The sequence below is a fragment of the Platalea leucorodia genome (genome assembly GCF_965183815.1).
Source record: "Platalea leucorodia genome assembly, chromosome: 9".
NCBI lineage: Eukaryota > Metazoa > Chordata > Aves > Pelecaniformes > Threskiornithidae > Platalea > Platalea leucorodia.
Window position 1 is genome coordinate 34,282,236 of NC_138831.1, and position 62,215 is coordinate 34,344,450.

General features: G+C 37.4%; 1 protein-coding gene across 2 annotated transcripts; it reads left to right on the forward strand.

Annotated features, from left to right (window-relative positions):
• Positions 1-15,378: 15,378 nt before the first annotated feature.
• APBA2 (amyloid beta precursor protein binding family A member 2) lies at positions 15,379-60,740 on the forward strand (the record flags this gene model as incomplete). 2 transcript variants are annotated; one of them, XM_082322582.1, is made up of 12 exons in its annotated part: positions 15,379-16,347; positions 27,470-27,550; positions 28,926-28,962; positions 35,144-35,289; positions 36,653-36,688; positions 38,290-38,376; positions 45,768-45,953; positions 49,442-49,621; positions 51,593-51,805; positions 52,605-52,724; positions 59,053-59,193; positions 60,669-60,740. In XM_082322582.1, the coding sequence occupies 12 exons, from the start codon at positions 15,379-15,381 to the stop codon at positions 60,738-60,740; spliced, it is 2,268 nt and encodes a 755-aa protein (XP_082178708.1). The 2 variants fall into 2 exon arrangements, with proteins under 2 accessions (XP_082178708.1, XP_082178707.1); XM_082322581.1 differs by lacking the exon at positions 36,653-36,688.
• Positions 60,741-62,215: the final 1,475 nt, after the last annotated feature.

Consider the following 62,215-nt stretch of genomic DNA (forward strand, 5'->3'; position numbering starts at 1 on the left):
CATAAAATGCTCATCAAGTAAGTTCTGAAACATTAATTGTTTGTATGATATGTATTTTTAAATAAGTATCAAGTTTAAGAATTTCTTTTCCTTCAGAATAGCAAAAGGACACATAATTTTAAAATAATGGCATGATAAAATGGGTCCATTTTTTTTCCCTGTGCTATTATGTTTTTCTTTAATATGACATCACCTTTTTGCATGAAGAGATACACTAAACCATGGACTTTTCTAAGGACATTTATTTCAAAGAAGAAAGTTAATGGCAATAAAAGCAGAAAAGTTAAAGGCATAATTCTATAATATTAAAATAACAATAAAATAGCCTCTCTGTAAATGAAATTGAGCGAGGATGAGAGTTGGCAGTAGTTGTTCAGTGAAACCACAACATATTCTCAAAGAATAAATGGAGTGGAATACAGTTGTATTGGTAAAAGTTCTATATTTTATTAATGTGTAGTTCACATGCATGAAGTCTGGTGTGCTTGCTTGTGTGCGTGGAAACGTATATGCAAGAGCTAACAGCTCTTAAAAGCCATGCGTCTGTTGAAGATACAAAGTGTTACCACAATTCTGTTATGATCTTTGCGTCTACTCTGAAGAGCTAATTTTGAAATAGCCATAGTTTTCCAAAAGCTATAATGAAAATAATTATTTCAGATACACAAATATGTGTGGTTGCTATATTTCAGGTGGAACTGGATGCAACCAAATGGAACATTTTTATTAGGTATATTTAATGGTGAGGTTGGATTAACTAACATTACCTTATAGTTATCTGATATTGTTAACAGATAAATGTATGCTGTTATATAAATACTCAAAGTACTTAAATGATAACTTTTAAATGGAAAGTTCACAATTTTTGAAGAAAAGAATATTGGCACAAAGAATGACAGGAATTGCATCACTATTATGCTGAGAACTTATTAGAAATATAATTTGGTGTGGGGGCCAGTATTCTCGCTGACTGGTTGGGACATTACTGCCTTGGCATTCCTCAAAAACGGAAAAATACCAATTTCTCTGATGAACTAATCTTTCCAAATTATTTTAAGATCAGAATAGCCCCATAACTTTTCTAGAGAGATTCCCAGTCTTTTTGCTAGTGGGAGCAAGGGCTGAAGGAGACGAACTTGTAAATTTACTACTTATACCTATGTAGATATTAGTACCTCTACCTATGTACATGAGATACACAACAACTACAGAAGCAAGTATAACATGCATGACCTCTTAGGGAAGCCTTATTTCCATCTCAGGAAAATGGGAGGGTTAAACTGGGTGCCTGACACCCAGCTTCCAAAATTAAAGGTTTCTAATTTGTGATAAGCAAAGATTATTTTTGTGTGTGTGCGAACCTATTTAGCTAACATCCATGGAGTTCTTTTATATCTATGTGATAGCAACAGAGTGCAAATCTTGCTCTAACAGCTTTAATTGAACCAATTTTCTTTCCTTTCGTACTGCATGTCAGGTTCAAAAAGAGCAGTTTTATTTGTAGCTGACAGTAATCTCAGGTCTAGTTTAGTATGATCAGGAGTCTGGAACTCAGTGCACAGCATATCTCAGATTACCAGGCTTCAGAGAGCAGTCAGTCTGTGTAGCCTGCACCACAACAAGAGGGAGTTTTCTACTAAAAAGAAATGGTCAAATACACAGCTTAGACTTGTATCTTGTGGAAGAGAATCTCAGGGAACCAACAGATTTTATATTTCTTCTTACTGTAAAGACCCTTTTTTTGCCATATCATTTTTTTCCTAACAACATGGAAATTTGGAATTTACACATCTTGTAAAAAGTGCTATTCCCTCACCTTTAAGGAAGTCCCCAAATTCTGTCTCACCTTTTGCCTATACTCCCAAATCACTAGTCACTGTATAGGTTTGACGCCTTAAAAGGCTCTTCTAGGAATTTCCCATGGTGGATTAACATTTTTTTCCATGTTCTAGCCAAAATAAATTTTATCTCACCCTTGCATAACATTTCTGACTGCACGATACACCTTCCAGTTGTTGTTCAATCCATTTCAAAACACTGAATTGTTGTAGAGGCTGAGGAACGATTCCATATATTAACAGACACTTTAGGTGGAATAATTTGGTTTTATTACTGAAGAAGTAGTTAAACGTACATTAGGGGCCAAAGGAATAAGTTTTCCTTTAGTGAACAATCTTTTTTTTCCAGTTTTCCAGTGAACAATCTTTTCAAAAATATACTAGTATGTAGAGATAAGAAGGAAATTTAGTTCTGTTGGCTGTTTTTTATTAAACATTTTAAGTTGACAAAAAAATACTGTGTTAGACTTAAGAGTTTGAAGATAATGCAATAGGTGATGTTTTTACATGTCAATTGTGTGAAGCCAGATTCTGTTAGTATGGATTTGTACAATTGGCCCTTCTGACCTCAGTAGTTTTCTCGGAGACAAACATAGCTGCCTCCACTTGCAGTGTCTGTTTTGTCTTGTTTAAGTTTCAGCCACATGGCCTCCCATAGTTACATTAGCACTGGCTGATGTCACGCTTATAGCGATCTGTTATAATTTAGTGTGAAGTCAGTACGGAAGCTGACCTCGTTATTGAGATAAAATATTACTCAGGAAATTGCAAGATGAACATAAAAAGCATACAAATTAGCAGGAGACAGAAAGATTGCCAGAATTCTGAGTAGGCTCCATAGTCAGCAGAACGGTACTCTACAAAGCATTTTACAACTTTGTATAATCCATTCTAGGACAGCCTAAAAATTCTACCAGAGCTCTGGATGGATTGCAAGTTGTGTCACAGTGGCCAGAATGTGTTTTAATTGAATTGGCGTATAATTCTTTGTGTGTAATAATCATAGAATCATAGAATCGTTAAGGTTGGAAAAGACCCTTAAGATCACCGAGTCCAACTGCTAACCTAGCACTGCCAAGTCCATCACTAAACCATGTCCTCGAGCACCACATCTATCCGTTCTTTAAATACCTCCAGGGATGGAGACTCAACAACCTCCCTGGGCAGCCCATTCCAATGCCTGACCGCCCTTTCAGTGAAGAAGTTTTTCCTAATATCTAACCTAAACTTCCCCTGACGCAGCTTGAGGACGTTTCCTCTCGTCCTATCACTTGTTACTTGGGAGAAGAGACCGTACCCCACCTCGCTACAACCTCCTTTCAGGTAGTTGGAGAGAGCAATAAGGTCTTCCCTCAGCCTCCTCTTCTCCAGGCTAAACAACCCCAGCTCCCTCAGCCGCTCCTCATAAGACTTGTGTGCTCTAGACCCTTCACCAACTTTGTTGCCCTTCTCTGGACAGGCTCCAGCACCTCCATGTCCTTCTTGGAGTGAGGGGCCCAAAACTGAACACAGTACTCGAGGTGCCGCCTCACCAGTGCTGAGTACAGGGGCACTATCACCTCCCTGGTCCTGCTGGCCACACTGTTGCTGATCCAAGCCAGGATGCCAGTGGCCCTCTTGGCCACCTGGGCACACTGCTGGCTCATGTTCAGGCGGCTGTCAACCAACACCCCCAGGTCCTTTTCCACCAGGCAGCTCTCCAGCCACTCCTCCCCAAGCCTGTAGCGTTGCATGGGGTTGTTGTGACCCAAGTGCAGGACCCAGCACTGAGCCTTGTTGAACCTCATACAGTTGGCCTCGGCCCATTGATCCGGCCTGTCCAGGTCCCTCTGTAGGGCCTTCCTACCCTCCAGCAGATCAACACTTCCACCCAACTTGGTGTCATCTGCAAACTTCCTGAGGGTGCACTCAATCCCCTCATCCAGATCATCAGTGAAGATGTTGAACAGGACCGGCCCCAACACTGAGCCCTGGGGAACACCACTCGTGACCGGCCGCCAACTGCATTTGACTCCATTCACCACCACTCTCTGGGCTCGGCCGTCCAGCCAGTTTTTAACCCAGCGCAGAGTGCACTTATCCAAGCCGTGAGCAGCCAGCTTCTCCAGGAGAATGCTGTGGGAGACTGTGTCAAAGGCCTTACTAAAGAAGTCCAAGTAGACAACATCCACAGCCTTCCCCTCATTCACTAAGCGGGTCACCTTGTGATAGAAGGAGACCAAGTTAGTGAAGCAGGACCTCCCTTTCATAAATCCATGCTGGCTGAGCCTGATCCCCTGGTTGTCCTGCAGTTGCTGCATAATGGCACTCAAGATGATTAGAATGTTAATATATACTTTATTTTTCCCTTATTCCTGTATTTCCTTCCCTTATTCCTATAGATGCTATACTTTTCCTTTATTCCCAGTAAATTAGGAAATAAAATAATCATAAGAAGATACTAAAATTTATGTTTATTATGAAATACATTTTAAACTTGAAGCCTCTGCATAGCTATCAATGAAGCATTTGTGTGCAGGTAAAACATGAGGCGTACTTTTTCATTATTTAAAACTGATCTCTTGGAGCAGGGCAGCCACAAGAATAGGCCATAAAATCTCATTGCCTTAATTTTAGAGGCTCATCTTATTCTGTTGAATAAAAATATTCTGCTTCTGTCCCTTGCCCAGTTTAAGATATCGCTAATGAGGTTATATTATTGGTGGGGTTTTTTTTGGTGTGTGGTTTTTTTTTTTTTTTTTTTTTTTTTAATAGCATGCATAACACTGCAAAACCGATAACTAGTCCTAAAATCTTTACTCAAGCAACTATATGGATATGGCACTACAGGTTTAGTATCCGTCTTTGAGCTGTGGAATTAAACCCTAAAGAATGATTAAGCCACATCAACAATAAATGATAGTTAAATATGTGGTTACACATATTTTTATTACTTCAGCAGGAAATAGCTAATCTTTTTAATTATAAAAGCTACATGCAGTTGGGATATACGTTCAAGAATACCATTTCTGCAATGCCATAGGATTTTATGCTGCCTTTAGCATATATTTGTTCTACTTTTAATTTCTGTTGGTGGGTTCTAAGTATAGAGCACTTTTAGAATGCCATTTACAAGGTAATTATTGCATTTTAAAGGCTTGTTGGATTAAACTAAACAGAGAAAATATTATATGCCATGAAAAGAAATACAAGAACATAGTTCAGAATGTACAATCTTTTAAAAATATGAAAAATAATTAAGTCATCTCCAATACCTCTTGATATCACCTGGTGAATATCATGAAAGGAAGATTGTCTGACCTATAGAAAAGTAATTGTAAAGATTTCACTTTCATGTGAGGTAATGAAACATTTCAAATATACTGAGGGATCATGCTGATGTGGTTTAACAGGAGCAAAAGACATTCCATTGCAAATTATCTATTGTTTCTCTTTGGTTTCAGGGGGAGGAGGAGGTGTGCATTAGATACGACTGGTCAATATATGCTATTCATTTCTTCAATATATGCATATGCATTTCATATTCTACTCAGAACACAACCTGCTTGCTGACAAATTTTTGTTATAGCAAGGTAGTAACTCAGGACAGTCTGCTCCATTTTAAAAAGATTGCCTGTGGATACAGGGATGTGTATTTTGGAAATCCTAGGCTGTTGAGGTATCTAGTATACTGCAGCTGTTGTAGCTTTAAGCAGAATTTCTGCAAGACTGCAACTGAAATAATCCTAACATACAGAAACATGCATTTGTTATCTCAGAACTTTATAATTTCTCACTCTACTGTCAGTTGTTAAACTAATAAGCATAACTGAGTAAAAATGGATATATAATTTTCTTTCCTGTTTGCCTGTTCAGTAATTTTTTTTTTCCCAAATTAATGTCTTTTGTGACTACCTCAGATTCACAGTAGACACATTTGAGTAACCAGTGAACGATAAGAGAATTTTTTTTTTTCCCTTAGCTACACAGAAAGACCCTAGTGGCTACTTTTGAGATAACTAGCAAGTCATGTGTTTTAATACCATCTATTTTTAGATGCTGCTCATTTTCACTTCCCCCACATTTCCCTCATTTCTTAAAAAAAAAAAAAAAAAAAAAAAAAAAATCATTCTTTCTCTGTGCTTCCCATGCAAATCTCTTGCTGTTTTCTAATTCTGTTTCAATTATTTTAAGCATATTAAAATAATATTTAGATGATAAATTTAAGCTCTGAAACACTAAATAGCACCAAATTTATAGTTCCCTTTAGCTGTTTTTCCTCCTAGACTATCCCAGCTGTGCTTTGAACAAAGCAGAAGGCAGGTGGTATAAAATAGTATATAATCATAAAATTATAAAACGTATGTACACTGTGTGAGGGTGACGAGTTAAGGTTAAAAGGAAGATCATGAATCTGGAACTTTTGCTGCTACAATTAACAAGTTTAAATAACTTCTGTTGATATTTTTAATTTGTAACTTCCTACTTTATTTTTGTCCTTACTGAAAATAAGGGATTGTGTACAGCTGAACACATGGTCAGTGTTGTATGAACCCCAACTGCTCTCAGCACTGCCACTTAGCCTCTGCAGTTGAGCTACCAAACCATACCATTGTATGAGCTAGGGGCACGGGGGGAACATAGGTCGTCTCTTCTCTTCAGGAGACGTGTTTGGTGGTTTTCTGGCTTGTCTATTCAGAGGGTGCGAAGTACTTTCTTTCCTTTGGACTTGAGGGAACCCCAGCCTTACATCTGCCCAGCAGGGAGATGGGAAACTAGGTATTGATAGAAGAGGCTGAGAAAAAAAAATATTGAAAGACATCTAACTACAGTGTTGATTTTGTAAAAAATTTTTGACAGACTGTCAACATTTTCTAAAGGCACTCATGGAAAAGAGAAAGAGTCAGATTAAAATTGGATAATTTTGAATGGAATTTCACAGGACAAAAGAAAATGCGTTTCTAAAGCCCAAGAGGTTTCTGCTTGCTGCAGTTAACAGTGCTTTAAAATGTATTTTCTTATGTGAAGTTTGCTGGATTTTATTTTAAATGAAGGAAAAATATGGAAAATCTAAATAGCAAGTTGCTGTTATTTCTATCCACATTTTATGTTTGCAGTTCTTATTTTTAGACCACTATCTAGAAGAGGTCAAGTATGTGAGAGCAGAAATATCTTAAAATAAATAGCAAAAGATCTCATTTAAGACTTGTTTACCTTCTGTTAGCCCTCTCATTCCTGTTGTGGGTTGGGATGAAAATTCTCTTCGAAGAAAGAGGAAGTAGAAAGGATTGTTTAGGGCATTTAGCAAAAGCCAACAGAAACTGGAAATTCATATCTAGTTAAGCTTTAAACTTTGTGGAAATGTCCTACATTGTCAACAGCACTGACAAAACACTTCAGGTTTGTTCATATATACTATATTTATTGAAGTTTATTTTCTAAATGGCTTCTGATCATTTTCAGTCAGGCTTTTCTGCAAAAAGTCATCTTAGTAATTTAAAAATTCTTCATCAAATGTATTGTTTATGCATGACAATTCATAGGAAGAAATATACTCCCCATAAATTCAGTATCCTCTCTAATTCTCTTTGAGTTTGCCTGATTTTATTTTAAATAGTGTCAATAGCACTGTGGAAAAGTGACATGTCTGCAAGGTTGCATTAACGTGGCTTGCCTAAATACTTGTTGTATTCATAAAGAGTTTTAATAAAGTATGTAGAAAGCTTTCTGAACGAGGATAGCTAGCATATACCGTAAAATGCAGAAGTGGCATTCACAAGACCAGTTTAACTGCTGGCTTAGGCTGTCAGTACTCAGATTGGAGTTCTGTACACAAACAAATGCTAGACCTCAGTCCAGTTTTCAATCTCAGGTTTCACAGTAGAAAAATCAGATCTAAGCTGCTAAAAATTAATAATTTTTGTACCCAGACACTTCCTTACTTGAAAGTATTGCTTATGGTATATTTTCACAAATAGGTGAATGAAGCCATTTCATTGGTTTCTAAAGAACAAACCAGCTCCAAGTGAGACATCAGGTCACAGAGACTAGAGCTTAGCACTAACACGTGTCTAGATTTCTCAGGTGTCTTTGGTGATGTTTTTTTCCCCTCCAAAAAGGCTTTTTTTGGGGAGGGCTGAGAAAATTGGCCATCTCTAAGACTTGCAGGTTCAAACAGCACCCCTGCATCATCTATGGCCACAAAAGTCCCAGAAAAACAGGCATTTTGGGATATGCTGGACCTGCATTGAGCAAAAAACATGCATGCATTTGACATATTTGCATGTGCAGATCTAACATCCTGGACGTAAAAGTATCAGTTCTGCTTATGTCCTAATAAAGAACTGAAACTTCTGTCCTAGGTCTTTCCTCTCCCTGAAATAATGGGTTGTGGTTTTGTAGAGGTTTTTTTGTTTTAAATTCAAAGGCTTTAGAGAAAGGGGCTAGACATTTTTAACAAGCTTGGCTAATAGTATCAGGCCATACCAGCCTTACTCAGAGAAACATTTCTCAATTTCAATAAAATTGAGATGCCACTCTGAACGGCACAACATGACCTTAATTTAATTACATTGTGGTAGTTCTGATTGTAGGACACAATCTTATTGTTTCTATATGCAGATGCTGGAAGATCAGTGTTACACAGGCACACTCAATGTATGGGGGACCAATATCCCCAGTCCTCATTTGCTATATACCCTTCTACCTTACCTTCATTAGAGATATTGTGCTCCTTCTGAAATCAGTGTCCACATGCTTAGTCTGCTATGAATTACACAGGTGGATCAGGGTTCCTAGGAGAGTAAGAATCCCATTTATACCTGCTTTTAGTAGAGTTGGCAGGTTATCCTGCACTCTGCTTCTGGAGCTCTGCATGATGAATTCTCATGGTCTGTAGAGTCAGATCTACTGAAAAATGAATATGAAGTTAATGCAGTTTGGCCTTGGGGAATCAAATGACTGCAGAACCTGACATAGTCATGGCAGGCTCGTGTTCTGTTATCTGCTTATTAAAAATTCTAGCTCCCAGTCTAGGATCAGTCACAATTCATCTTGGCTGACTTAGCAGATGGGAGTCTATTAAGTCTTCTGTAATGAAAGCCTACTGAGAAATACTATTAGTTTGATATTAAAATTGTTTTGAAGAAATTGAAGTTGGATTTTTTCCACTTTAACTTATCTGCTTATTGGAAAAGAGACTAGTATAATTAGCGTAAAGTCCAGCAATCATGAATTTTCTGATGCAGTTCTGTTGAAAAATACTATTATCTCAGTTACAGTTGAACTGAGTAATGATAAATATAGCAGTTCTAAACATATGTCTGCGTTGAAAGGGTTGGGTGTTGGGTTTTTTTTGGGGGGGAGTGTTTTGGTTTTTTTTTTACAGCATTTATTGATTATGAATGTATAAGGCTACCATATGGAATAGGTTAAGGCAGCAGTGCATTGAAAACACCGCTCAGCAGCAGAGAAGCAAGGCTGTAGGCCATACGTGCTATAATCTAGCCTGACAGTAAATTGTGTTGCAATACTTATGTTCCACTTACATCGGAAGATGACTTATAAAGGGTAGAGAGTTATATCTTTTTGGAACCAATTTAAGAGCAGCTAGATTGTACTGGATATTTGGGGAAAATAGGAGGTATTGAACAATTTCAGGGAAGCAAAACTTGTGTGGGAATTTTGTCAAAACTGACAAAGGGTACAGATATTTGAAGTGTGGGAGAAAGGAGACTGAGAAGTAGATGAAGAAAGGAACCTGGGGAGGAGTAAGCACAGGAAAGAGGCCTTGCAAAATAAAGCGGGTATATCAAATTGAGGCCAGTAAAACTCTTAGGTTCACCTATAGGTTGCAAAAGCAGGGCTCAAAAGATCATTCGGCTGTGGATAAGCATGCAGTAGTACATGTTTGTTGCCAAAAGAAGCTAACAACCCCCCCAACCCACAATCCCCTCGGATCACTATGCACATTAAGTGAAAAACTGTCAGAGACCTTGCTTTGCTCCCACTAGAATGCTATTCAGCTTGTGAAGCAAGCACATATGTAAAGCAGTTCTTTAAACACAGCCAGGAATATTATACTGGGTATTTCACTTTATCACCATGTTTACAATTGTGTACCATTTCCCATTTTTAATGCTAATTGAATTGGTCTCTCTCCATGGGAAGAAAGTAGTGAAAATATCTTTCTACACAGGTGAAAAGATGTAGAAGTGTTAAGTTCCATAAATCCTCTCTGCAGCTGTCTGGGATTAGGTGCAAGGAATTCAGGAAAAAGCTAATGACTCTATAATGAGCACTGATTAGAATAAATTCCAGCTCTAAGCCAGTAGTCCTGTTTCTAGGAGCAGAATAGATTGATTCTCCTATGCATACTCCTTTTTACTGCCATGTAGGAATGCAGCATGTGTTTTCTGGAGATTGTTTTCCTTTTCCTTTCAACATTGAGCTGAGGCAGGGAAACTTAAAAAAAAAAAAAGCAAAACCATTATTGAAAGCAAAACATTTTTATTGAGAACCCTACATAACCTGGCCCCTTAATCACTAATCTTGACAATGCTGATGGAGCTTTAGTGGTGCGCTGTACAATACAACTCAGCATTTGCTTGTCTCGGGAAGATAAAATTACTGAATCCTGAGGAGAATAAAGAAGGATACAGCACTGACCCCCCATGTTCCCAGGAACACTTCTTTTCCCCCCAGTCAGAAGTTGAAAAATGCACTTGGAGCAATACAGAAGTTTGACCTAACTCTCCACTATCAAGGAGGGAGCTGAGATATCAAAAGTAGGAGGGAGTCTTACACCAAGCAGAGGAAATGACCTGTTGACCCAGTTGAAGCCTTTATTCATAAAGTGCCTCTGGATTCAGCAAATCATTACTCCTGTCTTCGCTTCAGAGGACATTGGAGTAGTGTTAGATAGAAATATGGTATTTTCTCCAATTTCAATAGCATTCTTAGTAACTGATATGTGAATATTAGCTATGTAACCTTCTAACACCATAGATTTCTTGAGAAAATTAGGAAAAGTATTAATCCCTGCAGTAGGTGATTCAGAAGGCTTCTGCACAGTAGACTGAATAGCAGAACATGTGGTAAAAATATGGTATCTATGGCATTTCTCAAAAACCATCCAAGTTCTGGTTTTGTTCTTTTAAAATCTGAATGCATTGGGTTCAGTTAATTGTCATCCACATAGATAAACTAACATCTCTATAGGTGAGAAGACAGAAGAGTTTGGACCTGTGGCCATCGGGAACTAGCACCTTGCTGTGTGACATGAAACAACTTAGAAAAAACCTAGAACTATTTTAGGTTTTAAAAGATTCGGGTTATGCTAAACCTAATGTAAGACTAAAGTACTTTTCTAGGAAGCCTGAGAGAGATTTTGAAACAGTGCAAGAAAACTAGGCTACCTTGGCTGTTCTAATATTTGAGTTAAAATACAGCTGTTTGTTTCCTTGACAGAAATGAACGTGCAGCTCCATAAAGAGCAATTCTCAGACTTGTATTTGAAAACTCCGTTTAGTAATTCAGATGTGTTGGTACAGTTGTAGCAGTTACATTTCATAGTTGAAGGTGGTATAGTCAGCACACATTCAGTCTGCAATTCAGAGGCTGAGAATAATAAATTCTGCCTTTTTATTTTAATGTGATCAGTACTTGGTTTCCTAAAAAGTAGTGCCTGACTGAGGAGATGGCACAGGTAAGGAGGCAGACTCGAATTTTAATTGTTGTGCACAGATTGCTTTGCAACTTCAGTTTCCATAATATTAAGATCAGCCTTGCCTCTTATTGAAAAATCAGGCTTATTTTACCTCCATTGGGAACATGTGCCTCAATTTCAGCATACAGGGGTAAAGCACCATCTTCAGTCATGTCCTCAGACTGAATTAACTGAAAACCAGTTTCCAATGTCCTTCTACTAGTATGTCAGTGCTAGACATGCTTGAGAGGAATTCCCTTCTCTGTTTCTTATCACCTATGCTCCAAAAAGTTTCCGGTCTGCCACTATTTGTTTGAAGTTCTTCTTTCACAGTCCCTTCCATAGTGCATATGCTGCACTTTCACGTGCCACTGTTGGGGGAGAACTGCAGCTGCTGCCATTAATGCTGCTCAGCTGATAACCATTTTCTCAGAGGCCCTAATCTGGCCATTTCCTCACAGCTGTTTTGGCTACCAGGTATCAACCATCCCTCCATTCTAGTCTTGCGCCCTGTCTAGCCACTGGCTTTTGGCTCTCAGAGTACATACGAAGGGCTTCCTGTGACATGCGCTGTTACACAATATCTAGCATGCCACAGATTTTCTTGTGGGTAAGGAACATCTATGAACATTCAACTACTGGAATTTATAAAAGGATATCACTGCAGTAATATCACTTAAGGCAGTTTCAGGGCCTGGATACTAAACAAAGATTCTTAGATGTGGGTGGAAAAACTCCATTACAGTGGCTAAAAAAAGGGTTCTCATCTCCATATGCTTTAGGAAAATCTGAGTCATGAGTTTCAAACTATGCTCGTGTTACATGCTTTGTGCTTCTTTATCTTCAGCTACACTGTAGTGACTTGTGTGCAGGGTTTACTGCACTGTAAATGTCTAAGTATTACTTAATATAGAGAACATTTCCAATGACTAGTAGACTGAGGCCACTGAAGATGAGAACACTTCTTTCCCTAAGAGATACTAATTTGTTCTGGTCTTGACAAGAAATAACTTTCGGTTAAGACAGAGGAGGTGTCTGTAGTTCTTTATTGCATTGCCATTCAAAAATATCTTTTTTGTAGCACTCAGTCTTAACTTGTTTTAGACATGTTTGTATAGTGTGCTTACCCATTCCTGATCTGGTCAGACAAGCAATCTGTCTTGCTTGTGGGCAGATTTTCGCAGCCTGTGCAGAACATTGCAGTGTTGTGACTAGATTGCTACTTTAATCCAATGTAAAGTAAGTTTTGTTTATACTGCAATCACAGGATAGAAATAGCCTTAGTTTGCAGTAAGTAGAGCTAACTAAATCAGAGGCAACACTAGTGGACAGATGGCTCAGTGTTCTGAGTTTCTTATAATTGACTCCAAAGTAAGAATTGATAGCTAGTTTATTAAAGGGATCATAGCGGGCATACAGATCATATTGAGAAAGTGTTGTAACTCTGCTAGTTGTTCTAATAGTGAGAAGGTGCAAGTAATCACTGGGAAAGTTTTGCCTTCTCCTCTGATTTTCTCATTTAATACTTCACTTCAGATTTACTATTTACTTCAAAGCTTTCTGTCAAGACTAATTCTGCAAGGTATCAATAACTAAAAAGAGCTTCACATACTGGCTTCCTTTCATGTCTTCTCCTGTGACTAACATGAACCTCTGCTTTGTATCCCAGAATCTAGAATCCTTGTTTCAGGGAGAGCTTAGATTTGTCATGTGGTGCCACTGCACTAATCCATAGATGCATCGGATTCCTGGATTTATCACAAACCAAGGTTTGAGGTTTTCCTTGTGATATCAGAAATTCTGCAGGGATATTGATGAGGTTTTAGGTTACAGTGACAGGATATTTTTGATAAATTCATAATGCCTAGGAAATTCATCTCTGTATCCTCTAGCTCCATGATAGTTTTATTGCTCTATCTGTGCATACAAGACTTGGCAAACTGGTTATGTCAAAATGATCATGTGGTTGGCTGATGTGCCTTTGTTATATGCATATAGTAAAGCATGCAGTTGTGTGGTGCATTTCAGAAGCCTATGTCTGAGCTCAGTTCACCCCAATTAAGCAACTGCACAGGCCAAGCTTATAAGCATACAACAATGAAACACAGAGAAACATATATATTGAAACTACGTTGTTTCTCCCATCCAAATCACACACAGCAGATCACAGTTGTTAAGCCTGCCTAGAATTACCCATTTTCTTTATTTTGACTGGTTTTGATACAGTTCATATAATCTCTGCTTATTTATTTAGAATCCAGTATTTGGACAAAAATATGTCATTTAAAGTAGCACAAGTATTTAGTGGGAAGAATTAATGAGCTTTTATTGTAAATGTGTCTTTTTACCTGGCATATAGATTAGATTGTTTGAAAAACAATCTTGCAGAGGGATCTAGATAGACTGAAGCATTGAACTGTGATTAATGGGATGAAATTCAGGAAGTCGAAATGCCAGATTCTGCACCTGGACAGCATAATGCTAGGCACAAGTATAAATTGGGAGAGGAGTGGCTGCAGAGCAGCCCTGCAGGAATGGGTCTGGGGGTGCTGGTTGGCAGCAGGCTGAATGTGAGTCAGCACTGTGCCCTGGCAGCTGAGAGGGCAAATGGCATCCTGGGGTGCATTAAACACAGTATAACCAGCTGGTCAAAAGAGGTGATTATCCTGCTGTATTCAGCACTGGTGCAGCCTCACCTGGAGTACTGTGTGCAGTTCTGGGCCCCACAATTTAAGAAGGATGTGGATGTCCTTGTATGTGTCCAGAGGAGGGAAACAAAGCCAGTGAAAGGGCTGGAAGGTATGTCCTATGAGGAACAGCTAAGGACTTTGGGTTTGTCTAGTTTGGAGAAAAGGAGGCTGAGGGATGACCTCATTGCTCTCTACAGCTTCCTGAGGAGGGGACATGAAGAGGGGAGGTGCTGAGTTCTCCCTGGTATCCAGTGATAGGACATGTGGGAGTGGTTCAAAGCTGCACCAGGAGAGGTTTAGACTGGACATTAGGAAGCATTTCTTTACCAAGAAGGTGGTCAAACACTGGAACAGGCTTCCTAGAGAGGTGGTCAATGCCCCAAGGCTGTCAGTGTTTAAGAGGCATTTGGACAATGCCGTTAACATGCTTTAACTTGGTCAGCCCTGAATTGGTCAGGCAGTTGGACTAGATGATCATTGTAGGTCCCTTCCAACTGAAATAGTCTAGTCTATTCTAAAAACAAATATTTGGTTTAACAATGGGAGATACTTAATGGCATCCAGCTAGTAAGAGCTAATAAACCAGTGAGTGATTTTTTTTTTTTTAATAACTTTAATAGCCATGCATTATCCTTTAGTGCCTTATGTGACTGCCAAGTTAAAAGAATTATTTTCTGTTAGTTTTGGTAAGAGCAGGTCAGATTCTAAATGTATGCTTTCAGTACACATTAAAGAAATGCCTAAGCTGAAAATTGAAAAGAGCTCCTGTTTACTGCATAGTGATCAATGCATGACCCCTTACTGGCAAGAAAGAGAAATTGAAAACTAATTTCAAGGTTCAGGATTAATACTCTGTCAAATTGACAGAGGAGATCCTACACTAGAATACATTTAGCATAAATGTAGAACCTTCTCTTTATCTGTTCCTTTCAGCGTGCCAGTTATTACTTTGATTTCATGGTTTCATAACATGAGCATTTTAAAAGTTAGCTGTCTGTGAATCTGGTTTAAATATCTACAAACACATCCTTTTTACCATATAAATCTATCAGTTTGTTTCCTATTAATATCACTGATCTCTACTGATGACCTTTTCCTCAATGTGTGTTTTTCCATCTTCCCTACAGTAATTGCTTAGAAATGATTGTCATATAAGGAGTTGGCTATGGCAAACAGGAAACATCAAAGCACTACAGCCAGCATGCTGGATCACAGAGTGAGAACTTGCCCTACTTCATCTCACAACAGGGAGCCTGAAAATGATGAAAGTGACCTTCCTATTGAAGATTATGCAGCAAAGGAGGCAGAACTAGGAACTGTCAGACAAGGTAGCCCCACACCTGTGGAACATGAGTGCAATGATCATAGTGGAGATGGTGACTCCAGCTCTGACTATGTGAATAACACCTCTGAGGAGGAGGACTATGATGAAGGCTTGCCAGAAGAAGAAGAGGGGATCACATATTACATTAGATACTGTCCAGAGGATGACAGTTACCTGGAAGGAATGGACTGCAATGGGGAGGAGTATGCTCCCCATGAGCAACACCATGTTGAAACAGATGAATGTCAAGAAGCTGTAGAAGAATGGGCTGAAGGTAAAATTCAACACCAAGATGAAAATGAGGTGACAGATGGGCAAGAGTGGCAGGAAGGTCAAGATAATGGTGTTCAGATTTTGGAGGATGAAGTGTCATCTTTGGAGATTCAAGACCAAGAAGAAAACATACAGTATTGTCAAAGTGAAGGTGGCTATCCGGACTATTACCCAGCAGAGGCTAATGGAAACTCGCAGGCCATATCACCATACCATTCTAGAAAAGAGGATGCAGAGCTGGAAGAGCAGGAAGAGGACATTGACCAGATTGTAGCAGAAATCAAGATGAGTATGAGCATGAGCAGTATTAATAGTACAACAGAAATGAGTCCAGAGCACACTGGGACTGAAAACATGGCACATGACTATAAAGAGACTTGTTCAAAGGGAGAAGCTGTTCACAGTGCTAACAGGCATGAGGGGAGGCCAAAGTCACTGAATATCCCATCTGCCTCTAAGCACAGTGGAGATATGCCTAGAGGTTTTAAAGCAAAGTCAAGAACCCCAGAGGACAGACAGAAGTGGCCACAAGAGCAGGTATGAGGTTCTCTGTTTAATCAGACTGTCAGAGGCATTATGCAAATATTATGTTAGTTATTTATTCCAAGCAGAATGAGCACGCCATATTTTTACTTTTTTACTCTGTATTGCATTCACAGCTACGTAATCACATTGTATGTTTAAAAAAAGGTGCTGAATGTAGTCAGTTTAGGTAGAGAGCTAGGAAAGAGGTTTTGCAGAGTACAGACAATTCTAAGTAGAACAAGGTATTCCAGATGCATGGGGCAAAACTAGTTTATTTACAGTATTTTTATTCTGCAGTGACACACTAGATAAAACTGGGGTCAGCATTGAAATAGTTGAAGGGTGTTTTTTCTTCTGTTAAGGGCTCCTGTTCTGTTGCCTTAGTGGGTGATTACTTTTAATTTCTTTCGTTTTCAATAGAACATATACCAAAGCCAGATACTGCATGTTTAAAACAACTGCAAGAAGTACCTGCATATTAGTGTGGGTTTGTACTAGCTGGGCATCTCTTGACCTTGGCAAGAAGGAATAAATAGGGGCTTTACTTGTACCGAAAATCCTGTTAAGCAGTTTTATCACAGGAACAGCGTAGAATTTAATTTAAACCATGCATGATCTTTTCTTGTTCTGATGTTAAGTGCCAGAAAAAAGAAGCTGGGAATGAAGCTCAAGCTTTTCTAGAGGAACAGAGGTGTGAGGTTTTCTTTTTTAAAGTTTCAAATTGAATGTGCCTACTTCCTTATAGAGAGACATATCTAATTCCCTTTGCTTTAAGGTCAGTTTAAAGCTTTGACTTTGCATCTCTGAAGTTATATGCAGCTGAATGTAAGTTATCTTGTGCAATGAAGAAAGATCTAGCTAAAAGAGGTAAAACATAACATGTATTTAGATGACAGACTAGTAAGGATAAGTGAATTGTTTTGCTTTATCTTTAATTAAAATGCTTTATTAAACTTCAGAGGTAGAAGTTTCCTGTTTCACCTTTATCAAATCTATAAATATTATGATTTTCTATAGTTAATTGCCCCACAGTTAAACAATTTAACCTAGATGATTCCATTAAAAACAGACATAATATGTCAGTTCCTCCAAAAAACAGTGAGAGGAAACCAAAGTTTAAGTATATGCTGATGAAACAGGTTGACCTTTATTACAATTGTGAACAAAAAATCTTAGGGGGATATTTTCAGATTTCCTGTATCTACAGCAAGTTTTTAATATTCATTTCTACATTCTATTTTCAGAAGTGTAATTAGAACCAAATTGTGTAACTTGCTATATTCAGTGCCTTACTGCCAGCACAAAAGTTCTAGCTTATGTGAATAAGCTTGATAATCTTGAATGGTTTGAATAGTTACTATGTATTGGCTAGGAGAAGTCTAGTAGCATGTTTTAGACTAACGATGAACTAGGTCTTTCTGGCACAGTACACCAGTAGCTGCTATGGGAGTGTTGCTGCTTCTAAGTTTTGAAAGTATTTGCAAAACAAAAAAGAAGAGGAGCTCTTGAATAAGAAAGTTTGTGAATTCTTCTATACGCTTGAATAAGAAATTGTTGGGTTTTTTTTCCCCTGAATGATTGCCAATTCAAAACAGAAATCAAAACAGACTTTCATTTCAACATCTTCTTGTACTCTTTCAAAGTTTATTTAGCAGATGTTGAGCTGAATTGCATTGTATCTCTATTATAATTCTTGCCAAACTGCTAACAACTGGGGGTTTTGTAACACCAGGATATTGATATAACTGCCACTGGTGTGAAAATAAACAAAGGGACCTAAGTATTTCTGAGTTGCCTGTCTGAGCTTTAATTGCATTTCAATCAGTCTTGGGCCAATGCCTTAATCTCTTAATAATGGAGGAAGTGCTGCTGTGATAGGTAGCCACTGGCTGGCATGTAGCCATTGAGTTTCTACACTCACTCTTTATAAAACCCACAAACTATTGCCTAATGGACAGAGCATTAAACAATACACAATATTTCATTCCTTCAAATATGAAGAGAAAAAGGAAAGTCATTTCTCAGCCAGAGATACAGCAGTACAGGTATCCATTTCAGTTCAGCATGAAGGGATAAACAAACTGGGTGACAAGACATGCATTTAATTTGTAAGAAAGGAGACAAGACAAAGCTGCTGTGGGCATCTTCACTGAAGAGAAGAGCACATATGTCTCCAAGGCATAAAGGTGCAAAGCAGCATTTCCTATGGAGATACAGAGGCTCACAAATGGAGACATGAGGAGACTCTCCCCTCTACCACCCCAAGCCTCCAGGGATATAAAAGAGAGTAAAAAGCAAGTTAAGTAATCTTTGGCAAGCATTAGTTTGATGTGTTTATCATAAGAAGACTGGTCTTATCTTGCTGTGTTCTGCTCACCTGCTGCAGGTTGCTTATCATCCTCAGGTTTACCTAAAAATCAGGCTCATTGTGAGGGCATTAGAGTACAGTATCCATTTCTGCCAAATGAGTTTTATTCTTAATAGGTCCTTAAAAGTCCTTAACATGAGGTGTGGCTGGACCTTTAACATAGATATTGGACCTCAAAGAATTCAGATAAAGTACAGAGGATTTTCTCTTTTTCTTCTGGGGCATTCAATTGTTTTATTATTTACTATAAAATGTCTAAGGGATGGATGGATGCAATTAGTGTATTGTCTAATGAACCTCTGTCTCATTTGTGAAACAGAGGTAGTCATTATTTTAATTACAATAATTAAAGTTCTTACATAGTGAAAGGAGAAAAAACCAAGGCCACTGTCAGTAGATTTGCATGCCAAACTTATTGTTTGCAGAGAATTTGCTTGGAAGATCCTTGGGTTTGTCATCTTGCTAAAAGATTTCACTTAATTGTGCATCACACAGTACAAAATATCATGGTGAGAAGGATGACACAGAAAGATACGTATTGCATATGGAACACTTTTTTGCCCCGATTCTTTAAGTAAATGTAGATTTGAATGCTTTTAAGATAAAACAAGATACTATGTGTATGTCAGTTTTTGTAAACAATAAGCAAACAGCAATGTGCATTTTGTGGTTTTATGCACATACTGTTGCTGTCCTTAGCCTTTTTTAATGTTTCTGCTCCTCTCCTCCTTTCCTGCCTCCCATAGGTGGTAATACTGCTGCATAAAATTTCAGGTTAATTAACAGTAACTGATACACAATACATTTTTACATACCTTTAAAAACATATAGTTATTAATTCTTAGCCCATGATAAATGCTAGCAATTGTCTTACATACAAAATGTTAAATAACCAGTAGACAAAAGCAATTTTAAAGGTTCCAGTTGCTGGGTTTGATTTCAGCAATTAATCACCAGAGAACAGTAGTCACTTCTAAGAAAGACCCAACAATCTACAGAGAATGGAAAACAAAGTAAGCATCTCATTTTACTTTCAGTGTGGGTCAGTCTCCAGTTTTGAATATACTTGCTCACCCTTGAAAACTTTGGGGATATACGAGCTTTCTTGTATGAGCCTTTATTTGTAAATACCCCTAGGGAAATGCAGAAGATTTGCACTAGACAAGCCTGAGGGAAACCTAGAATACATTTAGAGTGTATATTTGCTCTAACTCACTGCTTAGTACAACATTTATTCCTTGCAGGTTTTCTATGCATACATTATTTAAGAAAGGCATATCTGTGAAGTTGAAACTGAATATTTTGGGCATTTTATGACACAACTCAAATTTAACAACCTCCTCAAGCTAGGAGTTTGCCCCACCTCCATTTGACATCTTAGTCATCTCAGACTGAGCCAATTGTTAATTTATCCGACACATGAAAAAATTTTCTTTTTTGCTTATAATTTCATTTTATATGTTTCAGCTTCATGCAGAGAAGTCGAATATGGTCAGACACCCTATTGATGTAATTCTCCTGAATTATCACAGTTTTTATTGTAAAATAAACATTAATTAACTGACTTAGGTATATCTTTAGGTGGAATAAGGAGGAAGAGGAACTGAATGGTTCATTCAGCTGACAGTAGTATACAGTATGACCAGAAATTTTAAATTCATGTGGTGTTCCTGTGTGAAAGTACTTGCTGTTGACTTGGAAATTTTTTTCTTTTTGGAATACTATTACATTTGCATAGCTTCAAGTTTAGCTAGAATATTGTTGGTTTGGCACACTAATAATCAACCTAGGAACAGGTTTACTAGGTGGAAAGTGAGTAGTCTCCTGTTGCAGATGAGTGCTTGTACTGCACAAAATATGAACAAGGGCCTGGTCTAAACTAAAGCTTGACCCACAAAAAGCTTATCTCCAGATCAGTTCTGCATATGTATGCTGCCCTGCTTCCTTCCCACAAAGCAGTATGATATGAGGCAGTCCCAGGCCCATCCTGCTGCTCCCTGACAGCATTTGGAACTTTAGTTTCTATTATTGCACCCATAAGACATCTGCAGAGAACGATGACATAGCATTAACTTAGTATTAGTAATATAATAGGCAAACTCTATACAGTCAGGTAGCATAATTAAAAAATGGTAGAAGCAGTCAAGAAAAAAGTTAGCAAAACATTGGACAGCACCTGAAATAATACCAATGGAAGATGTCCTTTGCACTAATGGGACTCATAGTTAAATAATTGCTCCTCTCTGGAACCTCATATGTGGCAAATTTTACTCATTTCATCCCAACTAGAGTCATACTTTTATGAAATATTGACATTGGCATGGCCTGAGAGCTACTTCTGATGAGTGGGGACTAAAGATGACTATGGGACTCAACACTTGAGCATTGACAGTCTAAGGACCCCTTTGGTCTTCATGTCTCATCTACTTAGATTTCAGACTGCGGACTCCTGAGTATGCTTATTCTCTCCTACCCTATTCAAACAAATTTATTCACCAACAATAAAAGATAAAGTTTCTAAAGAGCACCAACACCCTACGTTCACCTATACCCTTTTGAAGAAACAGGGATTTGCCATTATCACCATTAAGAAGGAGCATCTTAGGGGGAAGTCTACTTTTTAATGATGCTGCCTGTGACACGTGAATCCTATTGCTTCTCATTTCTCAGTCATACTTTCCTATCACTGGCATACATTTGAGAACCTAACCAAATATGCTCATACAAACTCCCCTGGTAGGGACACCACGAGCTTCTGCAGTGTTAGTCTCATTTCACAACTTCCATATAGGCTTACACTTTTTCATTGTGGACATTCAGAGACAGATAAAATATCACTAACAAAAAAATTTGTGAAAGGAAGTTTTACAAAGTCTTCTTTTTTGTCTCAGTTTGTTCTCCAACACCTTTGCATACATCAGTGCTGCTACTGTGTTTTGTTTACCTGTGCTAGTAGAGCTCAGTACTGACAAAAATATTTGAGGTTTATTCCCTTCTCTTGGCACAGCCAGAGTGCTCTTCTGCTGCAGAGCACCCAAATCCAGGTGTCTTTTGTCCATAAAAGATCTCACCCGTAGAACAGTCTGAAGCAGCTAAGATGATAGACATTTTAGAAAACCTGTATCTTAGGAATGTCTTACTGGAATTCAGTCTGAGTATTATGAGATTTATTTGACAGGATTTGTCGAAAACACAAACGGGTGTAAATAAAGAGTATTAAAAAAAGCTTGCTGCATTCTCCCATGTGTTCTAGGCAGCTGTGGGGCAGAGATATTAAATATCTGTTACTGAGTAACAGTTCCCGAACTTAGCAAGTATAAGTACTTACTGAAAAGTGCTAAACAGTCCAAATATTCTCAAACAAAACCAGTTTCTCTGTGCTAATTGGCTGAGTCATGACTTTTTAGCAATAAACTCCCAACACCAGGAGACAGCAAAATCGATGTCTCTTACTTAAAGAGGCATTAGTGACAGTCTTCTCTGGGAAGTTCAAAGCAGAAGGCAGCATGCACTCCAAGCTACATCCACATAAAAATGCACCATTCAACACAGCTATTTCTCTGAAACTCTTATCGTGGCTGGTTCTCAATTTTAAATATATGCAAGGACAAAAAACCTCTTAGTTCTTTAAGATGATAAAAATCAGTTGGTGATTGTTCTAATGTTTATTGAAATTGGATAGAATATTGAAATTCTTTTGTGGAATGCTTAGGTCTCTAAACTTACTTTGGCTCCTTCTCTTTTTATAACACCAGTGCTGTACTCTAACTTGACTTGCTTACTTGGAACTACTCCTTTCTACAAATATTTTCCTCTTCACTTCTGACATATGCTAGCACCACCTCTAAATTAGCACATAAGTAATGGAATCTTTGTGAGAGAATAGAGTGTGAAGTCCGGCCTTTTTTCTGTGATCAAAATCAGAAGTCCTTCAGCTAGTCAGGAACTTCCTCATTCAGATTCTATCTTTGTAAGTGTATCCTGATGGGTCAAATTGCTCTTGCTGACAACAGCACGTTACTGATGTTACGATAACTAATGCAGCAGCTCATTAAGCCATTCCCACTACACATCACCAGCATCTACAAGAAAAGTTATTTCAGTCATGTAGTTTAATAGGAATAGTACTGCCATAATAGACTTGTTACTAGGTTACCATCTATTGATTCAAAAAGATGTTTTAGATGCACCTTGATGTGTTTCTATAAACCTAGTAGTGTTTAAATATCAAGCGGACACATAGCCCCTTAATAAACTGTCTTCAGAAACCAACAGAAGATCATAGAAGTTGAAAATAGAAACTGAAGTTCTGTGCTTAAGTGGCAAACATAACAATACCTATCTGCTTTACCTTTGTTCTAGAGAGACAGCAAGCCTGGATGAAAAGTCAATTAGATCTGTTGATTTACTTGTGCAACAGGTAACTTAATCTAGTCAACCTACCACAAAACATCTCTTTTCCAAGAAGGTTTTTTTCTTCTTGGAACCTACCACAAGGAACCTTTTTCAATTGGAACCTACCACAAAACATCTCTTCTCCAAGAAGCTTAGGAGTCTTCAAGATGAGTTTCAAAATATATAAGCCAGTACATTGGTTTCTGAACACATTATTTGGTAATATTTGAACAGTATTGCTAGTAAAGAGATTGGCAGGTACACATCATAAGCCTCATTATTCAATTGTTTAAACATAGTAATAAAGCCTTACCATGCCTTTGAGCTGCACTCAATGCTTGCTTACCAACTCTTTACAAAAAGGGTTGACAATTCTGAAAAAACTAATCTTTCCTTCCTCTCTCAGCCAAATTATTCCTCTGAGTAAATCAAGAAAGGGACTAACCTGCTGTTTTCCAGCAGAACGTTCCCCAGCAGGAAAGGGCTTCATCAGCACTGAGCACCACAGCAGCATTCAGGATCACAGGTGGCAACTTTGAGGAGGACCATATTGCTAAGATAAGCTTTTGACTAAAAAGCTAAACAGCTTACACTGGAGTAAACAACCAGTAGTGTTAAGAAACAGCAGAATTTAATTGTTACCAGCCCTCACCTCTAGCTAAGAGGGACTTTATACTGCAGGAGGGGGTGGTTGTAAAGGGGGCCTGGTTGGCTGGGAGGGGCCCTGCAAGATCGGTGGGAGGAGGGTGGCCCAGGTGGCTGCAGGCCTGGCAATTAGCCATCAGGACAGGGCTAGACAGGGCATGGGTAGAGCTGCAGGCTTATTTCTGAAAGATGTGCCTAGGTGCTTCAGTGACCTCAAATAAGTAGAGGCTGGTTTTCCTCTCAGCCTAAAGATGCCATTTTCTGCTGCCCTACGTTCCTTCACATGATACTGGACACTGCCTCAGTACTAGCTCAGAGGCAAAAGTATTAATAATGCTACACCTTTAATATTTTAATATTTTTATATCTTTCCTTTAGAGAATCTGTCCTCTTATCAGAATCTTATCCTAGGATATGAGACTTTTAACATAGCTGAACCTCTGTTAGTGTGCAGTCGGTTCCAGATTTCCGGTTTAGCTTTAGGTCCTATTCTAAACTGCAAGTCAGAGTATAAAGTATTTATAATACCTTATATGTGTTTCCCTCAAATGTGATTTTTCTAGCTATTTTAACACTTAAAACAACAATATAAATTGGAAACTCTGTAAGAAACATGAAGAAAGCAAGTATTGAGTATGATAATTTATTTGACATTGGTTAGATCACCTGGGAGCATGAACCAACTTCCAGCCCACACTGAATACCAGAATTTATGTTATGTTTTCTAAAACTTATGCCATAAAGAAGCTTCAAAACAGTCCCTTCATCCTTGATCTAGAAGCATTTCCTTCCATACATATGAGACCACATGGTTTGTAACTGTGTACGGGAGATACAGCCCTGCCTACTCTGCGTAGTTCTCTCCTTTGACGCTGTAAGTCTTATGGAAAAAAAGGGAAGCCCTTCTCCCTGTACTTCTTTCTGCCCTTTCCGTCTGGGATACAATGTTAGCAAACATTTCTTTAGCATGAATATCTCGACCCTTAATTTGTAAAGGGTCATTGTAACAGCCCACATATTTGCAGGCAAACGTTGGGCACAGAAAATCTCAGACAGGCACGACTCCCTTTACTGACTACTCGATATTTCTTGCTGCTGATGAAGGGACATAGCTACACTCCAAAGCTGAGAAGATCTCAAGAATGTGATATTAAACTCAGCTTTGTTTGGAGGAAGTGCTCGCAGTGACACCCTCCCCTCCCCATCACAACACTTTTGAAGAACAAAGTGTTAATAGATCAGCCAGAGGTGAAACATATTGTGCACATAGATGTGCATAAAAGAAATGGAAGAATTCTTTGTACCTGAGATTCTGCCTAATTAGACTGGGGCTCCTAAACACATAGGCGAAACACTGGGGAAAAAAAAAATTCACCTTCCTGTACAGACACCAAATAGTAAATAAAAATCATTTATTATATTCCTTGCAGAGGTGATGTGATTGATCCCAACTCGTCATGTATTCTGCACAGACTTCTCTTTGGAACCCAGCCAATACACAACAACAAACATACCTACTACACGTGTGACACATATATACTACATATGTCACTAGGAAACAATAAACAAGCAAGGCTTGTTTATATTCCTAAAATCCTGAAAATAAGATCTCCTGTAAATTACAGCTATGTATAAATCAAAACGGAAATGTCATCCAAATGTTTAGTCATATTTTTATATTAAGACTATATGGAATTATATATGCAACTATTACCAGAGAGCATGATTGGTATTATGATCCCCAGGGCTGAGTAAGTCCATTGACACGTAAAATTTGTGACAGAGACATGTTTCAATAATGTTTACGGCACCCACGGTATACTTCCTAAACCAGTCAACCAATTCTTTCTTTATATGCAGGTACATTTTTAGTTCAGTCAAGTGTGTGATAATCAGAAGTGACAAAGCTTTAAAAGTATTAACATTCTGTTGTACATACTGGAGTTAATTATTTGCTGTCACTGTTTACAGTTTAATGTATCTTCATTGTGGCCATGTCATTTTCCCTGCTTAAAGCATATTTGATCTAATCCTACTATTTTAGGGAATAATGTATGATTATTATGCTTGTTTTATTAAAGCCCTCTAGATATTTGTTTACCTTATTAATATATTTCACTCCACATCAACACATATTGCTCCATATTAGCTTAGCCATGCAATATAATTAGATTTGTCTTGTCTCAAACAGAATAGCATTTATAATCAGGGATATGGTAAGCTGCTTAGCTACTACAGCCATGTAGATAGGGCACTAGTCAGTGGGTCCCCAAGTCTTGGTGCTCTGTGTGTATCATCTCAGATAGACAGTCTTTTCTTTCCTAGAATCCTGCTTACTACTTTGTGAATTTTTGCTTTGTATATGTTGTCCTACCTGAGAATTAGCATTACTGAATGAATAGCTCTAATGTGCCTGCTTCATTAGCACATTTTGTTCAGCTGACTAAATATTACTCATAGGGAATAATTCGTCTAGAGATGAACATGCAAACTTTCTTTGAGTACAGCTACATATTGCATTTGGAAGTCAGAAGACGAGGAGTTATGTTCACATGTAACATTCAGGCTGACCCTTTGAAATAAAACTAGCTCAGTGTTTTCCATTTGCACAATTGTTGATACAAGTTCTTATTTGTGAAGCCTTACGATGACAGTGGCATTTAGGCACTCTTTTTTATACATAATGGGGAAACTGAGAAAAAAGGAAAGTGAAATATCCTAAGCTATAAAAATTTGTTCCAGAAATCACCTTGGTCTTCCAGATTTCTAACACTGAAACTTGGAGTCATGAGCACTTCATTTTCTCGGTACGCATGGGACACAGGTGCTCCCTGTGCCAGGTGCTGGTGTTCTGTGACTTGTGTCAGGTCTGGAGAAGAAATTCTGCCCCTGAGAATATTGGAACTCAGAAGAAAAGGAGTGTTCCATGGTTTAAAAGACTTAGTATTTTCTTTGTATAAGGTTTTATATTTTCCTTTTTACATTTCTTCAGAAGCCTGAACCTGTGCTTCCAGCATCGTGTAGATTTGTGTGGCCCAAGAGGAGGGAGATGCCATGAGGTATCTCCCATGAACAGAGAATCCTATATTCAGTGCTAGGATTCTGTTTTTCAGATCAGAGGTGGCCATTAGGACTATTTTGATTTTGTCCAGTACTGAGCATAAACACATTTAAAAATTCTGACTTTGGTTTCTGAACAATCTGAACATGTCAGCATTTGCCTTAATTTTATGTGAAAAATTTGCATTGAAATAAAATCATTTAGTTTAAATTTAAGTCAGTAGCATAATGGCTACTTAATGATAATTGCAATGTCATATTATTTACATCAAAGTAGATCTTTTATTATAATTAAACAGCTCAACATTTTTATACGACTCATATTTGCTAAATTACAATAGGAAATTCCAACTATTATGTCACATTATGACATTTCAGTCTCAGTAATGAATATTGATTGCACATAAGTAACTACATATAAATACATATAAATAACTACACAGAACAGCTTCATGACCAATGACTGTTGTAAAATAATGGAGAACATGCTAAATACAGTTTCATATGTTAATGTTTTATGAATTTTTTATTAAAATTTTCTGAATGTAATTTCATCTAGTGAAAATTTTCTGTTTTGCACCATGGACTTCCACTGAAATCTCTGCTTTGTTTTGAAGCTTTTGAGAAGACAAAAGGATTTGGAATCCTTTCTCTTTTTTCTTATAGATGTGCAATGGTTTAGAGCAGCCAAGGAAGCAACAGCGTTCAGACCTCAATGGACCAGTTGACAATAATAATACACCCGAGGTAGGTACCTCAGGCCGTTAGGCCATTTCTGCTGCCTATCTTACTGCCATCAGGCTTCCACGAGGGAAAGCAGGCACCAAATTGTCAGCTTTCTCCCTCTCACACACACATACTTAGGCTCTGTTTCTTTTCCTGAACTGACAATAAATACCACATCTGCATATTCCAGAAAGTCTTTGAACGATATACCCATGAAACTATTGCTGCCACATTCATTTTACGTAACAGTCCGTGGCATGTACTCAAGCCTAAAATTTTCTGATGACACGCAGAATAGGGAGAACACTTCAAAAATTCTCTTTTTGGATTATTGGAGAGCAAAAGTAGCATCAAAAAGAAATTGGCTTCTGCTTTTTTTCTTTCTTCACCCTCGCCCCCAAAGGTCAGTCTTTGAAACCAAAGGACTGCCTAATTCCCACAGGAATAATTCTCTTTAAATAACGCCTAATATCAAGCACATCATTCAGTGCTGAGGGCTCAAATGATTCACATCTTTTTGAGTGGCCTCTGTGGTAAGATGTGTACTGGCTCAGTCAGCTGTGAAAAAGATGCAGTGATACGCAGACCTGCTCTTGTCACTGTAGACTAGCACAAAGAAGACACCTAAGAATGCAGAATGAGGTTATGCTTGAGGCTAGACACAATGGAATGAAATTCAGACTTAAAAGCAGAAGTCTGTTTTCTCAGAAACATATAACATATTTAGCCTCTAGCGTGTTACATTAATGAAGAGGCACGTTTCTCAAGCCTTTTCCCATAATGGAGAAATGAGCCTCTTTCCTGGAGACAGGAATGCTTGAGGAGGCTGGCAAAAGACAAGCAAATGGAAGGACTATATCAGTTTATTGAGAATAGAGACAGCAGCAGAAAAAGAGCACTGTTGTGGCCCCTGCTGAGATTAAGTATAATGCTATGTACTGTGCAATCAGGGACAGTTCTTTTTATTCACTGACCCGGAATCTTGATTTGTATAATATTGTTAAATGGTCTTAATTGGGAATTTGGGATATCATTAATAGGCAACGTGATCTAGTGGACAAACTACTGGACTGGGAATTGCTGGTTTGTATTGCTCATCTGACAGCTGACTTCCTAGGTAATTTTCATGTTCTTCCCCCCACCCTCCCTTATTTTTTTATGTGGTGGGATCTGCTTAATCTGCTTTGAGATTCCAGGTAAACGGCACCAGCCAGTTAGGTTGGGTTAATTACTGTGATGTAATGTGTTTCACTGTACTAAATAGTGGCTATGCAGAAGTTATACAGAGAAATTTGATTTTTCATAAACAATGGTCAGCTGTTTAAATATAATATGAATTCACTTCAGTTTGTGAAAATGATTTTGTTACAGCTATACCATTTTTATTTCTCAACAGACAAAGAAAGTTTCTTCATTTCCAAGTTTTGTTGATGGTAAGTTTTACATCATCCATAGTTAAAGTAGGATAAAACAGAAGCACATGCTTTAATGTATTTTAAAGATCACAGTTCTAAAAACCACTCAAACCCAAGAGAATACAGCTGAAAAGTTTAAGTATTGAAGTATTCAATATTTTCATCCCCCCCTGTGGCAATCGGAGCTTGGTAGTGATAAAAAGGAGGAGCAGATAGAGCTCTCAGAAGGACTAAGGTGAAGATGGAGACAGCTACAAATCTGGAAGGGGGTAAAAAAGGTGGTAACAGTGGGCCCCACCAGGGTGGAGATTTATGAAGGTGTAAGGGCACCCTGTTCTTCACGGCCTTGTGCAGAGGAAGGAGTCATTTCACTGTTCAGAGCAGCCCCTCTATCACTTTGATGTGATGCCCGTTATTGCACTCTGGGAATCTCAGTTGTTGGCACAAACAGAAAGGTTCTCCTGATCTGACAAAACAATTAGTAATCCAATCCTCTGTTTAGGAGAACTATGTTTCATGTGTTTCTTCAAAATCTCCTTTGCACTGCTATTACATATTTTCTGTTTAGAGAAAAATAAGTCAATTTATTGTGGACAAGAAGGTGGACAGAGATAAAATGGGATTATACTGAAAAGCCTAGTGGAAAACATTATCATTCTCTGATTCACAGACAGCTGAAGAACTTTGTATGGGGAAAATGCATACAGCTTTTCCTGCTGGAAACGTCTAGTCTACACTGTAAAGTGAGAAAAGACAGTAGGAAACTTCTAAGGACCTGACCCCTTACATCTGCCATGAACACGCTTTTCCTCACAATGGAAACCATAAATGAATGTTAAAAACTTGATTTCTAATGCTATTCTCAACTCGGGGAAAACTTACGGCAATTTAGAATACTACTAGAATGTTCAACACATTTTTCTTCTATTCCCTCATCTCATCAGCTTGACTAGCAACTTCTGTTTTTAGTCATTTCCTTGAAGAGGCAGAGCAAATGGAAAGTTCAAAGATTGCCCCTTTTACACAGATTGACATCTGAAGGAAATTAAACATACCAATTGGCATGTACTGGCTAACAGGTCCTAAATAGAGGTAAATTAAATGCATTCCCCAAAGGTGGCGGAAACAAGAAAGCAAGCTGATACTTTGTAATAAGCATCTATTGATTGTATAGGGGACAACTATAAAGGGAGGCCAGCGTAAGTAGAGCTTTAAAACAGACTAGAAAATTCACCCCTCACAGCGCGTGCAGATACAACTGCACATTTTAATTTTATTGGGATAAAAAGGTTATGACTCTTTCTTTTCTTACCAATCAGCTCACTACTCTGTTGGAAAGGAGTCAGTATACTCTTTTAGATAACATAATACTTTTTTTTTTAGTTCAGTCATTTTGCTTTCTCTGAATTTTTTCTATAGTCGCACAGAATGTGAGGATAAGCTACCTATTAGGCTTTTTCTATTGCAGGTATTATATGGCATTGTCTAATTCAAATAAATACGTAGCTCACTAGGAGCTTATGATAGCTAACATGACTGCTCTCTGAATTAAAAGAAAAACAGTTTTTATTATTAATTTGTATGTAGAGTCCCAAAAGGAACAGGACCCTACTGCACATAAGAAAAGATTCTGTCAGCTAACACTCCCTGTTCTTCCCTGAGCTTTGACGGCAATACCACAACCATATCCTGGTTATATTAATAGTCAACTGTTCAGGCACTTTCAGCACGACTCCTTAACTACAGTAGCTGTATCTATATCTCTATGAATACATAATATTTTTCATGTGCCATGTGGACATAAAAACAAATTAGATAACAGGCACAACAAATATTGGAAATGTGTCCTTTTGCTAGTATAATTGTTTCAGTAGTAGTACCACTACATGCTTGTAGTAATAATTAGTTCCATGTTCAGGGGTTCTGGCTTTTTTGCTCTCCATATTTGTCCTTTCACCATAGATCTCATTCCCTTGCACAGTCACAACCACGATGAAGTAAAGAAATGAGCCAAAATATGAAACTTGTAGATAGGCGTTCCGCAAGGTGACGTATGCCCTGCGTCCCTTTACTCCTTATGCAAAATCTGCTGCAGTGCCATGCACCCTAAGGTCTCAGCGACTCCCTGGCGTATGATGGTTCTCAGCAGGAAGTTGAAAGTGCTTCTGTGCTCTGAGCGCAGTCTCTAAATACTGTCTGAATCCTTGGTTTACGCATCCTTTTCAATAAATATAAAAATATGCTCCTAACAGATTATTAAATTCAGTTATGCTGAATTATTGAATGAGTATTCTTTTTCTTATTTTATGAATACAAACAATAAGTTAATTTAAAAATGTTTAGACCTAGTCTCCTTAGTCTAGAAACATGTTTATACTTGTTGCATTAATAGATCAGTAGAAAACCAAGTAATCTCTATTGCATTGATAAGATAGTACAGGAATTTGCAGTTAGATTTTTCAGAAACAGTTATCTAACGTTTAAGCACCAATACTCGACATAAAATGCCAATCTTTGTTCACACTGAACTAACCTTCAAGTTTCAAATCTTTTTTTTTCTTCTTCCCTTCTTAATCAGTAAGCCTGACACATGCTTACAGTCAAGGGCATGCTTAAGTGCTCTGATGAGCTGGGACCTCAGCCAAGTCTGCATTTTTATATTATTTAAAGCAGTCAGAGATAAGGGAAGAAAACACTCAGGTAACCCAATTTGACCCTGCCAATTTTCAATACCATTCCATCCTTCCAACAGATGTCTTATTTTACCTGCCAATTGCTTACATTGCCTTCATGATGGGAAATGTATGTTGGAAATGTTTTCTGCCCAACATGTGGGGTTGGGGGGGGGGGGGAGGAGGGGTCTGTATTAGCTTGTGGTATGAGCATTTCATACATGCTGTTGTTTTATACATGATGTTGCAGAATTTGTTGCTAGTATAATGATTCTGCAAAAAATCACTTTCTAATGCTATGTAGAGATGATGAAACCATATCCAACCAAAAAAACCCCCAATCATCTTTAAAGAATCCAAATAAATAAAGTTAGGATAATAAAATTCCTTAAAACTCTAGGTTATTTCCTTGTTCAAGAAGTTTTTCAGACAAATTAGTTAAAAACACCATTGCTGTCACCAAACAGCCAAGACATGAGAAGAATTTGTTGTTTCCTTTGTAACACTCATTAATTTCACAGACGCCTAAGATATGGTGGGGATTACTGTTTCATGCTTGGAGATGCTAGCAGTGTATACGTAAAAAGAGATCTCTGAACATGCCTTTAGGAAACGGGAAAGTGCCTTTGACGTAGCCTATCACTGACTTGGAAGACAAAAATGTCTTGCTCAAAGATGTACAAAGCACAGATATAACCAGAAGTGTGACAAATTCTACATTCTTGAAAATAATTGAAGAGAAAACAAGCTTTCCTGAGTTCAGACAGAGCTTTTGGGATAGAAAGGAAGTAAATTAAGGGCCTGATACATTTTAAATAACCAGCACAACTTTTTTTGTTGACAAATCCTGCAGACTCCTAGAATTTTGGTCTTTGCTTGATGTAGTAATGACTATATTAGGATTTGTACCAAGAATTGCAATTTTACCTGTCTTCAGACACATGAAATATTTCAAGAAAATTAATCTAAATTAACTACTAAAGCAGGTTAGTTAAACTGATTTAAACATTATGTGGGTAAGTGTATTTTAGAGTTTAAGCAACCTTGATTCAATTTAGCCTGATTTACTTAGCCTGAAGTGAATGAAGGAAAACAAAATTAAAGCCACTTTTTCATTTTGAATGAGTGTGTTGATGCAGGTTTCTAATGAAATTTTGCTAACTTAACTTAACTTAACATTAAATTCACATCTTTAATTAATTTCCCTCTTTGCTACCCTTGAAACGAGATGTCAATATGATGCAACATTAATATTTTGTTGCATGCTGAAAGAAGTACAGATGTATGAGACTAAGTTTTAGGCCTGAAAAGACATATGAATAATATCATCAGAAGAGGTACCATATAAAATATGTTATCCATCTGCTGAAAAATGTAATGGTGCAAAGATGTAAGAAAAGAGGAACGGAGACATAGTAAATGAAGTTCTTGTGGAATTTTAATTTTCTTTTATTTCATTCAGTGAATTAGTGCTGCAGGAACAGGGATCATTTTTTTGAGGTACTGAAAGACTTGGCCTTCATGAAAAGTTTCAGTGACTTTTTAAATTAGTAACTTCCCAAGGGTTTAATGGAGGATTTTCACACTTTCGGTGGAGATTGTCATGATATTTTTTTATTCTTTCCCAATACTCTGAGAATTTTAAATTCCACAGAATTCTATTCTGAGTTATAATGAAGATCCAAATCATTACTGGATTTGTACGGATGTGATCTAAACCAAAATGTGTCCTCCTGAGGTATATAATTGTCCTTTCGAAGGTTGAAACTATGGTGTTTGGTAGCAAAACAAATAGCTCCATTTTGTGTGAGCATTGTTAGTTAATATCAGGTCTCTGAAGAGTACAGGACTGGTACAAATATACATTTGTGTTTATATACTTTGATTACTGAATTACAAAGATGGGTTTTTTTGCTGGAGGTTGACATTTCCAGCAGGCGAATGTAAGGTGGCATGGAAGTATAGGTGTCAGCAACATTGCTTGAAGAAGAAAGTCACTTCTTTTAATCAAGTTTATTTTCTGTTGGAAGACTTTTTCTAAATTAGAACAGGAAAACGAGGGATAGGAATGCTCACTAAAAATATATATGTGCAAACCACTATTTCAGTAAATTTCACCAGCATAGCATGCTGTATATTTTTCCTTCTCCATATATTAATCTTCCACATTCAATTGATTATAAATAAATAGAAATAATCCACTGTACAAGAAAGCTTTTTTTTTTTTTTTAAATTAGCATCTCCCTTCAGTGTCATTTTTCTCCTCACACATGAGACTGATGTACTTCAAAAAAATGTGTTAGCAGCTTGGAAAGTTGATACAGCTCAAAGCAAATTTCTTTTATAAAACTGTTGAGGAACAGAAAATATTCACTGTCAAGAGATTTCAGCCAAATTCTGGAATGACTGTTCTTTCCTGTTGATCTAATCAAGCTAGATGTAAAGCTTAACAGCTAAATAAAGAGGATGATGAGCATAGGCCCAGTATGATATAAATACTATCCTTTATTCTCTTCTCCCTGCCCCTTCTTTTTCATCCTTGGAAAGAAACAGCTTGCGAAATGTTAGAAAAGTTAATGTTAGAATCTCACCAAAGTCACTATGTAATTAATACTAAGTGCATGCAAAGGCATTTTGTTAAATGAAGGCTAAAATTAAAAAAAAAAAAATCAAGATGTTTTTAAGTTCCACTATTTTCCTCTCTTTTTTGACATGAAATTTTTCATACTCTTTCCATGTTCTCCTTTTCCATAACAGCCTTCTGTGACTTCCCTGCTTTCAGAGGAAAAGTCTGTATGACCTGTTGTGCAGATGCCATTGATTAGACTGTGAACATTTTATTGAACTCCTGTACAAGAAGCATGTTTCTCCAGCTCTCAGTTTATACAATCTGTAGCTGCCTGGGAACTGTATTTTCTATCAGTCTCTGAATTCAGGCCTTACACATGACTAAACAGCATCAAGATGCCTACTTTTCTTGTTTCCTAAACTTTCTTAACTGTTAAAGTTTCATGGTGGACTTTTGCTGAAGGGAAGTACACCTTTGTGCCCATTGTTCATCAGTATTTTTGCCAGAGATGTTTGGGGGCTGTGTACTTCTACAAACATCTCAAAAAATATGGAAACACAAATCTGTAATCAAGCAGAAGTTTAGCTCATGCGCTGTAACAGTCATACATATAAACAGTAAGAAAGTTATGATAAAGTGACCTATCAGCATTTCTGAAACTTGCAAATAATTCCAATGTGTTTATCAATGCAGCACAGCAAAAATTTTCCAATTATTTTCTTCTACGATTCCACAATCAAACCACTATGCAATGTTTTAAATACTGCATGTTTGGTTAATATGGTTTTTTTTTAAATAATTATAAGGAAAAGCATCATTTTTTTTGCACTGGATTTCTTCACCTGTTTCATATTAGAAAAGGTATTAAAAAGGTTGTTCAAGCCTCAATAACCTTTTTTCAATTTCTCATCTCTCTACCCTCTTTTGAAAGGCAGTAACTGTAAATGTCTCATGTCAGTTCCAGGGCCTTGTGAACCTGAAGACCTCATTGATGGAATCATCTTTGCAGCCAATTACCTGGGCTCTACACAGCTGCTCTCTGAGCGCAACCCTTCCAAAAACATAAGAATGATGCAGGCCCAAGAGGCGGTGAGCCGTGTTAAGGTAGGGGATTTTTATGGTTTGTAGAATACTCTCTGATCCTTTGACAGTTGATCCCTAAACAGTACAGGATCTGCAGCTTCAAACCTATTCTGAAGTGCACTTATGTGAGTATAGATCTAGTACTGTAAATACCATTAGTTTCCAGTGCTTATTATGAAGATACATACGGCATCTCTGAGGAACAAAATATAAAATATTTCCGAGTCTATTCAAAATTGTTTGGAAGCTGTATGAAGAATTCAAGTATTAAAGACAAATTGCAGATTGCAATTAGGAAATATTCCAATGCCAAAGCACAGGATATTTGTTTGACTATGGTTTTCCTCTTATGTCATTAATAAATTTAACTTACTACAAATTGTGAAGATTACTCTCAACATATTGAGTTATTACTTTTTTAGGACAAGAAGATTCATCACTATTGTGTTTGGATTTGGTGCTATTTACAGTGAACAATTTCTGTGTAAATAATGTAGCATAGACTGCTTCATACAGCTGTGTATAAACATTTTTTTTTTGGTTAATAATCCAAGTAGGAGATTCTTCTGTTACAATTTTTTGTGAATCTGCTGTAAACACCTCATGCAAATAAACACCTCATGCAAATAAACACATGGTTAGAAGAAGGTAGATTTAAATGCTAATAGAAAAATTATGTGCTTAGTCAATAAAATATTTAATTGGTAAAAATTGCCTGTTCTTGAAGGAAACCAGTTTGGGAAAATCATTTACTTAGCAAGACTGTCATGATGGATGATTGATTTGGCATTTAGAAACAAATGGAAGGCAAGAAAGGTCCAGTTCTTTAAACTTTCCAAACCTTTGAATTTCTTTTTAGCATATTGTGATGTCTCAAGCACAAGTAACTGTTATTGCAGTTAACTCCCTAAAAACTGTTTCATATATTAATACCAATCCGAATCTGTCAGGCATACTTGACTACTTTAGCTAGCCATAGAAAGAGCTTGAGTTACGTTTTGTTCAACAAGTACATGTAGACATATGATTAATATGGGTAGAAAATCTTGAGCTTAAAATAGTGCATGTACTTTCATTTTAGACTGCTGCATATTTAGCAGGATAAATGTTATGAGCAGCTGTTAACAGACAACACTCTCTGGTACCAATTTTTTTGTAATCAATTGACAACATGCATAGTGCCATTAAATCCAATTACGCTTGAGAACTGCATAAGATATAAACAAATCTTTCTCTCTTGCACATCCTTCTCCCACTGCCCCCAAATTTTTAATTTTTAACAGTCTGGATTCATAGTCAAAAGGTTTCCCTGACTTCCCACACTGTCTTTTCTCTTTCTTTGTGTGTACATCTGTCTGCATTCTTTTTTTATGCTACTCCTCAGAGGATGCAAAAGGCGGCTAAAATCAAGAAAAAAGCGGTGTGTAAACTGTTTTTCTTGAATGCTAATGTTTACTTACATTTTTGTTGTACTTGTTCTCCATGGAGTGTTGTGTCTTTCATTATGGGTCCTCATAAAGTTGTCATTTTGTTTTTTTCTTTGTTAAGTAGTAGAACACTGGATGGAATAAAATGAACTCATTTTCTTCATTGTTCATTTGCTGGAGTGCCAGTCTGCTGCTCTTCTTCTGTTGACTACCTGTGATTTGTTCAGTCCAGATATACAGCCAATGTTATCCGGGAGATTTTTTTTAATTAATGCTTACTTTTATTTTACTAACCAAAGCAGTAAATGTATTTCCTGTGCTTGTGACTTACTGTATATTTATTAGATTATTGTCAATACTTAAAAACAAAATAAATTTACCAGGTAGTAGCTGGAACAATTCATACAGGAGACATTTCACTCAGTTAAAAACTATACTTCAGTTAACTAAATACAGTTGACAAAAATATCACTAAAATTGATTTTGCTTTTTTTGATGGTCTTGGATGAAGCAATGCAAGTAATCTCTGCCAAAGTATATGCTTGCTTTGTATTTTGCTGGATGAGACTTAATTCAAATAAAATTAATCTGAATTAAATACAGGCATAGCTAAGTCTTTATAACTACAGAAAAGAGCAGCAAAAACATGATTCTTCCTTGCACTGTTTCGTCAAAGAACCAGTCTCTGACCTGGAGACTGATGCCTGCCTTTAGCACAGGGTGCTACAGTCTGTGGCTATTTTATTCTGAGGCTGCTAACATGGGTGCTGCTAAATACCAGTTGCAATAGTGCACTGTGGACACGTAGCCTGGAGGAATAACTAGGTTCCTGCTGGAACCCAAGAGTATTAGGTAAGGTCTTGGATGATGCTTCATTGAGAGGTAGCAGCTGCTTTGCCACTTTCTCTCCTGTTTTCTCACCTGGGCAGAGCCAGGACTCACACTTAGGAAACAATGTGGCATTACGCTGTAATCCCACTTGCTCTGTGACCATGTTTTGTAATGGGATATGGAACTGTTCCCCTAGTGAGCAGTGCTCAGAAGTTGAGGTCTAAAAGTCAGCTGATGACTTTCTGTGGTATGAGAGAAATATGAGTTCAGTGCTCAGTTCTTTGTTTTCTAGAAAAAAACCCTAAAACCCACCACAGTACTGACCACCAGCTTGCACTTTTTTTGCTGAGCTCACTGAAGATGGCAATAGCTAAGCAGCTGATGGGGAGCAAGTCACTTTCTCAATTCTCCTACTTTCTCACTTCCGGTGCCTCAAGTACTGAAGTGCATCCGTGAGACAGTGGGGAACAAAAAGCCACACTCTTTCTCCTGTTCTGGCTATAAATAGAGAATTTTAGTACTTAAGCTGTCAGTCCCACGGGCTCCGAAAATTCACTTACCCACTAAATCAGAGTATGCTTCACTCTTTCTATGCAATAAAAGCATTCTTTGCATGTATTTAGAAACACCTTTGAATAGCTGTCTTTGTAGTGGTTTAACAGTGCAATTGCCTCACATCACATTATGCTTGAAGTGATCAGTGAATTTGTCATTTTAAAGAGGAAATTAAAATTCCCCGTGTAACAAAGCATCTGTCTTTTAGACTTCAGAGGGAGATTCCCAGGGCTTGACTGAAGTCGATCTGTTCATCTCCACACAGAGAATCAAAGTTTTAAATGCAGACACACAGGTAAGTTATGATTAAAACTCTTCAAGAATAATGTTGAGTTAGACTGAGCTCTTATACTATTAGTGGGAAACTTTACTAAATTTAGATAAATTCACTGTTGTGAGAATATTCAGAAAGAGCAGTGTTAGATCTACTACTGTTCTAACACTTGCTATTTGCCAACATAGTAATACTGACAGAGTTTTGCTTATTTGATGTATTGGAAAATGTCTGCATGTTACCAAGATCTATAATTTAATTTAGGAAAAGATTCAGAAGTCTTTCAGAATGCATGTACCCTGTTTCTCGGAAACAGTTTCAGTAACCAAATTTACAGTCTAATATTTGCTGCTTTGACTAAGCTACTCGTATCTTGCCATTTTTAATATTTAACCTCCTATTTTTCCATAAGCCACATCTGAGCTACCATCGTCTTTGCCTAAGGCAAATTATTGATTATTCATATTAAAGAAGCATCTGGAGACCACAGCAATAATCAGCCTCATCTTCTAGGAATACATATATATATATTCAATAAGAGGCGATCTTCATATGCAGGATTTTTTTAAGGAATCTACAATGAAATACATATAATTTATACACGGATCCCAATATTTAGTATAATAATCTCACAAGATCTCTTAGCCTTTGATCATACTTACAGAAAGCCTTTAAATTTTCATTCTTACAAGAGGCTTTGAAAAGGGAAATTTTAATGACATTTTTTGCTTTAGTTTTCACTAAAAAACTCCACTGTATGCAGCTAACAGCAGCTGAAAAATGGTAAGACCTCAAGTTACATTAAAGAACAAACCTTTTAGAAAGTGCTTAGTTAAGCTAGATATAGCCAAACTATAAAATTCATCTTGTAGTATTTGGAAAAATGGTTGGAGCGACCTTATCCTATCCTTTCAATTATGTTCTTCCAGAACTTATGAAGGTAATATTTAGTCTTTTTTTTTTAGTAGCAGAACAGACCAAGGATTATAGTTAAGTTCAACTGTCAGAAAGATATCAAAACAAACAAACCCTTTGTAGGCAATTTGTGAGTAGAGATGAGTAAGAGTCAGCACAGATTTGTCAAAAGTAAATCATGTCAAATCAATCGTTTTCTTTTGTGACGGGGAATATATTTGTCTATGGCACAGAATCAGCACACATCACCTATTGACTTAAATAAGACTTTTATCTTGTATATATTTTCTAGATTATATGATCTAGATACAAGAGATACAAGCAGGCTAAAAAAATTTCTGAGAGTGCACTTATTTCTGTTGTGCACTTATTTCTGCCATACAGATGGCAACATGAAGAGATAAAGAGCAGAGGGAGACTCCCAAGCATGTTTCTTTCAGGTAGTACTGTTCAATATTTTCATAAACAACTTGGAAGATGGACAGAGAAAATGGTTATTGAACTTGTATCCTGGTATATAACATCAGAGCACAGAAATATCGTGGCTAACTGAAGAACTGAGCTGAAACTATAGGAGATACTTCAATGAAGGCAAATGTAGCACTCTACATTTAGGATTTTGTTTTGTTTTCAATTAGTATGTAATTTGTTTTTCTAACAGTGCAAACCATGAGGCATCTACTTCTTCCTGAAATATAAGAGAGCATGACCATCTTTTAATGTGAGGGTAATGATAGTATCTCCAGGAAATGGATTATTTTTCTTTTAACATATGCAGATGTCCTTAACAGGCCACTAGAACTCCCAAGAGATGGAGCCAGATGAGCAGTAGAATATCCCATCTAACATGGGCAGCAGTATTTACAATCTCCCATCCATAAATCGTCCTGATACTGCATTTCATGCATGATAACCAATACCACTATTTGTTATGGCTCAGCCTTTTTTTGACCTCATGGTAAACATGCATCATCCAGAGAGTATATTACCAAAGCTTATGACTACCTTTTGCATTAGCAGAAAATAAAATGCTAGTAATTATTAGTGTAAAGATGACTACAGACAATTATTGATAGATGAACAGCTACATTTTATAGTTGGAATATATGGCAGTATAAAGATAAGTTCTCTTTGTTGAGTAAGGATTAGTCTTAGAGGAAGTCAATCTTTCCCTTCTTTAAATAGTTCAGCATTTCAGCTGAACACCAACCCTTTTAAAAATAAAAAAGGAAAGTCCTTTGAGGCAGACCATAAACACTTTGTCAAAGTAACTGTTATCTTATTCTCCTGATTCCCCTGAGATGTCTAGTGATATAAAATGCAATGCACCATGAGGAATGGTGTCTAGTACGAGCTGTTCAGCTAGATGAAAATAGCAATATTGGAAATTATTATAATTACAAGCTCTCTGGTGTTTGCCCTGGGTTTTTTGCTTGCTTTTTTTTTTACAGTGGGTCTTTCAGAGAGCTGTAAGAAAGAGACTTATCCCCATGACTTTTTAGCATTGCTGTTGGCATGCATTTGCATTTTTTGGCTTGGTAATATTTTTCAGTGCTAGTGAAGTTTCCTGACTGGTGTAATTACCATAGGTCTATTTCATCTGGTGTGGCAGCTGGCAGAGACAATCTGTTCTTTCATGGCTTTATCAATTATATAAAACCTATTTCTGCAGTGTGCCATTCGTGTTTTAATCCATCTGTATAGCTCACATGAGGTAGCAGCTGATTTAAAGTGTAAAATTCTCTGTTAAAAAATGACATGCAGCAGGGCTCAAAATGCTCAGTAGCACCAGTAAGGTGTATTGCCACGTTGGAACAGAGCCAGCTCTGGTGATTCTGTTGCCCTCAGCAACACTAGGAAATGGCACCCCTGCCACTTTTTAGTTACTTATGCATTTAGTTACTGAATACATTCAGCCCAGGTTGCCCACCTCTTTAGTATATGTGGTAGAAGCAACCTTAGGTTTGGCCACATGCCTGCCTCATATGAGAGCAATTCTTCCCTGACTGCTGCAGCTTTACAGGCTTGCAGTCACTGCACGAAAACAGCAGAAATATCACAGCAGCCTCTCCCATCTTCTTGCTCATTCAGTGAAGAGAAGCTGGGAGTGAAGCAACTGGGAAAACTATCAGAGAAAAAGCCAGATATAGAGGTCACAAATGTGTATATGCAGAGCCTCTGGTAGATGATTGGTTCCGTAAAATCTTTTGACTCATTAGGCTGTCTAATTCACACTCCCACAGGACTATATCGCTTGAAAGCTTGGAAGATGCTTACGTTTTCCTCCTTCAGGTGTTCTTTGCATTTCAAGAGGGACAACAAATGGGATTCTAAAAGAGTTCCTTAGAAAGGGGAATCTGGACAGGAGAAGATCGAACAGGGCTATTAAAAAAGGCCAAAGGAGAGACTGAATTTCTAAGGACACATATAAGGATAACAAGGATGGAATGGATGGGCCTAGAAAAGGGATGAGGGCAAGAATAGAGAAGCAGATGGGCAGAGATGGAAGGATTCACAGGAAAGTAACAAAGGAGGAGAGAGGGTGAAAATGAGATAATGGTAATGGAAAATAGAGTGGAATGGAATATAGAGTGAGAGAGGAAAAAGTTAAGTCAAAAGTAAGGAAATGTTTACAGTCACTATATATTATTTGCCTTATTCCTAATTGTAATTGCATTAGACAGGACAAAGGTGGGAGGGAGTGGGGGAATGACTGCTTTCACCCCTACAAGGGGAAAATAAAAAAAACCCCTATGAGTAACTTCTGTGTGACAATAAGGACAGAAAGACCTTCTTGGCAGGTGAGATAAAATGCATTCATTTTCCCATTCCATTCACTCTTGTGCACACTGCATGTATGATTACACCCTTACAGAATACTTAGTACAGACTGCTGAAAAGCAATTATCTCTGCAGAAAAGCAATTATCTCTGCAGAGCTCCCTAGATCCTGCTGAGCGATGTCCATTATAAAACATTTTTCCATACTGAGAGAAGTGCTATAAATCCTACTGAGCCCCTGCAACCCTTAGAGACACCCCCCAAACCATATCTTAACCATCATCACTTTTCATAGTTTAGGGATAAGCATAGAACATTATATTTCAAGCCTGAGAAGAATCATTACAATAATTTTATGGGTAGTGATTCTCTTTGGTAAGACAGGTGGTTCTAAAAAACAATGATTTTTTTTCCCCCCCTCTCTCTGTCAAGTTAAATTGTACTGAAATTCTTAAAACAATTACTTTTGTCGACTTGAGGAACAATCTTTCTCTCTTAGGCCTTAGAGATTTGTTTAACTAATGGTAAACTAATAGCTGTTTATATAAAGGATGCTGCTGCTTATACAAATGATGAAAATCATGTATTATCTCACAGCACATTATAGGTTTTTTTTGAAGATCAGATATCAAGGGAAACCCTGCCACTACAGACACAGCAAGGAGGGTATCTCAGTCATCTGACTGAGTTAGATGAAAACTGACCTCATGCTGCTCAGTGGGATATTCTGATACATATCAAGAGCCACTAGCAAATAATTAAAAAAAAAAACCAACCAAAAAAAAACCCCAAAAGGCCTTCTTAGGTAAAAAAACCCCAACCCAACAAACCTGTAATCAATTTTTCTTTCTTCACATTGGAAATATCCACATATATATCCAAGCAGATACCAAAAGCAGCAGAAATAACCTCAGTCTTGGCCAAGAACCAAAGATATGTTAGACACCAGAAAGCAATTTACTGACTCAAAACTAATAGAGATCACAAAGTAAAGCAAAATAAATTGATTCAATAATAAGTATTCTTTTATTCCAATTCAGGCAGAATTTGGTGGATGTTTTTACTTGTTTGGGTGGCGGGGCGGGGGGGTGGGTTTGTGTGTGAAGGGGACATACTCAGTTAGTTTGATCAATAAAACTGTTATGCTTCTGGTTGTTTCCAGTTTGAGCAATAAATAAAAGTCTGGAAAACCCTCCAAACTAACTAATGACCCCAGCAAGAAGGAATTTTCAGATGGGCCCTTTCTGTTTCTTAAAGAAGAGAACAGTTCATCTCTAGAATAGCAAAATATGTAAAGAAATGATAGAAAACAAAGTTAACAAAGCATGGTTTGGAGGCACTTTCTTGGTCTTTGTTTCAATAGAAGGCTTTATCTTAATTAAAATAAGTACTTAGCATAAGGTTTTAAAGTAAGCAGCATCCCATTTAAGAAGCCTATAAAGCTCAGGTTTGAAATGTCCCATAAAAATATGATTTGGACTCTTTTTTGCCTTAAACCAAGGATGTTCACCCAATGGCAACAGATTGGATTCAGTACAGCACACCAGCCATGTCTGAGAGCTGAATTAATTACCCTGTCAGCCTGATATTAAAATTACCTCTCATGAGCCTCCTGCAGGCTCCTCTTTGTCACACAAGAAGTGCACACATCGTGTGACCATTGTAACGGGACACAGGCGTTTTACTCACATGACAGCAAAGTAGAGTCTGGCTTTGTTTGAGAAGGAGCAAAGGCTGACTGCTCCAAATACAGAGGACAAGCACCTCAACTCAGATGGTGATATGTGGGCAGTAGGGGGGTGAGGAGGGACAGCACAGTCACATAGTGAAGAGCAACATACAGTTCTTGAATGTCTCCTCAGGAAAAAATGTAAATCATCGCCGCCTTAAAATACAGTTTTATGGCTTCTGTGGGTCCTTATAGCTAGGAGACTTTTTCTAATATTTTGTCTAAATTGTCAAAATATCTGCTAGATAAGTGTTACTAACATAATTTATATTACCTTTTTTTCCTAGGCATTTCTATTCCTCCGTAATTATACACAGACTTCAGTAGCAGTGATTTTTTCAAGGCACTTAAAAGGAAGTACAGTCAATCAGATTACTTGATTGCATGAGCATTCCTAAAACTCTCATTTTAAACCTAGAAGGTTTTTACCATTATGGAACATCTTCCATAGCAACACACCTTTCTGGGAACTTAGAGAAGTTGTGGCTTTTTATTTACTTTTATTAAAAAAAAAAAAAAACCAAACTAAAAGAGAAATCAGGTTGCTTATACAGTATCCTGAATAAAACCTGTATGAAGGTACAAATAATTGTCTAAAACATTAGTGTAAATAAGTATATAATTCTGTTTGTCTTTACAGTCCTAAATATATCAAAATATATTAGGCTTTGAAATTATCACTGCAGCAATGTCACGTACATTGTTTTATTAAAATAACATTATTTTACATACAGAAACCTTTTAATGAAAATGAGACTGCTAGCTGTTCAGCCACATTAATGTATTCATCTTAACGCTGAGTTCAGAAATAATAAAACTTACTACAAGTTCATACTTAGTGGTGCACAGAAACTGTTATAAAATGTCCCTGAAGGTTCTTCCTTCTGGGAACTCATTGCTCTTTTATATAAGAAACAATTGATAGAAGCATGAACTGGAGATGGAAACAAAAGATAAAATAGTAATACCTGAAATATAACAAGTTTAGTGGCAACATATCCTTCTCTGACTACAAATATGCACTCAGTTTTCATTTGTCCCAGGCAACTCAATACTTAATTAAAGCCACTGAATAATGATATATTCCTGTGAAAAATGCATTTAGAAGTAGTAGGCTGGGATTTCCCCTGCTAATAGCAGAAAGTAAAATAAGAGTTTTAAAGGCTGAAGTAATTAAAAGGATGCAGAGCTCAGGGATTTGAGACAGAGGCAGGAAGTTTCAAGACTTTTTATATTTAGTACTCTTTATGGTGTTCTTACATAAGAAGTGTTCATTAGGATGAAGCTTGGACAGGTTTCCACTTAAAATCATTCTCACAGGCAACAGCTCTTCTGAGTTGAGTTCTCCCAGCACAATTGAATTGGCAGCCTAATAACACTGACTGGAATAGGATTTTGACTGTAAGCCCAGACACTAGACCAGTTCCCTCCAAACTGATCTGATATATAGGTAGCCAGAAAAAAGTATTAAAAATTCTGCTTACAGAGAAGGTGAAATACTGCCGTCATAGCTCTTTACAAAGAAAAGTAAGGATCGCTTTGATGTATATGAGAAAATGTTACCTTAGATATTATTGCTATTATAGGACATGATTCAAAAAAATTGGGAAATGATACCATTTTCTTATATACATATGACTTCCCTAAAATGTTCTGTCATTGTGAAATGCATCTGCTACATTCAGCAAAACTAATACAAAATGTTTAGAAAACATTAGTACAGATCTTCATTATTGCTTTACAATAGCAACCATGTTATATTTGCTCAGGCAACACTTCCATTGAAGCCAATTTCTTGAACAGCCACCATACCTTCAGTTGGAGTTTGGGCCCATTTACTGTGTAAGGGGTGTCAGAGCCAGGCCCATAGAAAGCACGTCTGTAGCTTTTGTCGTTCTCAAGCAATAGGCCAAGGAGAGGGAAGATGCAGCATTTGTAGAATAACAGCAGGCATGAAGAATGACTTTATTTCTCTTTGCTTTATGTAGGAAACAATGATGGATCATGCGCTGCGCACAATCTCATATATTGCCGACATTGGTAACATTGTGGTTTTAATGGCGCGACGTCGCATGCCAAGATCAGCTTCTCAAGACTGTATTGAAACAACACCTGGTGCCCAGGAAGGAAAAAAGCAGTACAAAATGATATGCCATGTCTTTGAATCAGAGGATGTAAGTAAATGGAATTAAATTTATTTAAACAACATATCTCATTTACAGAATCTCTGAAATTACATCTAATTTCTTGAATGAATTTTTGTTGTCAATAATCTTTTCTGATTGAAGCTACAGGTGATCTGTGGAAACATTAGCCAGTTGTTTGTCCCTATTCATATCTTTTTTCTGTCTCCACAAATTCATGTCGCAAATTCATGTCTTCTCCTCAGTCGCAAAATATCCACTCTTTGTCTCATGTGTTATAAAATCATTTGTGTTCTTTCAACAATGCTTCCCCAAATGCTTTAGTACCTAATTATTTGGAGTTGTCTGGAAGTCAATGGCCATTCATGGCCAAAATTAACTTATGGGATATCAGATTGATCATTCATCCTGGATTGGATCCTTTAGTTCAGCGGGTTGGCACATAGTGACACACTTAAACCTCCAGACACTTAGCAATGAGGTGGAACTGTTCTGGACCTCTTTCAACTGAAGCCAAGTTGCTGAGAACATCTACCAGCTTGGCAGGCCTGGCACAAGGTTGCCCTCTACCCAGTCCTTATTCCCTTATGGCTTGCTTACTTGTAGTTGGTATACATACTCTCAAACATGCGACTTGATCCTTTGATATTTAAGAACACATTCAGCTGTTTATTTTTCAGTTCTCTTTATTCATCCCTAGCATCGATTATGAATTAAAATTTTTATATAAATGCAATAGAGCTAAGGAAGTATAGTTCTCTATATTTATAGAAATTTTTCTTCACAGCCAGAAGAATTTAGCAATTCTTAAGTTAAAAGGCTAGGAAGAACTCGCTCTCACTACTCTCTCAGAACATCTATACAACAGAAAGCATAATTTCAGTCATTTTTTCCCAAAGGATACTCTGAGATCTAATACCATATTAGCCCTAAACCACTTTTTGTTAAAATTCCGTTTAAAAAAGGAGTGACCGCTTCAGAATTTAGGTTCTAATTTTCACTTGCATCAGAAATACCAAAAGATGAAAGAACTTTGGAGCCATTCTCAAAATAGGATTGCAGAAGTAGTGGTTGCAAGAGAGTTCTGTACATCTCCGCTGCATCCTGCTTCACCCCTGTAAAAAGTGCTAGTGTGCCATGCCTTCACCTCTTGTGGCAAAGGAAGATAACCTTGCTTTACTGCTATGGTACATCCAGGTTTGTTTTTGTAGCAAAATAGATATTTGTGTCTGAAGTGGCAGACCAGGCGATTTCAACCTACAACAGTCATGGAAAAAAAATACCAAGCGAGTAAAACAGAAAAAGCAAAATTTGTTGTCTGTTTCTAGCTTGACAGTTGACATACAAGTATTAGTAATAGGCAGTACTAAAAATTTCTGACTATCATTATATAGGAACAGATTTAAATATAATTTCTGTCATACCAATTAAAAAATAATTGAGTTCTTTGGTTCAGCTAGTCATAACTCACAGGTTGCATATTTTTTGAGCTAAGCAATCATTTTCGTTATTTTAAAGCAATTAAGCCTGTGAAGGACAAATGGCATTGTCTAAAGGTTAGAGTGCTAGACTGGGATTGTTCTCAGACCTACTATCTCAGCTCTCCCACTGCTTTGCTGGGGTGACCTTTTCAAGCAACTTAATTACATTATCTCAAAGTTGTACATAATACTGAAGACTTTTATAAGCATTCATAAAAACTTGGAGATATAGATGAAATTAAGATGTGAGAACTGGCTGTTAACTAGTAGTAATAGAATAGAATATGACATCTAGACATGTTTGTTTTGAGAATGTAGAATGGCGGCGAAAGCAAAGGACTAACCACAGAGAAAGCAACGGCACTGCTGATCGAAAAAAGAAGTCAATAAGGATTGGTGACAAACTTTAATAATGGAATGATATAAAAACGTTCTTGATGACTTCTCTACTACCATACTACTACAAACCTCTTGGTATATTGATAAGATTTGAAAAGATGTTTTAAAATATGAAGGAACAATTTGTGACTGGCTAGAGTAATTATGTCCTTGATTTTCTAAAATCATTTTCCAATCAAGCAGATTGGTGCTTTTGTGTACTGCAGCATAAATGAAATAAGAAAACCACCTTTTATCATCAAAGACAACACTGCATCTCTGATCGGCAGATTGCAAGAAGATTTAGATTTACAATGTTGTCCAGAAACCCCTATGCATTCATAATGCATTTAGCATGTGCCTACTGTCTAAGAAAGTGGGTTGCATTTCCAGAATAGTTTTATAGGTTTGATTAGTAATATTTTTAGACGTAAGATGCAATTAACTCCTCACAGATCGTTGGGAGTTACTCATATCCCCTGATGACAGAATACAGTACCTGAAAACCACAAATATACAAAACTCAACGTGGCATTCTCCTGTGAGCTGCAGTAAACTCAGAATAGGAAAATAAAAAAAAAAAATCAAGTGGAGAAAAAGTTGACTACGAATTCCTTTTACTTATCTCTACCTCTGTTTCTCTCTGTTCCAGTGCCATCTAGTGGAACAAGGAAGTAAATTTTATGGCTATTCAATAGTTCTTTAATTAGTTGATTTTTGCAGTGTGCTGGATGTGCAAAGTTGTTAGTATTATCATCATCGTCATCGGTTTCCGTAGATTTCTTTCTAATGTATATAGATTTCTGAGACATCCAAATACCAGTCACTATAATGTTTCATTAATTGTACTCGCTATACAGCCCACTGTAATGGGAAGTCACCGTTTATTGCATACTGTAGTAAAATGCATGCACAGATAAGTGCTTCAAAAATTAATAAAGACACAGGGGATTTTAAAGAGTTGTTCTTAACATTAACAAGCTATAATCATGGCTCTGGCTGTGTTCTTGAAAGCATCCCTGACATTGCTAGTCAAGGCGTTAATGGGAATAGCTATTGTAGACATGTAATGGGTAAGTAGGGCTATTACTGGTTTGCTGGGAATACGAGACAGGTATCATGGCAGTAATAGGAGAGCAGATGGTTTTGTTGAAGCAGTATTTTCAGTCCTATAAAACTAAGGTGGAGAAGCAGCAGGTGACATAACAACCAAAATCATCAGGGCATACATGTCTGTGAAGGCATGTGCAAGCAGAGCATCCGTTCTCTCATCACTCCTGCAAATATACTGCGATCAGAAGCAGGGTTTGTGACAGTCTTTCTGTAAGCTCTGTTCCATTTTGGTACAAAGCCAGTACCCTCCAGTGTTTATTGGAACGAGTACATAAATAGCATATGGCTGCTTGCTACTGCAACGTACTGATGAAAGGAGATCAGCAGGGTTTTTAAATGGAGTTTGCAATTTGATTTTGGATATAATGGATTCTTTCTGTACAACTGACCTTAAAGTGACTTTATATCCATACTAACGCAGCAACTTTGCAGGATCCTTTATTTTGACTCTGTCTTAAAATCCAGTCTCTTTCTTGTTTCTTATGGTTTCAGTGGTAAACTGTTTATCAGTCCTTTCTCTGAGCTGTGTTTTGTTCTACATTCTAGGCACAGCTGATAGCTCAGTCAATTGGTCAGGCTTTCAGTGTGGCTTACCAAGAGTTTTTAAGAGCCAATGGAATTAACCCAGAGGATCTCAGTCAGAAAGAATACAGTGACATCATCAATACCCAAGAGATGTACAATGATGATCTCATACACTTTTCCAATTCCGAAAACTGCAAAGAGGTAAACTAGTTTTGGAATTTCATTTCAGATTGATCCATTTTTTCAGAGGAATATAGTTCTCATGAAAATATCTTTTGGCATTTTAAGGATGACTTTACATCTCAAGATGTGTTGCTTCATCAATACTATGCTACTAAAAGCAGCTTTAGAAGTTTTTAGAATGTCGTCTTTTCATTTTCAGCGTCTTTCTACTTCCATTGATCAAAACAACAACAAAGTACATTTACATCTGACATAGATAAGCTCTGAGCTATTCACAGTACACAGTGTAAGGTGGTTTTATGTTTTAAAAATGTATTGATACAGAAAGAGAGATGACAATCCATTTTAATGCATGTTGTAAGTGATTTCTTACTTAATAGATACAAGGACCATGAATCCAGGATGCTGTGCCACTACGCAGGACAATTTCTCTTCCCTTATTAGAACACCAGCCAAACCGCCACGTGAAATGGAGTTTTGCACTCATAATGCATGCAAAGGCAAGAATTTCCCTTAAGTGCCCCAAATTACATAAGTGTAACTATTTAAATTTGATTTTGTATGTAATGGATTCTTTCTGTACAACAGCCATATATTTCACATTTTACATTTCCTACAAAAGTCACCGTAATACTGGGCATTCCAAACCAGAATGTGGTGAGTGCAGTTGCACCCAGATTCTGCTTTGTCTTAATTGCTGCAGTGTGATAGGGGTTTGGCCCATGTTCCAAAGGTCAGAGTTTCTATGCTGAGTCCTAAAGCAATCTAAATTTGAGATGAACTGCAAATTGCTTAATCCTTCAGTCACAGCTTTCCTACTTATACTCATTTTTTCTAGCATTGCAGGTTCTTTTGTGCGGCATGTGTGTTCTTGGGAAGAGCACATTTGCACCTATTCCTGCAGATAGAAGGGTTATGATTTGATGTGTAGTTTTATATGTCTGCAGTCACTAGATATCAATAAAGTGTTTTCATGTGCATATAAGCATGAAAAAATATTTCTCTTGTAGCAAACAAGGTAAAATTCAGCTGAACAAATCTTGGTTTAACTTAGAATAGGAACAGAAAAATACAAATGTGTCACATTTCAAAGTGATTAAAAAGGTCATTATTTTTGTGGCATCTTTGTTTCTAATTGGTTTATGAATGTTTGAACAATGACAGAATTGTGGCATACTGGTTGGTTGGTTCAAAGCCTTGATAGCTTCAACAAAAGTCAGGTGGCCTTTGTGATTCCCATAAGTACGAATGTCCCTGTCCTTCCACATTTGAAAGAAAATAATTCCCAGTATTTTGTTAGAGTATGTTCTCTACGTAAACTCTTACTCCTCTTCTGTAAAAGCTAGATATGCTACAATTACTGAACAGTTAGCATCACCATAATTGAAGAGAAGTCGTAATTTACATTACATCAGCACATCAGGGATCTTAGATTAACATGCTAGGCACAAGTATATTCAATAATGTGAGTAATAATAATAATGTTAATAACAACAACAACAATAACAATCAAGAGATCTTTGCTAAAAGTAAGGACAGACAAAGCCTGAGATCAAGAGACAACCTGAGCAGTGATGGCAGAAGTGGAGCTGAACTCAAGCCTGTGCTCGAGGCATTGCCTTAGCCACAAAATATTACAGCCTCCCCTAGCTGCCAGGTTCCAAGAAGGATAAAAACTTCTCTGGCATTCATTCATTTGGTATTCAGTTCTACCACTTTCTATAGAGTTAACCAATGTGTTAGTTTTTTGCTTATTATAAGGACCTATATGACTTTCAACAAACAAGTGGAGGATACCCCTGAAAAGAAATAGGTATGTGTTATATAGTTTTAACAGCGTTTTTGAAGTCATGCTACTACCTAATGGCAAAGAATAGAATTCTTTTTGTAACTTGTAGGCATTATTCAGGAACAACTGAGATGCTAGTGCTCAAATTTAGACAACTCAAAGCAAAAAAAAAAAATTTTATTTTTTCTTTTTAATTGCAGCTCCAGCTAGAAAAACAGAAGGGAGAAATTCTTGGGGTAGTGATTGTGGAATCTGGATGGGGATCCATTCTACCCACCGTTATCCTGGCTAACATGATGAATGGAGGCCCTGCAGCCCGTTCAGGAAAACTAAGCATTGGAGACCAAATTATGTCCATTAACGGGACCAGCTTAGTTGGTCTACCTCTTGCAACATGCCAAGGGATCATAAAGGTACCCCAAACTTACAAGTATATGCTGTAGATTGTAAGCCAGCAGAGATGCAATATTCTGACAAGTGACCCTGTAGATTTCCAGCAGATTTTCATGTCACTGAGGGGAAAAAAAAAAAAAAAAAAAAAAAGTAGTAGAATTAGAAACAGAGATTCAGGGATGATAATGTATAGGAATTTAGGACTGGAGGATTTGACTGCATCTTTATTACTGGACTACAACAAACGAGGCCAAAAAAACCACCCCTTGCCTAAATTAAGTTACTTAGCTATCTTCAAAGCTTCAGGCTTCCCCACAGCCTCCAAATTAAAATCTGAGGATTAAAACCTACGATGCTTCTTTGGGCTCCATCAAATGGATGGAGGCTGGTAGACTGCAAGACAGATCAAGTGAGCATACAAAGATTCCCCAGACACGATGGAATCTCAGAATGCATTGTTTTTAATCACTGAGAATAAATCTAATGTCTGTGCAGATTTACCAAGAGCAGCAACAGCAGGACATTAATTAGCCAGATGCTGGTAAAGAGCAAGCAATAGTCAGTTTTGTTTTTTCTTGAAAACTTTCTTGAAGTTTCTATAGTAATTAAAGGTAAAGTTTTAATATGTTTTGTTGGGCCAAATAGCTTAGGAAATAAAGGAAACTGAGAAATACATCTCTAAGTTAACAATAGATTTCTCTTAACTCTAGCTGTTCTTTCTCAGATCAGCTGCTTTATACTCTTGCAATTAGGAAACCACTAATGAAAGAGCAAATTAAGATCCATTTCAGAAATATTAACTTTTGGAATATCTTACAGGGTCTCAAGAATCAGACGCAAGTCAAACTGAACATTGTCAGCTGTCCTCCTGTTACTACTGTCCTCATAAAACGGCCAGACTTAAAATACCAGCTGGGCTTCAGTGTACAGAATGGAATTGTAAGTTTCTGTGTTCAGTGAGTGTTTTGGTTTTGTGTTTGGCTTTTTTTTCTTTTTTTTTTTTTCTTTCTTGAAACACACTGAAGTACTGAAAAAGTCCTTGCACATGACCTCACTTTTTGTACTGTGATCCCTGAGTTAATCAAAACCTTATAATCACAGCTCTGAGTAGTATAATGCAAATAGACAACACCAGGAGACCAAGTATTGCCATTCTTGAGGGATTTTCCTACATAATACAGCCACAAGATTTATAGTCCAGATTGTTTGGTACAATATCTGGATCAGCTAACTCACGTATAACTCTGTCATTAGCATGCCAGAGTTGCAAAGAAAAGTTATGCTGAAACAGGTTTTTACAATTATAACATTCTAATCTTAGCTCTGATCCTGTTTCTCTTTTTTGAATTTCAGCACACACTCACAAAGACACTTCATTTTTATTTCGCTGTGCACAATTTATTTGGATCACATGGTAGTGGGCAAGGGAATGTAATCGTAAACTCCTCTGGTTAAAACTAAACACCTCTCATTACAAGTAATTGTATAGGTTGTGGCCCAGGTATCCCTTCAGTTTCCCTGTAATAACAGCAGCAAACAGGAGAATGAATGTGGCAGATAACACTTACTCAGTGCAGCTCAGGATCCTCTTCTTGTAGTTCTTCCTTCCCAAGCCGTTCTCTGATACCTTTCCAAAGCAAACTTCCAACACAACTAGCTCAGGTAGTCACCTGGCCTTTCTGGGGGCTGATACTAGCATTAGGGACTGTCTGTAGTGCAGGACCATCACCATCTCCTCTTCCTCCAGTCTAGGAAAAAAAATAATCAGGCTGCTCACACAGAAAACCACATCACAAAGGACTGTGGGCTCTGGTCCCCTGTTCTGTGAAACTCATCGATTGAAGTTGCCAGATTTCTGTTTGCCACCCTTGGAAGAGTAGCAGGTAACTCCACAGGATATGGTTTATGGGTCTTACTGTGGTTTAGCAAACAGATGGCTCATTAGTAGATTTTCAGCTCTGCTAGCCATCTCTGTTATTATTGTACCTACATTTTAAGTGTTCCTACCTAAGATCACATATCATGTTGTGGTCACAGCAGAGATTGGTATAAAGAACACCGCTACAAGCCCTGGTCCAGCTGGAAGCACTCTGAAGTGATACCTACCCCAGGCTGACATCCTTTAGAAGCAGAGGTTTAAAGTATTTGTCACGTTTGAGATTAATGCTCTGACACTTGAGTAGAGAGAGGTCTGTAAAAAAATACAGAAAAATCAGGTGTGTGGTGTATTTCTGTCCTACTTTGCCTGTGCCTGATCCCCTTTCACCTACGTGGATGTGTATGTTAAGTGGGTATGGTTATTGCTGGTAGTTCAGTCTGTTAGCAAATCCCAAGTCTTGGTATAAAAAGGATGAACAGGATGGGATCTGGTTTTACAAGATCTCACAGAGGGTGCCAGTGCCAAGAACAGCATATAACACTGTATGAGGTGTTGTTTTATTTCCTAATTGCTATCCTTTGTAAATCTAGTGTGTTCAGCTGGTACTGTGATAAAAAGAGGAAAATATATTTAAGGAATAAGGAGCAATACTATTGTGCATTTATCAGCTCTTTAGGAGGCCTGTCACAGCATTGGGCGAGGGTTGGGTCAGGGCTAGGGAAAAGAATCAGGCCAAGGTTGATTAGAAGCAGCATATCATGTCGTCCCATGGACAGAGGCAGTTACGGAGTCTGTGAGACAATCTATTCACCTTGTCCCAACTAATCATCGCCTTCATAATTGGAGCCTTAGTTTAGTAAATTCTGCAGACTGTGGTTGTTTTCTTTCATAGTGTACTCACTCCATCTACTGGTCATTTGTCATCTTCACCACACTGGATGGTCATAATTCATTCCAACTAAATGAGCAACATTTAGATGACATCCAATGTAAAGTTTACCAAATTCAGCATAAAAATCCTTCTCGGATAACAAAAAAAGAAAGCTTTATAATACATTTAATTTACAAAGATTCTGTGTTTGAATATGGAAGCCAATGAACAAAAAGGAGAGATTAACATCTTTTCTTAGGCTGCTATATAGATGAGCTTCAAGGCCTAAAGTCCTTCCTCAGATAAACTCTGTCTTTCTTCACTTAACATTTGAAAATATGACTCTGCAAAGTACACCTCTCTGGTGGTTTGACACTGAACTTTTAAAAAGCGGTTTTGTAATTGCCAGCAACTGTTATAAATTATCACAGGATTCAGAAATAATATCCTTATTCTTTGTTGGCTCAGCATTAGCACAGTGAAGAAATAAATGGCTTGCCAGAACAGGTATAAATAAATGTCTCCTACTGATATGCCATTACCTCATTATGCATACAGCTGGTACTTATTTCTGTGCCTCTTCTGATAGCCATTTTGCGGTGGTTCCTTTTCACTCTGCCTATCTCATCTGTGCAGGATGTGCAGCTATTATATTAGTGAATAGCTCATAAACAACCTGGACATACAAAAGTACTATCTGAGCTGGGTTTTGCTTGCATAGGGTATCAGGAAGATGCAGAGACTGGGGCTGCTGCGGGTGACTTTTCTTTTTGTATTCTGTATAGTTTAATTAATGCAAAGCCTGAAGTTGTGCTTCATGTAGTGCTAGTAGTGCAGCTTTTGGAAGTTTTAGTTAGGGAACAGCACAACGGCATAAATCACAGTGCTAATCTTGCAAAATGAAATGTTTCATTGCATATTTATAAAAGGAATCTAAAATTTGAACTGTAAAACACTCAGAAAAAAAGAAATATTGTGCATACATATGAAACAAGTATGGATGTTGTGTGATGGGGAGGTGAACTTAAGGTGACCTATCAGCCACCTTCTGAAAATCATTATGCTACCTTCTTTTAAAGTTATGTTTAGATACAAGCGGTCCTTTTGTATCACATCATTATCTTGTTTCCTAAATTATGAAAAATCTTTGTATTACCAGTTGTATTTTTACTGCTGATAATGCACCACTTCTCAGTCTAGATCTCAGAGCTCAGACACTGTCTCAGAAAAGTGTATTTACCCTGTCCCTAGCTTAGCACAATTCTATCTAAAAATACAGTAAAACTAGGTAAAACTTAACTGAACGGACAGTTTATTTTTTCTTCCTTGCTTCTGTTTATATTTATTTAAACTGGGGAAAAAATATAGGAGTGAGATGAGGAGAAACCTGGTTTAATAGATTATATCTAAGGCATTTACATAGAATAAATAGTTAGTTTGCCTTGCACTGTTCTATCCTTAATGTTTTGCTACACAATGGGTAGTTGCAATAAAACTGATTGTGAAGGTACTGAAGTTCCACATCTGATGCACTGCAGCTTGTCTAAGACATTGCAGAATCTGTAACAGCTGAATGGATTGAACCAGTACGGTTTACACCTTTCTTCTTTTCTTTCTTCAGTTTACATAGTAAATAGAGTATAGGCTCTTGTTTACAAGAAGATCCAGATCCATCATGCTTTATTTAATAACATTACAGCTGTCACCATGTTCAACAAGTATAGCAGGCTAAACAATCCTGGCTGAATAGAATCCTATTTACTTAGTGGTACTGCTCAGCTTAAACTTGCCAGCCTAATCTGCCATAGCTCCACTGGCTGGAGACAAAAGTCTTAAGGCTGCTTTGACTCAGCCCCTTGCAAATAGAGGAGCCACATAAATGTGTGCTTTAAATACAGTCTATTTCTTTACACCTGCACTCTGTCTCTAGCTTAACAGGATGTGTGAGGCTAGGCAGAGCCACTTGGGCTCTGTGTCTGTTTCTCTTTCTACCTCATTAAAATAGTTAATGCTCACAAGAAGAAAGCTGACTCCCTTCCCCAGAGAGGGATCACATTCTTGAATGAAGATAAGAGACCACTTCCTATGTCTGAGGCTGTTAGAAAGAAGAAATTCACTGAAGGTATTAACAGTGCTTTGAGAGCCACACAATGAAAGGTGCTCTGGATAGATATGCAAGCCATTATCTTTTCCTTTATGCCAGTGAGGTGAGAGGTCACAGTTCCATTTGCTCTGAAAGCTTTTATTTCAGCTGGCTGTACTGTCTCTATATTTCCTTTTATACTGTGAAAAATATATTTACTGGGTTTCTTTTGGCACATTCTGCTTTTTGTCCTTTCAGATTACTGCATACAATCCCCAACAGCAAGGAGCAAACTGTTATTCTAACAGTGAGTTGAATTGAGAAGCTTTCTATAAAAGAGAAGATCTATGTAGTACAGCTTATCTTGCCAGCTATATGATTAGAAGGTAGACTACCTGCAAAACAATACATCGTACGTGACTGAAATTCAAGACGCAATTCTGTGAAGGGCCTGATGGTGCCTCTATCCATAAAAGTCCATGAGAAATAGTTTATGAACCACAGTAGGTAAAGCTCAGCCACTAACGATAGCGTGGTGTAAGATAAGTCTCACTGCAGGAGGAAGTCTTTTTTCAGATAGCTGAGAAAGACCTTTTATAAGCAAAGAATAACTATATATTTTTGCTCCCCATATCAGGCAACCTAAACTTCGAGTAAGAAGGGATTTCATTTTTTATAGCATTGTTATTTGTGAAGAGGAATTTAAAGGAAACTGCTAGTGTCATACAGAAAAGATTCTGGTCAACCCCACACAATGTTTCACCTTCAATATATTCCAGTTTGGCCATCTCCCCGCATACTATGTTTCTGAATGAGATTACAAACTCACTGGGACACAAGCCATGTCTTATCATACTTGTATTTAGCTCTGAGCAAATTACCAGATGTCAGCAAATAATAATTCTTGGCATATGATTCTAACCATTGACAGTAACTGCAGAACCAGCCATCACTGGATGCTCTAGCGCTCATTTCTTTACCTCCAAGAACAGGTTTTTCTCAGTAAACAAAAGGTAAATCTCAGCACTGCTAAGCTCTGTTCAGTTCCAGGGATTCAAGCTATGCATTATCTGCCTTACGTGCTGCGTGAGCTTAGTCTTCTGAAATAATTTACCAACAATTTCTATCTAATATACAGCTGCCTAGTCTGTCAGGGAGGGCCCTGTCATAGCACAGATACTGTTTCTAAGGAGGAAACATTCTTTTGAATTTCCTATACTGGATTGAGATTTTTCTTTCTGCCTGTACACCACGCATGTTGCAACCTCAGAATAATTTTAAGTAGCAGTGTCTGCTGGGACTATGTTTGGTGAATGTAACTCTTCTTGTAGAATTATTCCCCTATTGTATGGGGCATAAACATCAAAACTTGTGCCTGGTTCTTTAGTGGTACCTGCAGCTGCCAGTTGAAACAGTGGCCTGACTTGCCTTCTTCATCCTAAGCTCCCTATGGCCAGCAGCACTGTAAAACATGGAGAAAAGCAGTGGCTCTGGAGAGCAGAGTGCCCTTTTCCAGCATGCAGAGGCACAGGAAACAAGTTGTCACACTTCACTATGCTGAGAACAGCCTGCAAAACGAAACAGAATTTGCACATTTTATAGACTTACAGAACAGTTTGGGTGAAAGAGACCTTCAAAGATCATCTAGTCCAAACTCCCTGCCATGGGCAGGGACTTCATCCACTAGATTAGGTTGCTCAAAGCCCTGTCCAACCTGACCTTTTACAGGTCTAGGGATGGGGCCTCCACAACTTCTCTGGGCAACCTTCTTCAGTGTCTCACCACTCATCATAAAAAATTTCTTCCTTGTAACTTTGAGATAGATCTTTCCTTATATCGTTGTGATCCTTTTGACCGATCACCTTTAAATATAGAAAGTCTGCATAGCATCAGCCTCTCCTTCACCCTAAACTAGCATTTGTGCAGGGTAAAGGATTAAGATTTATATCTTTTTTTTTTTCCCCCATGTATTTGAAAAAATTGCTGTTGTAGATTAATTTTTACTTTAGCACTTTTCATATTTCCCGTTATTCAGAAAGAATAATGTCATAGTTTGCAGAAAGAGTCCAGGTGGAACAGTCAGAAATACTTAAAAATCACTCCTGTCCCAACAGTACTTAAAACTTCTCTCTTCCCCCAAACTCTGCTCTTTTGCATGGCTGCTACCTGTATCACTGTGTTAGGTATTTATATGTTCCCAGACCATGAGAATGAAAATAAAAATTGCAATTTGCAGAAATTTTGGGGGAAAAAAACCCCAACAAAAATGAAAAAAACAAACCAGCCTTTAAAAACTCACAGTATTGCTTAATACTTTTCACAAATATCTTCTTGAATCTTTACAGTGTCACCACTCATCACTATGTATTAAGTCCTAGTAACTGCTACATGATGGCATTCCTAAACTTTAATAAACTTTGCTTTCTCTTGGCAGATTTGCAGCTTGATGCGAGGTGGAATAGCTGAGAGGGGAGGGGTAAGAGTCGGACATCGTATTATTGAAATAAATGGACAAAGTGTTGTTGCTACTGCTCATGAGAAGATAGTACAAGCATTGTCTAATTCAGTGGGAGAGGTAAGAAAAAAAATAAATATTTTATCAAGGAATTAGAACTGTTGAAAGAATATATTTTTTCAGTTGAAAAGAGTGTCTTAACATAGTATTAAAACCAGCATCTCAGTAAATTGGAGTTGAGCACTAATAACAAACAATTAGCAGAACATTTTTGAACAATTAGATGCACATTCACAGCATTTTTCCACTCAAGAGTTCCTGGCATGATTCTGAACCTTCAACCTACTGTTTGAATTAAACCAATCAATTAAGGGAAGAAATCGCACAAGCATTTTAGCTATCAAAATATCTCCTGGCTTATCACTACAGCATCTGCCATAGAAATAAATTAACATTCAAAGAGCTGAGAGATTCCAATTGATATGTATTTTAATAATTTCATTTCCACTGAACATTTCCGACTTACCTCGGTAATAATTTAAAGACATCTTCCTCCAGTACTTTTAGAGAAATAAGCAATGAATAAACAAGATCCTCCAGTTTATCAAAATCCCTGCTGAATTTAGTGGTAGTATCATACACAATCCTGGCCAGATCTTGCACTAGTTCATTTGCCAAAAATCAAAGATAACTTGTCTTCCCATGGAAAATGATACTTGAAAAATAATACAGAGTACGTGCACGTTGGCAGGAACAAAGCTGTAGATTTCAATAGAGTCTCTATGCCTTTATGGTACCTCTTTGCTACATAACATCTCACTAAACATATGAGGACAGTATGAAACTTTTTTCTTTCTGCATGAAGAGACCAAAATATCAAGGCAGCATATGGCTGGTGAGGGTCTGTACCATCAGTTAGTAAAGTTTACCTGCCTTCCTCTTGCATTGTCTGTAGTAACAGGTGTTACTACATTTTTGATACAACTCTGATTACCTGATGCCTTTAATCCTGGTAGTCTGTAAAACTCCTCTGACACTTATCACCGTACTACTTGTAGAAAGACCTTAAAAACACTGGCCATAAGAGAACCTGTTCCACCAAACTCTTCACTGGCATTTAAATATCAGGTGATAAAGTCCAAGTTTTGTGTTCAGAGGATCATACTCCAATTAGGAGAAAATATGTACAAAACGACAGTCCCACAGGGAAAGAAGATAGAAGAAAAAAATCTAAGTTCAGTTAATACCAGAACAGCAGAATGAATTTTCAGAGAGGTTTGTGCTGTTTCTTTTTAAGGGCTGTAACTGGAGTACGGTATAACAATAGGAAGTGTTTAGGTGTCTTTTTAGCTATATGATGTTGCATCCTGTCATTGTCATTTAAAAAAAAAAAAAAAGAATGCACAAAAAAAGCAAAGACAGCAATCCAGATTGTTAGAACCAGAAAACTTTGAACTAGGAACTTTGGTAACATTCACATCTATAGAAACCAGGACAATAAATGCACTTACACCACAGGGAGAGACACATTGGGCCTTACGGATTATTTTAAACTAGTAACAATTCTGTTGATTTCTGTGTAAATCAATTGACAGATTCACATGAAGACTATGCCAGCTGCCATGTTCAGGCTTCTAACCGGACAAGAGACACCCCTATACATCTAGCATGCGACTCTCTTGCAGCAAAATAACTCAATGATTCCATCAAAGCTGAAGCCCTCATAGCGGAAGAGAATTTTGTATTTTGTATGAATGAAAGGCTTTGAAGCTGACCTGAGGACTCCGAAACAAGGAACAGACAGGTGTCTCTGCCTTTTCTCTCCTTCCTTTTTATTTCTTTGCCAAAAAGTGATGAGAAGGATGGTCAAGGACAATAATCGCTGACAAAAATCTTTGTAAAACATTTAAGTATTTTGCAACATCTTCTAAACTCTTTTCTCATAAAACTTAAAACATATTTATTTGTAACCTTTATGTGGAGTGATGTATGTATGTCTGTCTTGTTTGATAACACGGTGAATGTGAATATTTGATGAATGAGACTGCAGGAAATGGCAAAAAGAAGCAATTAGAGAAAGTTATGGCTGCCTCAAGTTAAAAAAAAAATCCCAGTCCCATAAAGAGATCCAATACTGATGGCTTTGCATAATTTTAAAACTGGTGCCGAATATGGTATTTCAGTGGAAAGGAATCAGTGTGCAGTTAAAACTTTTAGATTCTAATGTAAAGAAAACCACTGTAGTACTTGGTATTGTTATGACAAGTGTAACCTGTTTGGCAAGGTGTGAACATAAACATGTAACAAGTGTTTCATATGCTAAATAAAGAATAATTGCCACAAGATTAAAATCAAAATATTTATTTAGATACATATTTATTTTTAATGCTTGCGATTTTTATCATTTAACAGAGTTATTTCATGGATAACTTATTGCACAGGTTGTGTAATGTATGTGTTGGGCTGGGGTTTTTTTTTCTTTAATTTTTGCATATTACCTTTTTGTTTATATTAGCTCAAAATGGGAAAGCCATGCTTACCTGTTTCTGTCTTTTATAAAGCATTCTTATTCCTAAGGCAATGTGTTCTGAATGTAAATTGTTTTGACAAATAACCTAGCACCATCAGCAGTATTAGAATGTGTGTAGATAAAAAACCTAGTAGTAAAGTTGTATTCCTTATGAGATAACATAAATGTTAATTGGTGTAACTTTTCGTCTAGATTTTTTTTTTTGGCCAAGGCCTTGAAGAATATACACTGTGACTTAAGCAGCCTTACCATGCAGTAACTAAAGAGCTTTAGATGACTGTACTTCAAGGAGTAGTGTGTTGCATGCAACTGACCTTAGGAAAGAATTAACCTACTATCACTAATAAATCTGAAATAATAAAGGAAGCTTGCTTATTTTGTTTGTTGTGTAAGTTTACGTAATAAAAAAAATCCAAGCAGAAGATAATTTAATTCTTCATCTAAGTGCAGTTGCAAAGGTCACAGATTATTTTTTTAAAAAGGATTTCATCTCTTGAATTAGCAATTTGTGTACCATTATTATCTTGAGAGTAGATGCTTTCAATTAGCATACCTTGTTGCCACTGGATGTCACTATGACTTCACATCAATACAGAAGCATGCTATAATTAA